We start from the raw sequence: 72,089 nt of genomic DNA, 5'->3' as shown, positions 1-72,089 counted from the left end.
ATATCTGGATAGGCAGGGATAGATCAGGGGCACCCAGCATGGGTTTTTGAAAGAAAAGTCATGTTTGGTGAATCTTGTTGAATTTTTTTGAAGAGTTGACAAGAAAAGTGGATGAAGGTCGGGTGGTTGATGAGATCTATTTGAATTTTAGTAAGGCTTTTGATAAGGTGCTGCATGTAAGGTTATTTAGGAAGGTTCAGTCATCAGGGATTAATAGATAGTGGGATGGGTTCAGAAGTGGCTGGGAAATAGACAGCAGAGAGTCATGGTGGACAACTATATGTCATGTTGGAAGCCTGTGACAAGTGGAGTGCCTCAGGGATCGATGCTGGGTCCCTTGTTGTTTATCATTAATATTAATGATTTAGAGGAGGGTGTGGTTAACTGGGTAAGCAAATATGCAGTCGATACGAAAATAGGGGGAGAGGTGGACAGTGAGGTAAATTTTCTTGTTTGGAAAAGATGGCAGATGGAATTTAATGTTGACAAGTGTGAGGTGCTTCATTCCGGAAAAAAAAATAAAAAATAGAACATATGCAGTTAAAGGGAGGGGGTAGAGGAATGAAGAGGAACAGAGGGATCTTGGGGTTATGGTACAGAGTTCACTGAAGGTGGGTTCCCAGGTAGACAGGGTGGTTAAGAAGGCAAATGACATGCTGGCCTTCATAAATCATAGCATAGGCTAGAGTGCAGCTGTTTAAGGCATTGGGGAGGCCATGTTTGGAGAATTGTGTTCCGTTCTGGTCTCCAAATTATAGGAAGAATATAGATAAGGTGGAGAATGTGCAGAGATTTATAAGAATGTTGCCTGGCTTCTTTCTTCTTTGGCTTGGCTTCGCGGACGAAGATTTATGGAGGGGGTAAAAAGTCCACGTCAGCTGCAAGCTCGTTTGTGGCTGACAAGTCCGATGCGGGACAGGCAGACACGATTGCAGCGGTTGCAAGGGAAAATTGGTTGGTTGGGGTTGGGTGTTGGGTTTTTCCTCCTTTGCCTTTTGTCAGTGAGGTGGGCTCTGCGGTCTTCTTCAAAGGAGGTTGCTGCCCGCCAAACTGTGAGGCGCCAAGATGCACGGTTTGAGGCGTTATCAGCCCACTGGCGGTGGTCAATGTGGCAGGCACCAAGAGATTTCTTTAGGCAGTCCTTGTACCTTTTCTTTGGTGCACCTCTGTCACGGTGGCCAGTGGAGAACTCGCCATATAACACGATCTTGGGAAGGCGATGGTCCTCCATTCTGGAGACGTGACCCATCCAGCGCAGCTGGATCTTCAGCAGCGTGGACTCGATGCTGTCGACCTCTGCCATCTCGAGTACTTCGACGTTAGGGGTGTAAGCGCTCCAATGGATGTTGAGGATGGAGCGGAGACAACGCTGGTGGAAGCGTTCTAGGAGCCGTAGGTGGTGCCGGTAGAGGACCCATGATTCGGAGCCGAACAGGAGTGTGGTTATGACAACGGCTCTGTATACGCTTATCTTTGTGAGGCTGTTGTGAGAATGTTGCCTGGTTTACAGCATCTGGATTACAGGGAGAGATTAAGGAGACTGGGACTTTATTCATTGGGACGTAGACGAATGAGAGGGGACAATATAGCTATTTAAAATTATGAAAGGAATAGATAGACGAGACATAGACAGACACTTTCCCGTGAGGGAAGGGAAGGTTGGAACAAGAGGCCATGAGTTAATGGTAAGGAGGCAAAACTTCTGGAGAAATTTTAGAGGATGCTTCTTCACTCAGAGAGTGGAGGCAGAATGGAATGATCTTCCGAATGAGATAGTTGCGGCAGGGTCCCTTCTGTCATTTAAGAGAAGGTTGGATGTGTACATGGAGGTGAGGGGGTTGGAGGGATATTGGCGGAAATCAGGAGGATTGAGCTAGTGGAGTTGTTCTAGTGAACCGGTGCGGTCTCAAAAGGCTGACATGGCCTGTTTCTGCACTGTAAATGGTTATATGGTTGCATGGTGCCACAGTTTTCATTTCAATGTCCCATCTCTCGTTACACAACTCTCTGCTCTCCACGTTCATGCTGCACATTTCTTCACTGCTGTTATGGCTGGACTCAGAAAATGTTTTTGATATTTATTCAACTTCAGTTTTGTATCTGCTTCATATCTCTGACCAAGCACAAATATTCTCACATCATTTTGTATTTTAATCTTCATAATTTGTCCTAATAATAGACTGAAATCCTTCCACTTTTACACAGGTCCAAACCGAAAGGAAAGAAAAGTCTCAATCACCTGATTACATTGAAAACATTTCTCGGAATAATTGGAGATAGTCCATTTAATTTATATGTAGTATAGCAGAATTGATGTGGAGATTTTTATTTTTATATCTGGCATTAATCATATTTGTAACACTCTTGACACAATCCTGACCCTATTTCTTCTTGAATTTGTATATTTCAATCTTCACACCACTCTGAACAGCTTCTTTCTGAAATCGTCACATCCAAGCCCGACTCCCATCTTTCTCCTGACCTCTGCTATCCTAGTTTTGGATTTTCTCTCTGGAGAGCATCAAACATTTCATTGATAACTTTGGGTGTATTTCCCATCCAACTCTTTGTTCCATTTCACTAATTTTAGGTGGCGTCAATGTTGGTCCCTATCTTTCTCATAAGAACGATCTAAGCGGGAGAAAACAGAAGAAGGTCCCACTTGCCTCTCCATATTTGTGTTTAATTGTTTGAAGAATTTCTTCCATGTAGCGTCTTCAAAATATCTTATACTCTGTCATAACATAAATTTAATATTCTATTGCCTCTGTTCATAGGCAATAACACATTTTGACATACTTTGCTTCCCCTCCTCCATTGTTGTCACATTCGTGTGGGTCCCACAGATTAAGAACCAGACCAAAGCGGAGGTACAAAGCACACATTTATTTCGGGGATGGAAACAGGACAACAGGGTTGATATGTTAGGCAAGCCTCTACACTTCTAATTAGGAGGGAGAAACCGACAGAGACGGGGAAATTACATGAACATACACATTCAACATTCAGGATCAAGGTGATAAAAGGTGAGAAGGAATGCAGTGGTCATTGGGTCTCCATTGTCAGAGGTACAGACAAGAGATTCTGTGAGCCAGATAGGTATACCCACATGGCGTGCTGCCTCCCTGGTGCAAGGGTACAGGAATATCTCAAATCGGGTCCAGAGTATTCTGAAAGGAGACTGTGAGCAGCCTGATGTCTTGGTATATGCCTCATTGGGTACCAATGAGATAGATAAAAAGAGGGAGGAGGTACTAAAAAAGGATTACAGCGAGCTGGGACAGAAGCTAAAAAAAAGGACCGCCAGGGTGGTGATCTCTGGATTGCTACCTGTGCCAAGTGCAACTGAGGACAAAAATGGAAGGTTAAGACAAATAAATGTGTGGCTGAGGGGCTGGTGTAAAAGACAGGGTTTTGGCTTCTTGGATCATTGGGATCTCTTTTGGGGAAGTCATGACCTTTACAAGAAGGATGGGTAACACCTAGACCCAAAAGGGGTCAATATATTGGCAGCTAGGTTTGGTACAGCTGTCGGATGCGGTTTAAACTAATTTGGCAGGGGGATGGGAACCTGTATGATAGGGCAAAGGACAGGAAAGATAAAATAGGAAAAGTTAGGTTGGGCAGCGAAAGTAAAAAAATCAGAAAGAGCAGGGAAGGTAAAAAAAGCAAATTTGAAGGCTTTATATCTTAAGCATTCGGAACAAGGTAGATGAATTGGCTGCAGACATTGAGACAAACAAATACAATTTGATTTGGATTACAGAAACATGGCTGCAAGGTGGGTAAGCCTGGAAACTTAACATCCCGGGGAATATGATATTTAGGAGGGATCGGCAAGAAAGAAAAGGGGGTGGGGTAGCATTGATGGTGAGAGAAGGGACCGACACGATTGACAGAAAGGATATTAACTCGGAAGATACCGAATCTATATGGGTAGAACTGAGGAATAGCAAGGGGCGGAAAACGTTAGTGGGAGTGGTATATAGGCCTCCAAATAGTAATGTAGAGGTGAGGGAAGGCATAAAAAGAGAAATTAGATAAGGGAACAGCTGTCGGAGACTTTAATTTACATATTGATTGGACTAGCCAAATTTGTAAAAATACTGAGGAGGAGGAATTCCTTGAATGTTTACGGGACGGTTATCTAGACCAATATGTCGAGGAACCAGCTCGGGAGCAGGCCATTTTAGGCTGGGTATTATGCAATGAAAAGGGGCTAATCAGCAATTTTGTTGTACGAGGTCCTTTGGGTAGGAGCGATCACAATATGATCGAATTCTCACTCGACATGGAGAGTGAAGAAATTAAAACCGAGACTAAGGTCCAGAATTTAAATAAAGGGAATTATGATGGTATGTGATGGGAGTTGAGTAAGATTGATTGGGTGGTGTTTATGGGGGTGGGGGGGTTGACGTTGGATAGACAATGGAAAGCATTCACAGATCTAATGGAAGAATTGCAGAAATCGTTTATACCAGTTTGGCATAAAAATAAACCAAAAAAGGTGACTCAACCGTGTATAACAAGGGAAATTATAGACAGCATTAGGTCCAAAGAGAGAGAATATCAATTGGCCAAAAAAGTACCAAATCCGAAGTCTGGGAACAGTTCAAGATGCAGCAAAGGAGGAGAAAGGGATTAATCAAGAGGGTAAAAATAAATTACGAGAGTAAGCTTGCGGCAAACATAAAAACCAACTGCAAAAGCTTTTATAGATATGTCAAGAGGAAAAGATTGGTGAAATCCAGAGTAGGTCCTGTTAGAAATAGAAGTACCTTTAAAGAAATTGCTCGAGACAAATATTGAGAACAAAGAACATTTATTACAACAACAATGCAAAGTTGGGTGCTTCCCCTTACCCTGGAAATACACACATACACTGGGGATCACCCAACTTTTATACAGTAAATTTCAGTATCAGAATACCCTCCCCCTTCCATTCTTCTCCCCCCTGGATGGGTTTGGCAGAGGCAATCCTTCCTGCCTACATGCAGTTTCAGTATACTTGGAGGACCAGGGGGTATCCTGTCGGTGTCTTCTTATGCCATTATTCCCATTGTACTTATTCACATCATAGCCCTTGTCCCCATTCACACCTTCCCGACTCCCAGGGCTTCAGTCCCTTCATCTGCAGGGTTCGTTAATCTTGTCTAGGGTTTACTAGTTAAATACGCATACTTGAAAAATCTGTTGTATGGCTTACTAATTATAGATGTATAACTTGCTAATACTGTCTAAGGTCTTCTAATTATTTATGCAAGCCTTGCTAATTCTATCTGGGGCTTGGCGACCCTTATCTCGTTCAGACTAACTCTACTTCTATTCTCAATTGTCTGTCCTTCTCTCCTTCATTCAGTGAACTTGCTGGTGTAGGAGATTCTTATCTTACTCAGACAGTGTCAGCTTCCTGCCTTCTAATATCCATGTCTCATGTTGTTTGCACTGACTTCATTCATTTACTTATGTATCAATTTTATTTTCTTCATTTCTTCATGTTCATATTGCAATGTCAGTTTTTCTCATCTCTCACAATCCTCACTTTTCTTTTAGATCAGTAATACTGATCTCACACAATGATCAGTGTTACTGATCTCTGTATTACTGGTCTCTCACAATCCTCCGTTTTCTTTTAGATCAATATTACTGATGCGGTAAAGTGGAACTTGTCGGTTTTCCCAGCTGGTCAATAAACGGATAGCAGTTTCTATGTCCTCAGAAAGATGTTGGGAATTGTACATCCTTTGGGTGTAAGTGTTCTGACGAAAGGGTTGATGAGTTAAACGATGTGTACCAGTCTGTATGTAGGGAAGCAGTAAGATGGTGAGAGTAATGAGTCCAGCTGTTAAAAGGGTTGCGAGTATCAGATTCCAGTAACCTGTGAAAAGTCCAGTCGATCCTGCAGAGGACCGAGGTGGCAAAGTCTGTCCCTGGGCATGGGAAATTTTTTGACGTCCTGAAGAAGTGTTCTTAACCGCCAGCCCGTTGTGAGTAGTGTCTTTAAGGAGTCTTTCACAAGTGCTGCGTTCAGCAGCGAAGCTGTAATCGAGAGGCAGGCGGTGTTGTTGAAGTGTGTCTGGTAAACGTTGTTTATCTTCAGCCCGTAACCTCAGGGTCATTGTGTTGTGTTGGATGATAATGCCCAAGGCTGCATGGAGTCTGATTAGATGTTTCAGGTGGCAAGGAGCGTTAGCGATCTGTAGCCGCTGTTGCCGTTTATAACTGGAACTTCCCTTAACGATGCAGTAGTAAGGATTGTAAATGCCGGCGGAACCCAAAGGATGTTTGAGAAAAGACCAGTCTGGGGAGGATTGTGCATTACGATTAGAGATGTGTGTAACAGTCTGAGTAGAATTGAAGTTGTGAGTCGAAGCCTGTCTGTGTACATTAGCAAACGTCTTCTCTCTCTCTCTCTGACAGGTGCATTGGTTACTAACATTCAGTGTGTCTGTGTCATATCGCTCTCTTTGTGCTACAGGTTTAGAACTATTACCTTTAATATCTATGTGGGAAGTTAAGTGATGGTCTCTACAGCTGTTCTGGTCCCCTGGTCCGTATTGGAATCCCTTATTAAAACATATCTTACTATGGCTAAAAACTAAATCTACACCTTGTCTAAACTCTAAAAGAAAAAAATTGTGACCTCTGCTGCCCCTATTCCAGGAGGACTTAATACATTGTGAGTAATTAAGTGATGTCCCAGAAATGGAGAAGCAACAATTAAACAATACAATAAAGAATAAAAACAACATTACAGCACTTTTTCACGGCGTAGTGTAAGTTTCAGGTCAGATGGATGAGGCACTGCACGCCAGGTGGAGGGTTGAGTTTGAGTGTCTTGATCCTGTGGTTTGGTAGCTGGTTTAATCCGTTGGATGTGGGTCCAGCCTTTTTCTCTTGTTCGCACGGCAGCGTCAGAAATCAAAAGGACACAGTAGGGACTATCCCAGGCAGGTTTCAGTTGGTTATCTTGCCATGCTTTGACATAAACCCAATCACCAGGTTTAATAGAATGGATAGGAAATTCCAGGGGTGGAGTTTGGGCTAATAATCCCTTCTGTTTCAGGTCATGTATAGAAGTAGAAAGACCCTGTAGAAATTTTGAAATGTATTGATCATTAGCCTCAGGGATAGGGATATCAGTGTGGAATCCCATAAATGGAAGTCCAAACATCATTTCGTATGGTGAGACTGCAAGGTCTTTACGAGGGGCTGTGCGAATTCTAAGCAGGGCTAATGGTAAAGATTTAATCCAGGAGAGGCCAGTCTCTTCATGAAGTCGAGTAAGTTGATTTTTCAAAGTTTGATTCATTCTTTCAACTCGACCTGAACTTTGGGGGTGCCATGGGGTATGTAGTTGCCAGTCTATTCCCAGTTTCTTGCAGACACCCTGGAGAACCTGAGAGGTAAAATGTGTTCCTCGGTCTGAATCAATGGTTTGAATCAGACCATATCTTGGAATCACAGATTCAATAAGTATTCCGATTACAGTGATAGCTCGATCATTCGGGGTGGGGAAAGCTTCAACCCATCGTGTAAAATGATCTACCATGACTAGAAGGTATTTGTAAATACCAATTTTAGGAAGTTCTGTAAAATCAACTTGTATGCGTTGAAACGGGCGAACTGCGATGTCGCGACCGCCAGGCATTACAGGGCGCATAGATTTCTTATTGATTCTCTGACAGATCGGACAGCTGCGAGTAGTAAGTTTAGCAATTGTATATATACCGGAGCAGTATAAAGATCGTTGAAAGGCATCAACAAGCGCCTGAGTTCCCCAATGTGTCTGTTGGTGTAGCTGATCTACCACTTGGCGGGCTAATGCTTTGTTAAGGACTTGACGTCCGTCTGCTGTCCACCACAACCCGTCGGCAGTTTGGCGAAATCCCTGATCTTTCATTGAGACCTCCTCTTCCCGTGAAAAGATGGGGGTTTTTTAAATCTCTAGTGGTGTGGGCAGTAATAGGTGGATGTGAATCTTTTCCGCAAGTGCAGCCTGTTTGGCAGCTGCATCAGCCTGTCTGTTGCCGTTCGCTTCAGGACTGTCACCACTTTGATATCCTTGGACATGTACTACGGCTATTTCAGTCGGGAGCGTCAGAGCATCTAGGGATTGGACAATTAAGTGTTCATGGGCTAACTTCTGTCCTTTACCAGTTATCATTCCTCGTTCTTTCCAGATCTTCCCAAAGGTGTGGACTACACCAAAAGCGTACTTAGAGTCAGTGTAGATAGTCTCTATTTTGTTCTCTAAGCCATGGAGTGCTCTACATAGGGTGTATAATTCACAGTATTGCGCTGACCAATGACCAGGGAGGCGACCGGCTTCAATCACTAGTCCTTGCTTCCCATCCACTACACTGTACCCACTATAGCGAGTTCCTGCAATGCATCGTGAAGAGCCGTCAATAAACCATCTTTCACCTTCTTTTAAAGGGACATCAGTAAGATCTTCCCTAATTTTGGTTTGTAGATCTATGACTTCTAAGCACTCATGTTCTAATTCATTTGTGGAATTGTCCAAATTTGGAGCAACGAGGAAGGCTGCTGGGTTAAGGGTTTTAGTCGTGAGCAAGGTCAAATCATCCCTATCCATTAGGATCGTTTCATATTTTAAAATTCTAGGGTCCGTGAGCCATCTCCCAGCACGTTGTAAGAGAATATTGCGGACTGTGTGAGGGGTGTGAACTATCATAGGGGCGCCGAAAGTAATTTTCCGTCCTTCCTCAACTAAAACAGCAGTGGCTGCTATGGCTTGTACACATTCTGGACAGCCACGACAAACGGGGTCTAAAATCTTTGATAGAAAAGCCACTGGTTGTCTATAGCCTGCCCTGTCCTGGGTTAGTACTCCGGTGGCTACACCTCCTTTGGCATTAGTATATAAATCAAAAGGCTTATTTAAGTCGGGTAGTGCCAAGACTGGGGCACGCGTAAGGCTATGTTTAACTAAGTCAAAATCTTTAATCTCATCGTCTGTCCAGACTAGAGCTTCGGTTTCTATAATCGTGAGTTTATCGTAAAGAAATTTGACAAGGCTAGAATAATTTTCCATCCAGATTCTACAGAATCCCACTAAGCCAAGGAATTTCCTAAGTTCCTTGGCATTTTTGGGATGGGGAATCTGCAGAATACCACGTATCCTCTCTGGACTTATTTTCCTAGTTCCCTGACTTACCAGATGACCTAAGTATTTAACTTCTGATTGAACAAATTGTAATTTGGATTCGCTCAATCTAAGACCTTTTTTTTCTAAAAAATTTAAAAGTGCAACAGTAAATTCTTTAGCCAATTCGTATGTTCTTCCAATAATTAACAAGTCGTCTACGTATTGTATTAGCTGACAATTGTCTCTCCGAGGAGACTCATCTAGTATCTGTTCCAGGACCTGACCGAATAAATTTGGAGATTCTGTAAAGCCCTGAGGAAGGACAGTCCACTGGTATTGATTTTTACGTCCAGTAAAAGGGTTTTCCCATTCAAAGGCAAACATGTCTCTGCTTTCTGTTGCTAACGGGCAGGTCCAGAAAGCAACTTTGAGGTCAATCACACTAAACCATTTACTATGGGGATCGATTTTACTCATGATCGTATAGGGATTAGGTACAACAGGGTGACGGGTAAGAATGATTTTGTTCAACTCCCTTAAGTCCTGTACTAATCGATAGGTACCGTCTGGTTTCTGGACAGGTAAAATCGGGGTATTAAAGGGTGACATACAAGGATCGAGTATACCATCCTTAAGCAGCTGGTCAATTACGGGCTGCAGACCTTTGCGGCCAGCCATAGGAATTGGGTACTGTTTTCTTCTAATTGTTTGTTGCGAGTCTTTTAAAGTAACTTGGAGGGGAGGAATGTCTAAAACCCCTCTATTGCCTTTTTCTGCCCATACTCTTGGATTGATAAGTTCTTGATCTTCCTCGCTTAAAATATAAAATTGAACCCCGATGCCTGATTCTAGTGGTCTGGTACCAATAGCCAATTGGTCCTGTAAGTCTCATCCTAATAAGCATACTCCAGCCTGGGGAAGTAGTAGAAGATCCTCTACTATTACCTTATTTCCCATTTGGATTCTGACCTCTCTTAATACAGGGACTGTGAAGTCTCTTCCTCCCACCCCCGAAATTATCATTGTCCCTTCTATTTTAACCCCCTTTGGTTGGTGTAAAATACTAGATCGGGCTTCTCCAGAATCAACTAAAAATATCATGTTGTCACTGTGGGGTCCTATGCATAAATTAACTAATGGTTCTCCGTGCAGCCCCACAGTGTGTATTGACTGAGAACCGTGACCCCCCTATTCATAATCTGCTTCCATCAGGGCATAGGATCGTGTGTCCCTGGCTCGCAGTGGGCAATCCTTTTTAAAGTGTCCTTCCTTTTTACAATGGAAACAGACAAATGTTCCCGTTTCCCAATCTCTACCTAGGTTTCTAAGGTCCCCGGAATCCTCCTCTACTCCTCCATCCACTGGGGTCCGCACTTCCCCACCCGTGGCTTCCCTCACCGCATACAGGAGCTGGCACACAGTCCCTATCCTTTTTATGTCGCTCATCTACTACCTCTCTGACTGCTTGGATTAATGTTTTTGCCTTCCCTATTTGCTTATCTTCAGACCTCTGGACAAATGCTTTCTGTGCAATCTGTAGTAGCTGGGTAATTCCTTGCTCATGCCAATTTTCTGTTTTTTGTAATTTTCTTCTAATGTCTGGGGCTGAGTTGGTAACAAAACCAGTTAGTACCAATTGTTGCCCTGCTGGGGATTCTATGTCGAGACCCCCATATTGCTGTATTGCCGTGCGCAATCTATTCAGAAATGCGGAGGGGGTCTCGTCGGGACCTTGGGGAACCTCAAAGGCTTTCTTGAAATTCTGTCCCTTTGGGACAGATACCTTGATTCCTCTTATCAAATTAACCCTGTACTCTTCCATCAATACCCGACCGTCATTGGTATTTTTATCCCAATTAGGTCTTGCCAAGGGAAATTTAGTTTCTCCGGGTACCGCATCTAGTCCCCCTTGGTGATCCCTATCCCAGACTTTAATCCCTGCCTGGCGGATCATTCCACGCTCATCCAAAGTAAACAGGGTCCTAAAGATAGATGTTAACTCCTCCCAAGTATATAGATTTGGTCCCAAAAATTGGTCTAACTGTTCGGCACATCCCTGGGGATCTTCTATCAGGGAGGTGAGTTCTTTCTTAAAGTTACACACTTCAGTACTGGTCAGGGGCACATTTATGAAACCGAGACCCTCTCCTACGGGAACTTCCCGCAGAGGTCGCATCCAGTTGGTTTCTGGCTTATTAAGTCTGGGTTCCTGCCCCCTGGGAGATGGATTGGGGGGCTCTGCCCTTTCTTCCTGAAGAGTCTCACACTGTTCTGAATTAAAGTTTCCTCTCTCTCCTGTCAACAGGGGTGGTAATCGAGTGCTTTGTGAGCGAGTCATCATACCACTCCTGCTCTCTTCTCTCTTCTCTAGTGGTGGGGGAGGTGGGGAAGGTGCAGAAGGGTAGGTTATAGGAGGGGGAGGAAAGATAGGAGCTGGCATAGGAGGAACATAAGGTGGAGAGAGGGAATGTAGCACATCCCACCCTTGTGGTTCAGGGACAAAAGGTTCCTCATCTCTCTTGTCCCTGTTCTCTTTTTCTTTCAAAACCAATTGATCACACGATCCCCTAAGCCAGCAGGCTGCATATTCCTTGCTCTCTAGGTTCTCTCTCTGGTTTTGATAGAGCCAGATGTTCAAAGCTTGACACATCCAGTCATCCTCGGATCCGAGTTTTGGCCAGTACACGGAGCTCCCTTTTATCGGGTATTTAACCCAGTCCCTACAACAATACCTGACCATGGTCAGTTTGTCCTTTCCACGGGTCCTTCCCGTGCCCCAGTCAGATAACATCAACCCAAGCGGGCTGTGTGTAGTTATCTGATCCTCACATCCTTTACCAGGACTCTCTTCCTTGCTACCCATATTTCCCATACTGATAGGCAAGTAAAATTCCTCTTACCGGGTTCCAGTAGCAAGGCTCTAGCGCGCTTCCTTAACGTTCTTCCGTTGTTTGTTCTCAATGCTTCTTCTCGGATATCACTCGCTTCTTCCACTGACCAGCCACCCGTCGTCCGTGAGTCCAGCTGAATCAGCTGGGATGCACCTACTCTCGTTGTCGGGCACTCTGTCAGTGGAGGGAGTGTGATCTCGGATGAGCCCCCATTTGTTAGAAATAGAAGTACCTTTAAAGAAATTGCTCGAGACAAATATTGAGAACAAAGAACATTTATTACAACAACAATGCAAAGTTGGGTGCTTCCCCTTACCCTGGGAATACACACATACACTGGGCTCACCCAACTTTTATACAGTAAATTTCAGTATCAGAATACCCTCCCCCTTACATTCTTCTGCCCCCTGGATGGGTTTGGCAGAGGCAATCCTTCCTGCCTACGTGCAGTTTCAGTATACTTGGAGGACCAGGGGGTATCCTGTCGGTGTCTTCTTATGCCATTATTCCCATTGTCCTTATTCACATCCTAGCCCTTGTCCCCATTCACACCTTCCCGACTCTCAGGGCTACAGTCCCTTCATATGGAGGGTTCGTTAATCTTGTCTAGGGTTTACTAGTTAAATATGCATACTTGAAAAATCTGTTGTATGGCTTACTAATTATATATGTATAACTTGCTAATACTGTCTAAGGTCTTCTAATTATTTATGCAAGCCTTGCTAATTCTATCTGGGGCTTGGCGACCCTTAACTCGTTCAGACTAACTCTACTTCTATTCTCAATTGTCTGTCCTTCTCTCCTTCATTCAGTGAACTTGCTGGTGGAGGAGATTCTTATCTTACTCAGACAGTGTCAGCTTCCTGCCTTCTAATATCCATGTCTCATGTTGTTTGCACTGGCTTCATTCATTTACTTATGTATCAATTTTATTTTCTTCATTTCTTCATGTTCATATTGCAATGTCAGTTTTTCTCATCTCTCACAGTCCCTTGCAGTCAGAATCAGGGGAATATATAATGGGGAATAAGGAAATGGCAGACCAATTAAATTCTTACTTTAGTTCTGTTTTCACAAGAGAGGATACAAATAACCTCCCAAGGATGTTGGGAAACATAGAGACTAATGTAAGGGAGGAGGTGAAAGAAATCAGTATCTCTAAGGACATGGTCTTGGGGAAATTGAAGGGATTGAAGGCCGATAAATCCCAAGGGCCTGATAATCTACATCCTAGTGTACTTAAGGAAGTGGACATTCTGAATTATTTTCCAGAACTCAATAGACTCAGGATCAGTGCCCATGGATTGGAGGGTAGCTAATGTTACCCCACTATTTAAAAAGGGGGGTAGAGAAAAAGCAGGGAATTATAGGCCGGTGAGGCTTACATCAGTAGTGGGCAAAATGATGGAATCCATTATTAAGGATGTAATAGCGGAGCCTATGACTAGCAGAGAAGGGATCGGACAGAGTCAACATGGATTTACAAAAGGAAAATCGTGCTTGACAAATCTATTGGAATTCTTTGAGATGGTGACAGGTAATATAGATGGGGGAGAGCCAGTGGATGTGGTGTACCTGGACTTCCAAAAGGCCTTCGATAAGGTCCCACATAAATGTCTGGCATGCAAAATCAAGGCTCATGGGATTAGGGGCAAGGTATTGATGTGGATTGAGAACTGGCTGGCAGATAGAAGACAGAGAGTTGGGATAAATGGCTCATTTTCTGAGTGGCAGGTGGTGACCAGTGGGGTGCCACAGGGATCTGTATTGGGACCCCAACTGTTCACAATTTACTTTAATGATCTAGATGAGGGGATTGGATGTAATATCTCCAAATTTGCAGACGACTCTAAGCTAGTGTGCACTGAAGATCGGGTCAGGAAGCTCCAGTGTGATTTGGATAAATTGGGGGACTGGGCAGATACATGGCAAATGCACTACAATGTGGATAAATGTCAGGTTATCCACTTTGGTAATACAAACCGGAGGGCAGATTACTATTTGAATGGCAATAGATTGGGAGATGGGGAAGTGCAGAGAGACCTAGGGGGTTCTTGAGCACCAGTCACTGAAGGTGAGCATGCAGGTACAGCAGGCGGTTAAAAAGGCAAATGGTATGTTGGCCTTCATATCAAGAGGGTTTGAGTATAGGAATAAGGAAACCTTACTGCAGCTGTACAGAGCCTTGGTGAGACCCCACCTGGAGTATTGTGTGCAGTTTTGGTCACCTTATCTAAGGAAGGATTTTCTTGCAATGGAGGGAGTGCAGAGGCGATTCACCAGGCTGATACCTGGAATGGCAGGAATGACTTATGAGGAAAGATTGCGCAATTTGGGATTGTACTCGCTGGAGTTTAGAAGATTGAGAGGGGATCTCATAGAGACATATAAAATTCTGGCAGGACTGGACAGAATGGATGCGGAAGGGATGTTTCAAATGGTGGGGGAGTCCAGAACCCAGGGCCATGGTTCGAGGATAATAGGCAAACCATTTATGACTGAGATGAGGAGGAATTTATTTACCAAGAGGGTGGTGAATCTGTGGAATTCATTGCCACAGAGGGCAGTAGAGGCAGGTTCATTGAATATATTTAAGAGGGATTTAGATATATTTCTTCAGTATAAGGGAATTAGGGGTTACGGAGAGAAGGCGGGGACGGGGTACTGCACTTTAAGATCAGCCATGATCTCATTGAATGGCGGAGCATGCTCGAAGGGCCAAATGACCTCCTCCTTCTCCTATCTTCTATGTATCTATGTAAGCTATATGGGGAAAACACCACTGTCAAGTCTTCTGCCTTAAAGGAGTAATTATATTCAAATGGGCAGTGGATCAAGAGATGGAAACAGTGAAATCAGACAGAGGTGAGTGGCTGCTTAAAATTAGAAACATTCGTGTTCATGCTGTAGAGTTTAAAGCTGCCCAGGAGGAATATAATGTGTTTTCTTTAAGATTGTTTGCCCTCACCTTGGCGAAGGATGGGGCCAACAGACATGTTGCTGGAAGGGTTCGAGAATTGATATGGTAGGTCACAGGAAGCTCAAGTTTAGATCCACAGAGCACAGGTGTTTAGCAAAATGGCCACCCAGTCTGTATTTGGTCTTGCTGATATTGAGGTCAACTGAGTCGACCAAATGTATTAGATTAGGTTGGATGGGGTGCATGTGAAACTCTGCCTCACCTGGAAGGCCTGATTGTGGCCTTGGATGGAGGTGAGAGGAGATGTAGGGACAAGTTTGGCAATTTCTGCAGTTCCAATGGGGAGTGCGTCAGGTGGAGGTGGGTGGAGAGGGAAGTGCCGTCGAGGGAGTCACAGAAAGACGTGCACCTATGAAAAAAGGATATGAGTGGAGCGGGTTAGATGTAGCAGGTTAGAGGAAGGTGCTGAAGTTGGAAGTGTCCAAGGATAACGTGTCAGATGTGGCAGCTGATGGGTGGTAAGTGAGAAATCTGCGGGATTCTGTTCGTGTTCTGCCGGAAAGGAGGTGGGGTAAAGGCAAAAAGATAATTGGAGATATGGGTGCAGGGTTTATCAATGGGGGTCGGCAATTATTGAAGAAATAAGACATTTTGGGTACCCTGGTATGAGGACCTAAACTTGGGATTGTTACAGGTCCAGAGGACCCCAAAACCTAGCAGCAATAGAAAATCACCAAGACAAACAGATACTTCAACAAATGTCTTTTTAATTTCCTTGAAACAAAAAAACAGGATGAAACTTTAAACTATCACTATTAATGTAACTGCCTAACATTAACCCTTTCTAATTCTAAGCACAGGTGTATTTAATGTGTATAAAGTTCTTTGACACTCCTACAAGTTCACCGGTATCTATCAATTCTTATACTGTGCACAGCATTCAACATTTATGACTTTTCACCAAGCTCTGGTGCTTAAAAGTAAATGTTTACCCTCCAGGAAGGCTCTTGTTGGTTTCAGAGAGGGATTTCTTGCTCATTGGACACACAAAAACTGATTCCCTCTGATCAGCCACTTTGGTGTCTTGCCAAAGAAACTTTCACCATCAGAGTTTTCCAAATGATAACCTCTTCTGCAGGTCACCATTGAGTTCCTTTTGTTTCCCTTATTTCAGGTGAAACACCATTTCTAGCCAGCCATTTCCTCTTGTATGTAGAACAAGGTTTTTCAACAGGCTGAACTGAGAACTCACAACCCGTCTTCAAAATGGGGTTTCAACAAGATGCCAGCTTGCCATCTCTCTCTCTTTTAGCAAAAAGCCTATTTGGTGTCTCCTCTCTGCTTGCAAAAGCACATGACCTTCTTAGAACAGTTAACTTCTGAGTCCAATAATATGTTGTTTTAAAAACAATATTCCATTTTGCACCTGCTTTTGAAATTATTTAGCTAAACAGTCTTTGCAAAGGCTCTCGGCGGCTCTCAGCGCCTGCATGACTCTCTCTCGGCAAAGCTCTTGCATTTTACGTAAGAGCTGTTTTGCAAAGTGTTTGTATTTGTTTGTGACCTACACGACTCCTACAATCTATCCTTCAAAAACATATCTACATACAATATAAAATATAGATAATCTGTCACAGGACAGATGCAGCAGAGGAGTTGTGATAAAATCAATGGTGTCCTTGCAAAAAAATAAGTGGGAAGAGGTATAATCCAGGTAGCTCTGGTGAGTGGAGTTTATAATAGTTTGAAACTTGAACCTCTCTCTCTATTTCAGGAGACAATTTACTCTCATGTATTTAAAATGTGTCATAACACACAAAATTGTTTTTTTTCTTGCTGAAAGACAGACAGATTCGCCATTGGCAGAAATTGCCTGAAATGCCTCTTGCAGCCAGAGAAGGAAGGAAATGAGAGTCACTCTCCCCCACCCCCACCATCCCGAATCCTGGGCCAAGTCACTGAGGGTCTGTGGATTCTCTTTCAGTGCTCACAGATCAATCCAAGCCATTGGTAATGCGAGCGGCAGTTTTGAACCTCTGACACGATTAGGAATCCTTCAGCACCCACTCATATCCCAGGTCTGACACCCTTTTAGCCAGTCTTCAACCAGTCTCTAGGAATCCATGACCTGGTGTGAGTTCCTTGACTGCTTCTTTACACAGCCTGCGTGGGTTCCTCTCCTCAAGTCACCAACAGCCTGTCACCTGTGTGGGTCCTTCAGCTGCAGAACCCCTCACTGGTCTGCTTCCATTGTCACTGACCTGTGGATTGAATCCTCTGCTTCTAGATGTTGATGGGGTTTGGTCTTCTTGTTTTCTGGTGCCCTGCGCTAGTCCTGCGCTTCCCTAGAGTTCGCGGTGCCGAGGAAATTTAACACATCTAAATTAAAATTTTACAACTTAGAGGAGAATCTCCCATGTCTAGAGGGATGGAAAGGGCATTATTACAAATTGAAGCCTAATATTGGAATTTTCATGTGCCAAATTTGGAAAAGCATAGAGTATATATTTCTCAAGCTATATGTAATTTTTTCCAAAAGAATACAACTTTGAATGTTTGCATGTCATCTTGGCATCCCTAAAAATATATCTGATTTCCAACTAATGAAATACATTTCCTCATCACCACTACGGCTAATTTAACAAATTTCAATTGATATATTAATAGTTTTAATTTGGGCCTTGTTCATTCAATATTTCCTAATAAAAATAAAGTTTGATTTTGCGGAAAAACATCTCCTGTAGCTTGTTCCAAAAAATTTATAATTCTCCCTAAAAAGTTCTTACTTTAGGACAAAGATAAGTTGAATGCAAGAAAGTTGCTACATCTTCACCACACTTAAAACATTGATCTGATAATTCAGATTTTATTCTAATCAATTTCTCTAGTGTAAGAAGTAACTGTAGAAGAAAAACTAGTTGTGAATTCCTTCCTCACTGCTGTAGTGTGGAACTCTGGTCAATAGTTCCAGACTGCTGAGTTGAAGTGAATTAATACATCTCCCCTGGATCACGTGATCCCTATTGCCAAATCAGCTTCCTGCAGTGCTTTTCATATCCAACTGCGTGACTCACCTGATTCTTGGTGTAGCTTTCAGATAAAATCCTTGCTGACATCTGGTACATGACTAATGTAAAAACAATTATACTGAACTAATTTATATCATACATTACTACAACATTCAAATCCATTTCCCACATTTGTCTAGACTTATGAACTCCTCATTTAAAAATTCCTACTAGTAATAAAGAATACATTATCGAAGTAAACATTTTAACAATACCTCTTTATAAGGAATTTCTATTTCAGTACAACATGGTTGGTCCTAACATATCCTTCAAATATGTCCTTAGTTGGAAAGAGCAAAAAAGATTGCGATGAGTTATACAATATTTATTTCTCAGTTGCTCAAATGACATTATTTTACCCCTTTCATCACAATCTTCAAAATTTATAATCCCCTTACGAAACCAGCTATTCAGAAATTGATGATCCTTCGAAAAAGAGACGAGGATTTGTATATCCACTTACACCAATTTCATAATTTATTTTATTCCATATATTAATTAAATGTTTCAACAGTGGTTTATCTTTATCACCAACCATTAATTTCAATTCCCACTTGGATATAAATTCTTCTGCTTTTCCTCTCTCCTACTTTTTTTGATTCAAATTTAACCCATGGCAATTTTTTCCCTTTCAAAAATAGAAGCAAGAAATCTCATTTGAGCTGCTCAATACTAATTTTCAAAATGAGGAAGCTGTAGTCCTGTCAATGTAGAATTTGCATTGAGAGAAACGCAGCTGTCTTTAGCTATCTTATTGAATTGGCTAAAATGGCATAACATGAGAGCAAATATCCTGGAGGAGTGTGGGTCACTTGTAGCATGCGATTCAATCGGAAATGTGTTCACATGACATAAACTCATGATGCAGACTGTTTTCTAAGAATGGAAAACAAGAGGAAGGTTGTCTAGGTCTCCAGCAGGATATAGATCACAAGATAAAGGAGTAGAAGTATGCCCTTTGAGTCTATTCCACTATTCTTGCACTCAGCCCCACTGCCCAGCTCTCTCCCCATTACCCTTGATTCCTTGACTAATCAAATACCTTCAATCTCTGCCTGAAATACGCCCAATGACCTCAATTCCACAGATTCACGATCCACTGACAAAATAATTTGTTCCACATTTGTTTTAAATTGACACCCTTTTATCCTGAAATTATGCTCTCCTGTCCTAGAATCCCCTACCATGGGAAACATCATTGCCATATGTACTCTGCCTAGGGCATCCAGCATTTGAAATCCTTCTGAGGTCCCCCGTATCCTTCTGTACTCCAACTAGTACAGTCAAAGAGTTGACAATTGTTCCTCATACACTAACCCTTTCATTCCTGATATCATTCCAGTAAATCATCTCTGACCTTCTCCAACACCAGCACATCTTTTCTCAAATACGGCACCCAAAACTCTAAACCTGATTGAATGGAAAGGGAATTCTCCAACAACACAGACACAACAGTTACATGATATTATGTCTTGTTGATATTTACAATAATTATTGAAAAGTCAATTAATAATTTGCAAAAGATGCCGGGTCTCTTTTTTGGACTATTATCATAACCGGAAGCTTGTTGCTGAGTTACGAGACCAGAGGATCCCAAAACACAGCAGCAATAGATATTCACCAAGACAAATGGTTGCTTAAATAAAAGTTGATTTTAATTATCTTTAAACATGAAAACAGAATTACTCTTTAACTTATCACCATTTTACTAACTTACTTTACCTAACTTACCCCCCTTCTAATTCTAAGTGCACGTGTGTGTAATGTGTGTGTAAGTTCAGAAAAGTTCCTTGATTCACAGTCCAATCTCACTTCTCATTCCTCCAAGTCCACTGTATGCAGGCCATTCTTATACTGTGCACAGAATTGAACATATCAAAAGTTCACCAGACTTTGGTGCTCAAAAGGTGAATGATTACCACTCGGGAAGGTTCTTGTTGGTTTTCAGAGAGAGGTGCGTTGTTCAGGGAAGCATTAGTGTTTATTTGTGCTCAACGAATCAGCATCTGAAAACCGTTATATCATCAGAAAAGCTCTCATAGCTTTAGCATGGAGCAGAGCTGATCCAGGACTTTGCAGGTATTTAAGGGAGTGTGTGGGCAGGGTTTGTTCTGGACCAACAATCTCACCAAATGACACTGCTTGAAATCAAGATTCAAACCATTTTGAGGAATACAACAGGAATTGTTCAACAAGAGGCTGGTGTTCCCTGAGGAGTTTTCTTTCAATAGTGGAAATTATTTTTTTTAAAAAAAGCCCATTAATCTTCCTGATGCAAATCTTTGTATTTAACTTTCAGGTTGCTCTCTGTTGTTAACTTGGAGGCCTTTAATGTGGTGACAGGGTGGAATCTTTGCTTTAACCAAGCAGTTTTCTTGCAATTTTCCAGCTGTAGGATGCGGTGCAGTTGCTTGCAAGTTTAGCAAGTGGGATTATGATGTGAAACTGCAAGTCACAGCGTGATTTTTGTTTTTGAAAATGCAGATGTGAAAATGTTAACTTTGGTCTCCTTGGTTTGATTAAGTTTACTGAGGAGACGTTGGGTCAAGCTGAGAAGACAGAGTTGGATGCCCATTAGGCGAATCTGCTGGGCAAAGCAGAAAGCACAAAACAAGGGACTGAAAAAATAATGAAGCAGACTGAAGTGACGTTGAACCAAACCCAGGTAAAGAATTTAATTTTGTGCAGTGTACTTAAGAGACCAAACAATTTGGGCTTTTAGTGGTGACCTATTTAAATGAACAAAATCTGATTAGAATAGAAGTTTATGGAATGTTTAGAAGTTGCCACAAAAAAATGGAGCATATAAATTAGATGTTGTAATTAAGATAAATGAACAATACAATGAGCCTGATGTCACAGCATCTGCCTCACTACCATACATCACCATTAAACCTTCTCCCCAATATGAACTTGATGACTGTAGAGCTTATTGAAAGAATCAAAGACTTGTTGATCCAAACCAAGGCTTTTATTAGCAAAAGACAGGAGCTCTTCACAGGTGGCCGACCAGTCCGGAATGATCTGACCTGGCTAGGGACACAACCCTTTAAGGCCCAGAGAGTAGGCGTGGCTAAGCTCTCAGCCAATCGCTGTAAGTGCAGTCTAGATACTGTAACTATATACACTATGTATATTGGTGATAGATCTGTACCATCACAATGTCAAAGTATATGCCAGAATTTATTGTACATCACTGTTAAACCTTCTCACTCCAGTGAATCTGGTGTCAGCATTATCTGTCTAAGCCTAAGTTAACCATTCAACATTCTTCCCACTCTGAACCTGGGGTTACAGTATCTAACAGAGTTTATCGTGCAACACTGATAAACCTTATTAACCCTGTGAACCTGGGGTCACAGTATATTCCACAATTTATCGTACATCACCGCTAAACCTGCTCCCCACTGTGAACCTGGGGTTACAGTATCTTTTACAGTTTAGCGCACATCACTGATAAACTTTCTCCCAATTGTGAATTCGGTGTCACAGTATCTGCCTCAGTTTTCCGTACATCACCATTAAACCTCTCCCCAATGTGAACCTGGTGTCACTTTATCTGCCACATTTTATTTTACATCACCGTTAAACCTTTTTCTTACTGTGAAACTTTCGTCACTTTATCTGCCACAGTTTATTTTTTTTTTATCACCGTTAAACCTTATTCCCGTAGTAAACCTGCTTTCACAGTATCTGCCACAGTTCATAGTATATCACTGTTAAACCTTCTCACAAATGTGAATCCTACTATAAAATAATGCTCCCCTTCTAAGTCTCGCTGTATTGAATCCCCACCTATTTTTAAAATTCCAAAAAAAAAGAGAAAAATCAATCCCAAAACAAACTAATCAAAAGTAGTAGCCCCCTAAAAATCTGGGTGTGGTAAAGTCCATAAGTGGGAGGTGACTAAAGGACTCAGTGTCACCCACCCCCAGTCAGACTTTCACAAAGTCCTGAAACAAAAACATTCAACCCAGTGATTCCAGTCCCAATGATTTTTCCGGATCTTCAATATCGAGAAGACTTTGCGTCAATTCAACTTTTTTTCCCATTCTTTCCATATTTTCCAATCTTCCCATTTCCATTCCCATTGACCCTTCCCTTCGATGACAATGGTGACGATCGCCCATTTCCTCGTACTTCTGGCAATGAATTAGCAAATATTAAAGCATCATGGTCATTTTCAAAAAACTGAGATTGAAAATTCCCATAAAAATCTTTCAATACTGCCGCATAACGAAAAGCAAATTTATATCCCTTTCACCACAATACTTCTTAGGCTGAATTAAATTCTCGGTCTCTTCTGATAATTTCTTGACTCAGATCTGCATTAAAAAAAACCCTATTATTTTGAACCATCAGTGGAGCTTGATCTTGCCGTGTTTTCTGCACCACCAATCGGAGGATCATCTCTCTGTCTTGATATTTAAAACAGCGAATCAAAACTGCTCGTGGTAATTGGCCTGGAAACAGTTTCTTCCTTAACGCTCTGTTTGCTCGATCTAATTCCAGTCCATCTGGAACGAATTACCTGCCCTACACTTCTGGGATCCATTTCTTCAAAACTTTTATCGGATCCGAACCTTCCATATCTTCCAGAAGACCCACTATCTTAACATTATTTCTACGACTTTGGTTTGCTAATAAGTCAAACTTCTTCAATAATTCCTTCTTCTGAATCCCCTAATCTACAAAAGGATCTTCCACTATTTCCATTTTTTCTCTATTACGCTCCACTTGACACTTGCATTCAAGAAAGCCTCCTCAATCTTTTTAACATGATCTTGCACAGTATCCACTGATCGTGTCCATCTCGTAACATCACTCTTAACTACATTAATATCTTGCTTCATAAAAGTTATCTTTTCAAACACAGTGTTCATTTTAGTTTTCATTTCTGAAAATCCTTAACTCATCTGATGAGTCATCTGCATTGATATATTTGCCATATCTTCCATGAGCTGATCAATCCCTTCTAGAATTGGAAACACAGAATCCAGTCCAGGATCCATCACCTCCCTTTGAGGCCGAACATCTTTTGCCTTAGTCCCCAGTTCTTCAAACTCAAATGAAGTTGAGCAGTCTTCTTCCTCCAAAGCAGTAGGTCCTCTTCCAGTGCAGCTGCAGGTCTGGACACCCGACAACAGCATGCCTACCTCATCAGCTGGCATCACTCGGGCTCCCCCATAGCCCACACCTTCTCCAAAGTTTCGTGGACACTCGACGCATGGAGCATGCCTGGTAGGGCCACCCACCATGCAGGTGCATCTTCCGACGCTATACTGTGCACCCCCGGACCACCAGGCAATGCTGCAAGCACGCAGGCCTGTCCTCACTCAGCTGGCCCGCCCTCACGCCCGAGTTAACGAGCGTATGAGTTGAAACCGGCCGAACTCATCGCTGAGCCTGCACCATCTTGCGATTCCACAAGATGGCGCCGGTGTATTACTAAGTCGGGCAGGAGTCTTCTGAGGCTTGGGGACTCCAGTGAACAACTCCGTTGCTTCAACTTGAACTAGGCCTCGATTCTTCAACAATTTTGTAAGGTAATTTCTTCTGTAACTGTGTTTTCACTTTTTTTCACATTTGCAGCTATTTCGATCCTCCACTATTCCCAAGTCTATAAACAGTATTTTTAATCACTTTTACAACTTTTAAAATTGAGCATTTAATAGTCTAACTGGGGAAGGTTGGAACCACATGTCTACCCTCTGCGCCATCTTGTCACAGTATCTGACATAGTTTATAGTAAATCACTGTTAAACCTTCTCATTCCTCTGTTTCTGCCTCAGTCTACCTTTAATCAACATTAAATATTCTCCCCCTGTTAACTTGGTGTTAAAGTATCAGCCTAAGTTTACCACACATCACCATTAAACCTTCTTCCCAGTGTGAGACCGTTTTTACTGTATCTGCCATAGTTTATTGTAAATCACTGTTATACCTTCTCACTACTGTGAACTTGGTGTTACAGAGTCTGCCAAAGTCTACCTTACATCATCAGTAAACCTTCTCCCAAATGTGAGCCTGGTGTTATTGTATCTGCCACAATTTATTGTACATCACCGTTAAACATTCTCCACCATGTGAACCTGGTGTCACTGTGTTCACGAAAGGTTATTGTACAGCTCTGTAAAACATTTTCCCCACTATGAACCCAGTGTCACAGTAACTGCCTCAGTTTCCCATACATCACCAATAAAGCTTTTTTTTCCTACTCTGAGCCCAGTATCAACGTATCTACGTAGTCTCCCGTACATCACCATTAACCTCCTCCCCATTGTGCACCAGATTTCACAGTATCTGCCACAGTTTATTGTACATCATTTTAAAACCTTCTCACTACTGTAATCCAGGAGTCATATAATCTGCCTTATTCTACCGCACATCTCTGTTAACCCCTCTCAATACTGTGAACACGGTGTCACAGTGTCTGCCAAAGTCGACTGTACATCACATTCACCCCATGTTGACCCATTTTTCACTGTTTTTCCCACCATTTATCGTACATCAGAGTTCAACCTTCTCCCCACTGTAAACTTGGAGTCACAGTATATTCCACAGTTTATTGTACATCACTGATATACCTTCTCCTCATTGTGAATGCAGTGTCATCGTATCTGCGTCAGTCTTCCGTACATCACCATAAACTTCTCCCCAATGTGAACTTGGTGTCACTTTATCTGCCACAGTTAATATTACATCACCATAAAACATTGTTCCAACTGTGTACCTGGTATCACGGTATCTACCACACCTTATCATGCATTACTGTTAAACCTTCTCACTACTGTGAAATTGATGTCACAGTATCTGCCAAACTCTACTGTATATCACTGTTAAATATTCTCCCCATTGTGAACCTCATGTCACAGTATCTGACACAGTTTATTGTACATTACTGTTAAACCTGCCGGATAAGCTCCAGATAGTGGAGCATCTGCAGCAACTGGGGCCTCGCCGCTCCACCTGGTCCAGAGCCTCTGGTGGCTGGCGCCCCTGCAGAGATTATCGATGGCTTAATGACATGACAGTATCTGACCGTTACCCCATCCCTCTCATTCAGGATTTTACGGCCAATCTGCATGGCGCGAGGTTATTCTCCAAGGTCGATCTGGTGCGCGTGTGTCATCAATCCCATTGTCGCCTGAGGACATCCCCAAAACAGCCATCATCACCCCCTTCGGCTTGTTCAAATTTCTACGCATGCCTTTGGAGCTCAAAATCATCACCCAGACATTCCAGCACCTCATAAATACGTGGCGCAGGGATTTGAATTTCATGTTCATTTATCTGGATGACATTCTTGTCGCCAGCAGAGACTGGGCACAAATCAAGTCTCACCTGCACACCCTCTTCTCCCTACTGGCCGAATCTGGCCTAACAATCAACCTGGCCAAATGCCAGTTCCGGAAAGAGTCCATGCAGTTTCTGGCCCACATCATCATGGCCGAAGGAGCTACACCAGCTGCTATGAAGGTCACTGCAATCAGAGATTTTCCATGCCCGGACAACCACAAGGGGCTACAAGAGTTTGCAGGTATGGTCACCTTCTATAACCGATTCATTCCAGGAGCTGCACACATCATGCAGCCACTCTTCGCCAAGGACAAGATACTCGCCTGGACTCCAGAGGCCAACAGGGCATTCAAAGCCACGAAAGTTGCCTTCATGAAGGCTACCCTGCTCCTCCACCCACGCACCGACCTTCCTATGGTGCTCTCCATCGATGCCTCTGCCACTGCCATTGATGCAGGTTAATGGACAGTGGAAACCACTGGAATTCTTTAGCCAACTTCTTCATCCGCCAGACCGCAAGTATAGTGTTTTCAACCGTGAGTTGCTGGGCATGTACCTTGCTGTGCCTCATTTTCGCTATTTCTTGGAGGGGAGGCCTTTCACAATTTATACCGACCACAAACCCCTCACTCAAGCTCTCGCTATAGCTAGAGATCCCTGGTCGGCCCACTTACACCTTCACCTGTCCTTTGTATCGGAGTTCACCACCCACATTCAGCACAAGGCAGGGAAAGACAATGTGGTGACTGAAGCGCTCTCCCAACCGGCCATTTGCTCGCTGATACCCAGCCTAGACTATGACCAGCTTGTCCCAGATCAGAAGTCCGATGAGGAGATGCAGGCCTTCAGGACTGCCATCATGGGCCTGCGGTTCCAGATCCTCCTGAATCCTCTCAGTGTTGAGCACCCTGCGACCAATGGTTCCCTAGCAGTGGCGCAGGCAAGTCTTTACCATATCCACGAGCTTTTCCACCCTTCCATCAGGTCCAAGGTTCATATGGTGGCAGAACACTTCGTCTGGCACAGGCTTCGAAAGCAGATTGTGGACTGGGCCAGAACCTGCACCCATTGCCAGCTTTCCAAGGTACACAGGCACACCAGAATGCCCGTGCAGGATTTTGAACACGTCCGAGAACGTTTCAGCCACATACATGTGGACATTGCCAGCTCCTTACCCGTTTCCCGAAGTAACTGTTACCTTTTCACAGTGGTAGACTGCACCACTCGTTGGCCTGAGGTGATCCCGATGCCAGATGCCTCCACGGACTCATACTCCCAAGCACTTTTGACCGGTTAGGTTACCTGGTTTGGCGTCCTGGCCCACCTCACCAGCGAATGTGGCACGCAGTTCACCTCTGCACTCTGGGCACAGCTCATCAACAGACTGGGAATTGAGCTGCATCACACAACGGTCTATCACCCACATACCAATGGACTGGTCGAACGATTGCATCGCCACCTTAAGTCGGCACTTGTGGCCTGCGTCACCGGCCCCAACTCAGTGGATAGGCTGCCTTGGGTAATCCTGGGAATCCGTTAGACACCCAAAGAAGACCTGCAGATGTCATCTGTTGATCTGGTCTACGGTAAACCACTAGCCCTACCTGGTGACTTTATCAATGCACCTCACAACCTGCAACAGTCACCGCACGATTTATTTCTCCGACTCCGGGCCCAGTTTGACTCATTCACACTCCCACCACCGCCCAGACATGGCACACAGGCCTCTTACATCCCCAGTGAGGCCCTTCCACAGCACTCCTTCAAAGACCATATGAAGAGCCGTACAGAGTCATCCATCATTCGGGATCAACCTTCACACCAGACATCAGTGGTAAGAGGGAACTGTTTACTGTGGACAGATTAAAGACAGCATACCTCGACCCCAACGAGCCAGTGGTCGCGGCTCAACCCAAGAAGTGAGGCTGCCCGGCAAAAAAGGCCATTGGTGCCGGTTCTGGGGGTCTGTGTGGCGGCAAGCCATGACGCAGGCAATCCAGCCCCTCATGTCACGCACGTGGCGGGGCAGCCAGCCAAAGTGGCGCTGTCGGGGGTTTCTCCCTGACCTCGGCACCAGACTCAGAAGCCCGCATCCTGCAGCCCACGTGACCACCCCAGCTACGTCCGGTCCCCCGGTGTGCTTCTCAGTCAGGTCCGGGCTGGGAGCATAAGACCAGCCAGGCAGACCTGAATAAAGGAGTTTTTGCTCACTGAACTCAACCCATCTGGTTGTGAGGTCATTCAGTAACAGAGTAGCCGCCGCTACAGTAGTATCTTAATTTCTTTTCCTTTCTTTTCTCTTTTATATGTTATCAACATATATTTGTAAACACTGTAACATTGTGATTTGATATTAATTGTTATAATATTTGATTTAAAGGAGGCTGGTCCAAAAAAGGCATAAAAAAGATTTTAATATGGGGACAGGAATAAAAGAAAAACAGAGGGTACTGGTGTGAGGGAGGGAAGGGTAATATTGTTGTGGGGTAGGTTCAGATGGGTCAGCTGAAGGGACTCGACCGATCCATCCATGATTTGTCCAGCATCTTCCTGCCATATAGTGGTGAACCAGGGCTTTGCCTGATGGGGACACGGTCCTCTGAGCTCTGCACAGATAGATTGTGCTTTTCTCTAAAACACACTTCCTCAGGTAAAGCAGAGGAAGTGGAAAGGCCCTAGTGTGAAGGGGTAGGGAGGGGGGTGATGGGGAAGAGTTGGGACCCTCCAAAATCATTATGATCAGGCCTCGGAGACAGCATCTCTATCACTCGTATTTCTCTTCCCAGGAGAAGGAGCGATCTCAGAGACAAGACACGAGTCCAGAAGAACCTCGCATCCCAGCTGAACAGAGGTCGGACAACATCATGATGGCCTGAATCTCTCCCCTTCTTCTCCCTCTGGGCCTGCCAACCCCATTCCCTGCATCTTCCATGTCCCTTCACCCACGTCCCCTTTCTTCCCTACCCTTCCTCCATCCCAACACCCTCCTGCTTACCTTCCCCTTCCCTCACACCTATGCCCTAATCCCAGCCCTCCTCCCTTCACCTCCCCTTCCCCCTCCCCCTTTCCCCTTACTACCCTAACCTAGGGGAAGGAGTGGTAGGGGAAGGGGGTAGGAGAAAGGGGGTAATGGAAGTGGGGTGAGTAAGGGGTAGGCTTGGGGGTGTGGGTATGGGATAGGGGTAAGGGGTATGGTTTGGGGAAGGGATAGGTGTAGGGTATAGGGGTAGGGTTTAGGGTTGGGTTGGGTGAGAGTAAGGGTTAGGGCCGGGATAGAGGTAACATCATGGTTAGGGTTAGGAGACATGGGCTAGGATTAGGTCTAGGTTTAGGGTGAGGTTTAGAGTTTGGGGATGTGGGTTTGTGATGGGTTTAGGGGAAGGGGGTAGGAGAAGGAGGTAGAGGTAGGGTGAGTGTTTGGGTTAGAGGAAGGTGGGTAGAATTAGGGTTGGGGTTAGGGGACAGCGTAGGGGTAGAGATAGAGTTAGGGGATGGGGTAGGGGTAGAGTTAGGGGACGTGGAATAGTGATGGGGGTATCGGTAGTGTTAAGGTTAGGGTTTGTTGGGGGTTAGAGTGGGGTAGGGGAATGGGAAGGGGGAGGGGAACTGGGAGGTGAAAGGGGAAGGAAATGGGGAGGGTAATGGGCAGGGGAATGGGGAGGGTAATGGGCAGGGGAATGGGGAGGGGAATGTAATGGAAGATTAAAACCGTTTTTTTTTACTTTTGCAACCTTTGCTTCTGCAAGGCTGAGAACCTGCTTGTTTTTTAGAATCTGCAGACTTAAGCTAAATTCCACCGAGGGGCCAGAGATGCAGTTATCTGACAAAAGGACATCTGTGTACCAAGAACATTTAATCTTCCTGCTTGTTTTGGTCACAGGCTGTCAGAGGCCTAGCCTTGATGCAAAATAACCATTGTATTCAAAGTGTTGGAAACAGAAGTACCTTCACAGAAATTGCTCGAGACAAAAATTGAGAACAAAGAACATTTATTATACAACAGTGCAAAGTTGGGTGTTTCCCCTTAGCCTGGGAATATACACACACACGGGGGCTCACCCAACTTTTATACAGTTGATTTCAGTATAGGAATACCCTCCCCCTTACATTCTTCTGCCTCCTGGATAGGTTTTGCATTAGGCAATCCTGCCTGCCTACATTCTGTTTCTGTGAACTTGAAGGACCAGGGGGTATCCTGTTGGTGTCTCATCATGTCATTATCCTCATTGCCCTTATTCACAAACCTGTCTTTGTTCTAATTTACACCTTCCCAACTCTCAGCGACAACCTCTTCATATGTAGAACTTGCTAATACTGTCTAGGCCTTACTAATTACATATGCAAAACCTGCTAATTCTATCTAGGGCTAGGAGACCCTTATCTTATTCAGACTAACTCTGCTTCCTACATTCTATTATCTATTGTCTATCCTTATCTCATTCATTCGGTGAACTTGCTGATTCTGTCTAAAGGCTAGAAGATTCTTATCTTATTCTGACTAACTCTGCTTCCTACATTCTAATATCCATTTCTTATCCTGTTCATACTGGCTTTATTCATTTACACATATATCTATATTAGTTTCCTCATCTTCATATATTTATATCAGTTTTACTCATCTCTCACAATCCTCACTTTTCTTTTAGCTACACTTCGTGAATTCTCAACTGAAATGTATTACTTGCAAACTTGGTCTTTTTCCCAGCTGGTCAGTAAACGAACTGCAGTCTCAGTATCATTAGACAGAATTAGGGAAACATACATCCTTTGGGTTATAGTGTTCTGATGAGGGGTTCGATTAATTAAATACTGCACACAAGTCTTTAGGCAGGGGAGCACCATAATGGCCAGAATAGCGAGTCCAGCTGCTATAAGGGCTGTGGGTATCAGACTCCAGTTACCAATAAAAAGTCTAGTCCATCCCACACCGGACCAATGTTGCCAAGTCTGAATCTGGGCATGGGAATATTTTCGAACTCCTGAAGAAGTGTCTTTAACCGCCTGACCGTTGTGAGCATCGTCATTAACCTGTCTTTCACAAACGTTGCCTTCAGCAGCCAACGAGTAATCGAGAGCCAGGCGGTTTTGTTGAACTGTGGCTCGTATCTGTCGTCTTTCTTCAGCCCATAAATGCAGGGCCATCGCTGTCTGTTCAGTGATGATCTCCAAGGCTGCCTGGAGTCTGATTAAACGATTTAAATGCCAAGCAGCTTTATTATTCTGGAGCAGCTTATGTCCTTTACAACTGGAACTCCCCTTACAGTGGTGGTTTTTTAACATTCCGAATGTCTGTGTGACCCAAAAGATGCTTTACAGGAGACCAAGTTGGGGAGCAGTGTTTCTTGTCACTTAACCTGTGAGTTGCAGCTTGTCTGTGAACATTAGCATATGTATTAACTCTATCTCTGCCACATGTACCATCCTGACTACCATTCTGCCTGTCTTTGTCCCACCATCTCCTTTGTGCTATCCCTTTAAAACTCCTCTCTTTAATACCTGTAGAGGCCAAAATACAAATCAAATCTACTCCTCTAGAGCCGTTGTGTTCCCCTGGTCCATGTTGGGATCCTATATTATTAACCCATACCCCACTATGACTATACTTTATATCTATGCCCTGTCTACATTCTAAAGGTAAATAATTGTCACCTCTGCTGCCCCTGTTCCAGGAGGACTTAATACACTGTGAGCAATTTGGTGATTTCCCAAAAATTGGGAACCAACAAGTAAACAAAACAGCAAATGGTAAAAACAACATGACAGCACTTTTTCCCGGCGTAATGTAACTTTCAGATCAGAAGGATGAAGGACTGCACGCCAGGTGGAAGGTAGATTATCAATGTTGTTAGTCTGTGGTTCAGCAGCTCGTTTAATTTGTTGGATGTGGCTCCATCCCTTTTTCTTTTGTTCGCACGGCAGTGTCTGTAATCAAAAGTACACAATAGGGGCCATCCCAGACAGGTTTTAGTTGGTGATCTTGCCATGCTTTTAGATGTACCCAATCACCAGGTTTAATAGAATGAATAGGATACTCCAGGGGTGGGCAGTAACAGCTGCATGTCTATTTTCTCCGTGAGCGCAGCCTGTTTGGCAGCTGCATCTGCCTGTCTGTTCCCCTGTGCTTCAGGACTGTCACCACCTTGATGGCTCCGTACATGAACTACAGCTATTTCCTCAGGTAATGTAAGAGTATCTAGAGATTGGACAATTGAGTTTTCATGGATCAACTTTTGTCCTTTTCCAGTTATAATTCACCGCTCTTTTCAGTTCTTCCCAAAGGTGTGCACTACACCAAAAGCGTACTTTGAGTCTGTGTAGATCGTGCCCACCTTGTTCTCTAGACCCTGGAGAGCTCTACAGAGGGTATACAATTCACAAGATTGTGCTGACCAATGACCGGGAAGGTGACCGGCTTCAATCATCATTCCTTCTTTCCCATCCACTACACTATACCCGCTATAGCAAGTGCCATCAATGCAATGGGAAGATCCATCAATAAACCACCTTTCACCCTCCTGTAAAGGCTTGTGAGAGATGAGGAAACTTGACATAAAATATGAAAGATGGGGAAACTAGTGCAGACATGTGGAGTGATGGATTAAACCAGTATGAACAGGCTAAGCATGGAAATTAGAATGCAGGAAGCAGAGTCAGCCTATGTCAGATAAGAACCTTCTAGTCTTTTCCACAGGATCAGTGAGCCCACCGTATGAATAAGATAAGGAGAGGTAAGGAATAATAGAATGTAGGAAGTAGAGGTAGTCTGGATGAGATAAGGGTCTCCTAGCCCTAGACAGAAGTACCAAGTTCTACATATATAATTAGTAAGCCTTACACAGATTTATCAAGTTATGCATATTAAATTAGTAAACCCTAGACAGGATTAGCGAACTCTGCATATGAGGAGACTGTAGCTCTGAGAGTTGGAAAGGTTTGAATGGGGACAAGGGCAAGGTTGTGATGATAATGACATGATGAGACACCGACAGGATACCCCCTGGTCCTCCAAGTTCACAGAAACTGCACGTAGGCAGGAAGGATTGCCTAATGCCAAACCCATCCAGGGGGCAGAAGAATGTAAGGGGGAGGGTATTCCTATACTGAAATCAACTGTATAAAAGTTGGGTGAGCCCCAGTGTATGTGTGTATTCCCAGGGTAAGGGGAAGCACCCAACTTTGCATTGTTGTTTAATAAATGTTCTTTGTTCTCAATTTTTGTCTCGAGCAATTTCTGTGAAGGTACATCTATTTCTAACAAATGGGACCTCGTCCGGGATCACACTCCCTCCACTGACAGAGTGCCCAAAGACAGGGGTAGCTGCACCCCAGCTGATTCAGCTGGACTCACGGACAGAGGGTGACTGGTCAGTGGATGAAGCGATTGATATCTGAGAAGAGGCATTGAGAACAAACAACGGGAGGACGTTAAGGAAGCACGCTAGGATTAGCTACTGGATCCCGGTAAGAGGAATTTAAGGTACTTCTATTTCTAACAGGCTCATCACTTAAATCCTCTCTAATTTTAGTCTGTAAATCTATTACCTCTAAACATACATGCTCTAACTCATTTATGGTATTGTTAGAATTTGGAGAAACCAAGAAAGCTGCTGGATTGTGTTCTTTATTCGTAATCAGGGTCAAATCATCCCTATCCATTAGGATCGCTTCATATTTTAAAATTCTAGAGTCTGTGAGCCACCTTCCAGCATGTTGTAAGAGAATATTGCGGACTGTGTGAGGTGTGTGAACTATCATCGGGGCACCAAACATAATCTTTCGTCCTTCTTCAACTAAAATAGCAGTGGCTGCGATGGCTTGCACACACTCTGGCCAACCACGACAAATAGGGTCTAAAACTTTTGACAGAAAAGCAACTGGCTGTCTATAGCCTGCCCTCTCTTGTGTTAGTACTCCGGTGGCTACACCTCCTTTCGCATTGGTATATATGTCAAATGGCTTATTTAGGTTGGGTAAAGCCAACACTGGGGCACTAATAAGGTGCTGTTTCACCAAGTTAAAATCTTTAATCTCTTCCTCTGTCCAGACAACAGCTTCGCCCCCTAGAATCGTGAGTTTATCATAGAGAAATCTGACCAGGCTAGAATAATTTTCAATCCAGATTCTACAGTATCTCACTAAACCAAGGAATTTCCTAAGTTCTTGGGCATTCTTGGGAGGGGGGATCTGTAGAATACCACGTATCCTCTCTGGACTTATTTTCCTAGTTCCCTGACTTACCAGATGACCTAAGTATTTAACTTCTGATTGAACAAATTGTAATTTGGATTCGCTCACTCTGAGACCCTTATTCTCCAGAAAATTCAAAAGTTCAACAGTATACTGTTTAACTAATTCGTAAGTTTTTCCCATAATTAACAAATCATCAACATATTGTATCAACTGACAATTCTCTCTCCGAGGAGCCTCATCTAGTATTTGTTCTAAGACCTGACCGAATAAATTTGGTGATTCTGTAAAGCCCTGGGGAAGGACTGTCCACCGGTATTGATTCTTGCGTCCAGTAAAAGATTTTCCCATTCAAAGGCAAACATGTCTCTGCTCTCTGTTGCTAACAGGCAGGTCCAGAAAGCATCTTTGAGGTCAATCACACTAAACCATTTACTATGGGGATTGATTTTACCCATTATTGTATAGGGATTAGGTACAACTGGGTGACGGGTGAGAATAATTTTGTTCAGCTCCCTCAAGTCCTGCACTAATCGATAGGTACCATCTGGTTTTTGGACAGGTAAAATTGGGGTATTAAAAGGTGACATACAAGGTTCGAGTATACCATCTTTCACCAACTGGTCAATTACTGGCTGCAGCCCCTTTCGGCCAGCTATAGGAATTGGATACTGTTTTCATCTAATTACTTGTTCAGAATCTTTTAAAGTAACTTGCAGGGGAGGAATATCTAACACTCCTCTATTGCCTCTTTCTGCTCATACGCCAGGATTTATTAGTTCTCAATCTTCCTCGCTTAATACATACAATTGAACCCCGATACCCTATTCCTGCGGTCTGGTGCCGATAGCCAATTGGTCCTGTAAATCTCGTCCTAACAAACAAACTCCAGCTTGGGGAACTAGTAAAATATCCTCTGTTATTACCTTTTCTCCCATTTGTATTCTTACATCTCTTAATACAGGGACTGTAAAGTCCCTTCCTCCAAATCCCGAAATCATCACGGTCCCCTCTATCTTAACACCCTCGGGTGGTTGTAAAATACTAGACTGGGCTGCCCCAGAATCTACTAAAAAGGTCATCTTGTCACTGTGGGGTTCTATGCTTAAATTTACCAGTGGTTCTCTGTGCAGCCCCACGGTGTGTATTGACTGAGAACCGTGACCCCCCCCCATTCATAATCTGCTTCCATCTGTCGGACTCTGGCTTTACCCTACCCTTAATTTAGTCTATGTGTCGTCTGAGTCCAGCATGCTCGTTAAATGAAGTGATAGGAGAATCAGTTTATTACACAGCATAAGAATAAAGCTTAACAGAGCTCTGGTTCAGTCGTTAGTTCATAGTAGGGAGAGGAGAGGAGAGGAGAGAAGAGAAAAGGAGAGAAAAGGAGAGAGGAGAAGGACAGAAAAGAAAAGAGTCTGCGGCAGGTAAGAAAACTTTTTTAAAAGTCTCTTACCAGGGTCTGCGGGGAGGAGTCGGCGTCGGAGGCGGCCATTGGTTGAGCGAGCGTACAGGAGAGTGTGACGGGAAGATAAGGTCTTTTTAAAGACTCGTACTGGGGACAGAACCTAGCAGTAGGGAGAGGAGAGGAGAGGAGAGAAGAGAAAAGGAGAGAAAAGGAGAGAGGAGAAGGACAGAAAAGAAAAGAGTCCGGGGCAGGTAAGAAAACTTTTTTAAAAGTCTCTTACCAGGGTCTGCGGGGAGGAGTCGGCGTCGGAGGCGGCCATTGGTCGAGCGAGCGTACAGGAGAGTGTGTAGGGGTTAATTGGTAAAAGGCCAATAAATAAGAGGGACAGCGAGCGGCCCAGCGAGTGAGTGGCACAGTGAAGGAATGGGACTTCCAGGCTTTGGCTCCTCAGGCTTCGGCGAAAGCAGGCGGAGAGAAAGCTAAGATAGTCTTTATTACTACTTCATTGGGGTAAGGGATGAGTGTTAAGGCTGTGTGTTGTCGGGAGTGCCGGATGTGAGAGGTCCTGGAGTCTTCCAGACTCCCGGATGTCCATATCTGCACTAGGTGTGTCGAGCTGCAGATTCGCAGGGACCGTGTTAGGGAACTAGAGCTACAGCTCGATGACCTCAGGCTGGTTAGGGAAACAGAGGAAGTCATAGACAGGAGTTACAGCCAGGTGGTCACGCCAGGGCCACGGGAGGATGAAAGGTGGGTAACTGTTAGGAGAGGGACAAAAGAACGTAAGGTGCCAGAGAGGAGCCCTGTGAATGTAACCCACAGCAATAAGTATGCCTCTTTGAGCACTGTTGAGGGGGACATCAAGGTTGGGGGGAGTGACAGTGGCTGTGCCTCCGGCACGAGGTCAGCCCCTGTAGCTCAGAAAGGGAGGGAAAGGAAGAGGAGGGCAATTGTGGTAGGAGACTCCATAGTTAAGAGGACGGATAGGGGATTCTGCGGACGCAGCAAGGAGAACCGGATGGTGGTTTGCCTCCCTGGTGCCAGGGTCCGAGATGTTGCTGCTCGTGTCCCAGATATCCTAAAGTGGGAGGGACAGGAGCCAGAGGTCGTGGTACATGTAGGTACCAATGACATAGGGAGAATTAGAGAAGAGGTCCTAAAAAGTGAGTACAGGCAGTTAGGTAAGGAGTTAAAAAGAAGGACCGCAAAGGGGGTATTCTCTGGATTACTCCCTGTGCCACGTGACAGTGTGAATAGAAATAGAATGAGGTGGAGGATTAACACGTGGCTGAAGGGGTGGAGTAAGGGGCAGGGTTTTAAGTTTCTGGATAACTGGGACCTTTTTTGGGGGAGATGTGACCTGTACAGTAAGGACGGGTTACACTTAAATCCCAGGGGGACCAGAATCCTGGCAGAGGTATTTGCTAGGGCTACTCAGGATCCTTTAAACTAGAATGATTGGGGGGAGGGAACAAAATAGTACAGAGCAGTAAGGAGAAGGTTAGAATGCAAACAAAGAAAGTTTGTAGTAAGTATTTGAATATGGATGGGCAGGTGATAGAGAAGGGAAATGCTCTGGAAGAAGATGAAGGGCAATTGGCAGGAAAAGTAAATAATGTTGTTCTTAAAGATGAGGGAAAACAGGGATTAAAAATTGGGAAATCCCTGAAATTCATATATTTTAATGCCAGGAGTATTGTAAAAAAGGTGGATGAGCTGAAGGTGTGGATTGATACTTGGAAGTATGATGTGGTAGCGATTAGTGAGACATGGTTGCAGGAGGGATGTGATTGGCAACTGAATATCCCTGGGTTTCGTTGTTTTAGGTGTGATAGAGTCGGAGGGGCAAGAGGAGGTGGGGTTGCATTGCTTGTCAGGGAAAATATTACAGCGGTGCCTAGGAAGGATAGATTAGAGGGCACATCCACGGAGGCTATTTAGGTGGAACTGAGGAGTAGGAAAGGAGAGGTTACACTTGTAGGGGTGTATTATAGACCACTCGGAGGGGACCGAGACCTAGAGGAGCAAATCTGTAGGGAGATAGTAGATATTTGTGATAAGCACAGGGTTGTAATTATGGGAGATTTTAATTTTCCACATATAGATTGGGAAACACATTCTGTGAAAGGAATGGATGGGTTAGAGTTTGTGAAATGTGTGCAAGATAGTTTTTTACAACAATATGTAGAGGTGCCGACCAGAGAAGGAGCAGTGTTAGATCTACTGTTGGCAAATGGGATGGGTCAAGTGACGGAGGTTAGTGTTGGCGAGCACTTCGGGTCCAGTGATCATAATGCCATCAGCTTCAATGTCATTATGGAAAGAGAGAAATCAGGGCCAAGGATTGAGGTTTTTGATTGGGGAAAAGCTAGATTTGAGGAGATGCGAAAGGACTTGCAGGGTGTGCATTGGGACAATTTGTTTTATGGGCAGGATGTAGTAGAGAGATGGAAGTCTTTTAAAGATCAGATTTTGAGAGTGCAAAAGCTTTATGTTCCTGTTAGGTTAAAAGGAGGGGCAAAAGGTTTGAGAGAGCCGTGGTTTTCAAGGAATATTGGAAACTTGGTTCGAAGAAAAAGGGAGGCGTACATTAGATATAAGAAGCATGGAGTTAAGGAGATGTTTGAAAGATACATTGAATGTAAGAGGAATCTTAAGAGAGGAATTAGGAAAGCTAAAAGAAGGTACGAGAAAACTATGGCAAGCAGGGTGAAAACTAATCCAAAAGAGTTCTACAAATATGTTAATGGTAAGAGGAAAGCTAGAGACAAAATTGGTCCCTTAGAAAATCAGAGTGGAAAACTGTGTGTGGAGCCTAGAGAAATGGGGGAGATATTGAACAGTTTCTTTTCTTTGGTATTCACTAAGGAGAAGGATATTGGGAGATGTGGGATAAAAAAAGCAAATTGGGTAAATATGGGGAATATAGAGATTACAAAAGGTGTAGTTTTAAGGCTTTTGAAGAATATAAAGGTGGATAAGTCTCCGGGACCAGACGGGATCTTCCCCAGGACATTGAGAGAAGTGAAGGAGGAAATAGCAGAGGCTCTGGCGGTAATTTTCCAAATGTCATTAGATATGGGGATAGTGCCGGAGGATTGGCGCATTGCGCATGTGGTTCCGTTATTTAAAAAGGGTTCAAGGAGGAAGCCTGGCAACTATCGGCCTGTAAGTTTGATGTCTGTGGTAGGTAAATTAATGGAGAAAATTCTTAGAGATAGTACTTATAAACATCTGAATAGACAGGGTCTGATCAGGAGCACTCAACATGGATTTGTGGGAGGAAGGTCATGTTTGACCAATCTGATTGAATTTTTTGAAGAGGTGACTAGGAATGTGGATGAGGGTAGCGCAGTGGATGTTGTCTATATGGACTTCAGTAAGGCCTTCGATAAGGTACCACATGGAAGGTTAGTTAGGAAGGTGCAGTCTTTAGGTATAAATTTTAAGATAGTCAAATGGATTGAACATTGGCTGAAAGGGAGAGGCCAGAGAGTGGTAGTGGATAATTGTCTGTCAGGTTGGAGGCCGGTGACCAGTGGTGTGCCTCAAGGATCTGTATTGGGCCCATTGTTGTTCGTTATATACATTAATGATCTAAATGATGGGGTGGTGAATTGGATTAGTAAATATGCAGACGATACTAAGATAGGTGGAATAGTGGATAATGAAGAAGGTTTTCAAGGATTGCAGAGGGATTTGGGCTGCTTAGAAAAGTGGGCTGAAAAATGGCAGATGGAATTTAATGCTGATAAGTGTGAGGTGCTTCATTTTGGTAAGAAGAATCAGAATAGGACATATGTGGTAAATGGGAGAGCATTGAGGAATACAGAAGAGCAGAAAGATTTAGGAGTAACGGTACATCGTTCCCTGAAGGTAGAAACTCACGTGAATAGGGTGGTGAAGAAGGCTTTTAGTATGCTGGCCTTTATCAATCATTGCATTGAATATAGGAGTTGGGAGGTGATGTTGAGATTGTATAAGACGTTGGTGCGGCCTAATTTGGAGTTCTGTGTGCAGTTCTGGTCGCCTAATTATAGGAAGTATATAAACAGAGTGGAGAGAGTGCAGAGAAGTTTTACCAGAATGTTGCCTGGGTTTAAGCATCTGGAGTATGGGGAGAGATTGGACAGATTGGGTCTTTATTCTTTGGAGCGTAGAAGGTTGAGAGGGGATTTGATAGAAGTATTTAAGATTATGAAAGGGATAGACAGAATGGATGTGGATAGACTATTTCCGTTAAGAGGAGGAAAGATTAAAACAAGAGGACATGAGTTAAGAATTAAGGGGCAGAGGTTTAGAGGTAACATAAGGGGGAACTTCTTTACTCAGAGAGTGGTAGCTGTGTGGAATGATCTTCCGGGAGAAATAGTGGCGACGGAGTCAATTGTATTATTTAAGAAAAGGTTGGACAGGTATATGGATGAGAAGAAGATGGAGGGTTATGGGCATTGTGCAGGGAGGTGGGACTAGAAAGGGGTGTTTGGTTCGGTGCGGACTAGAAGGGCCTAATGGCCTGTTTCCGTGCTGTAATTGTTATGTTATGTTATGTTAACTGATAATTAACTAATAGTTTAATGAATAATTCTGAAAATGAGGCCATTGTCGTCTCAAAGCATATTTCCCTGTCAATGTTTGCAATAATACTCTAGTCAATATACTTTTCTATAAAAATATTCTGATTGCTGCATAACTCTAAAAAAATATGTTTGGAAGTGAATATGGAATTGATTGAAAAAGATATTGAATACAAGGAAAAATATTCATTTTAACACACTTCACATGTGTCATTTATGTCAAAGGAAGACCTTTCCTTTTAATTAAATCAGCTTTAATTTTTGTCTTTAGTAAAACATAATTCAACGTACACAAATATTGATAAGCTGCATCAACCAATACCCATAAATATTTAATTTTCTTAGTCCATCTAAGCTGTGTAATCTGTTTACCAGCAGTATAATCTTCCTCTGTAATTGATAATATGTTCCTCTTATCCCAATTAACCTTATAAGCAGACATTTCTCCATATTGTACCAAACAGGTTTGCAGATGTCATAATGATTGCTGAGGATTTGTTAAATATATTAGTACGTCATCTGCAAACAAATGAATCTTACATTCCTCTTCATTTATTTTAATCCCACTAATTTTATCATTTTATCTTTTAGCCTGGGCTACCGGTTCTATCACCAATGGCGACAAAGGACAGCATTGCCTTGTGGAGCGTGTTAAATTAAACGTATCTGAAATTTGTCCATTCGTCACCATACTCGCCAAAGGATTTTTATACAAGGCTTTAGCCCAAAAAAGGTAAAAAAGGTCCAAACTTAAATCTTTCAAGTATTTTAAATAAAAAATACCTTTCAACTCGATCAAAGGCTTTTTCCGCATCTAATTCCACTATCACTGATTGATACAAACAATGTCTTGACACATTAATCAACGTCAAAAGTCAAACAATATTTTCAGAAGAAAATCTATTCTTAATGAAACCTGCTTGATCAACGTATTAAACGTGTCAAATACTTTGCAAGTCTATTAGCTACTATCTTATAATCTACATTTAAAAAAGAAATTGGTCGATATGAGACAACTTTCAATGGGGCTCTTTCTTTTTCCCGAACCAACACCAGCCTATTCCTGTTGGGCATCTCAGCTACTTCATTGCACATTTGCTCTTCTAGTTCCCTCTTCCCATTTGGCGGCCTATAATATACCCTTATAATAATAACCTCACCCTTCTTATTTTTTAGTTTTACCCACACTGCCTCCCTCGAAAAGCATTTCTGTCAAAGAAGGATGAACACGCTGTCGGGCGGCAAGAATGGTGTTTTTACCATCGCCATTGGGGGAAAATGCCCATAAATGTGTCCTGCCATGTACCTATTACAGAAGAAAGGCAGGAAATGAAAAACCAGCTTCTATTATTTGCTTCGGCAGCTGGTACAAGAATGGGCCTATTTTATCTTCAAGATGACATTTTTCTTGTAGACACAAGTGCTGAGGTCCGTTTGCTCCCACCCAACCTATTTTGAAATATAAACCACATCAATAACAACACCTGGCTCTTCAAACAGCAAATGGGACGATAATTCCCTGCTTTGGCACATGACGGGTCATGTTTGGGATAGGAGGTGTGACATTCCATTGGAATTGCGTATTGGCTTCCATTGCACAACCCATTATGGGTGCAGATTTTTTAAGGTCCCATGACTTGCTAGTAGACGTGAAGTGGAGGAAATTAGTTCACGCTACCACTTTTCAAACATACCCAGTGGTCTGCAGCAAAGGGAGAGTTTTCATCTCGGGGTCCAGACCCTGCACAAAGATGCCTACGCTGCCCTGCTCAATGAATTTCCCGGTATTATCTCTCCGAATTTCAATACCTCCAAAACAGTACATCGAGGGCCATTGCCAACATCTCACATTCTTTAGCCGTCCTTTATGGCCATTGGAGATGAAATATCGTGCATTGTATCGAGCCACACGGCACTTCCAATTTGTTTTGGAGGGTCGGCATTTCACTGTGTTCACAGACCACCAGCCACTCATTTTTGCCTTCAGCAAAATAACGGATCCATGGTCAGCAAGACAGCGGGTGTTTTAGTTTCTGGTGACGGTTCTGTCGGGGGGATGTAGCAGTTGTCTTTTGGGCCGAGTGGGCAAGGTTCTTTGGCATGCGCGTGAAGTCATAAGACAGATAGCTTGGAACTAATTCATTTAATTCACTGCCCTAACTGCCCACGCGTGGTGCTGTGTGCTGAGGAATGGCACATTGATCTGTGGATTCTCCTGCCGAAAGGCGTGGGACACTCTCAGGGCTTAATTTAAACCTGTGGTCCTGTGGATTGGCAGCAAACTCATAATGATGTTTCACCTTGACCCATGGAGCCCGGGACATGCAGTAAATCAAAGAAGCCTGTAAAGTCTAAATAAAGCAGTCTTGTGTTGACTAGCCTGGTGTGTGTGTGTGTGTGTGTGTGTGTGTGTGTGTGTGTGTGTGTGTGTGTGTGTGTGTGTGTGTGTGTGTGTGTGTGTGTGTGTGTGTGTGTGTGTGTGTGTGTGTGTGTGTGTGTGTGTTGCTTTAGTAGCTCTATCGAAGTAGCCGCTACATATATAAATATTTGGGGTGATTATCGCACTTACAGGATACTTTTCATCCATCTTACAGCCTGTGGGAAGAAGCTATTCCCCAGCCTGGCAGTCCTGATTTTGATGATGGACGTGGTTGAAGATGCTGTGCACTGCACGGAAATGGTCTTTTTACTGTTCCTTGAGCCCTATTTGAACAACACTCCCAGTAAATGTCATCTACAGAAGGAAGGGACACCCCAGTGATCCTCACAACTCTTTGCATCATTCCTGACTGATGCTTTACAGCTACTAGACCATCCAAAGGTTTAGCCAGACAGGAGACTCAACTGCGCTCCTGTAAAATCTCAGGATGAGAGGCGTTGGCCTTGACCTCCTCAGCCTCCTTGGGAAGTGTAGGCCCTTCCTGACCAATAAGGAGGAGTGATTGTTTGGTGTAGTAATACGTGTGCTGTGTGGATAAGAATTTTATGTGATTGTATTGACTATTCTTGCTCTTTAACAATCTTTAGTGGATAGAAGTAGTCATTGTACTTTAGGATGTACAATCATGTACAGATTGTCCTAAAACAGCCATTTGGCCCAGATGTCTATTCAGTCCAAGAATACTTTCGATCACAGGCAGATTTTGAACAATAACCCCATTCATTCTGCAACAACTGCCACTTAATTTTGCCAGTTGTTCAATGGTAAACTATATGGGGAAAACACCACTGTCAACTCTTCTACCTTAAAGGAGTAAATATATTGAAATGGGTAGTAGATCAAGAGATGGAAACAGTGAAATCAGACAGAGGTGAGTGGCTGCTTAAATTAGAAACATTTGTGTTCATCCTATAGATTTAAGGCTGCCCAGGAGGAATATAATGTGTTTTCTTTAAGATTGTTTGCCCTCACCCTGGTGAGGGATGGGGCTAACGGACATATTGCTGGAAGGGTTCGAGAATTGATATGGTAGGTCACAGGAAGCTCAAGTTTAGTTCCACAGAGCCCAGGTGTTTAGCAGAATGGCCACCCAGTCTGTATTTGGTCTGGCTGATATCGAGGTCAACTGAGTCATCCAAATGTAGGAGATTAGGATGGATGGGGTTCATGTGAAACTCTGCCTCAACTGGAAGGTCTGATTGTGGCCTTGGATGGAGGTGAGAGGAGATGTAGGGACAAGTTTGGCAATTTCTACAGTTCCAATGGGGAGTGCATGAGATGGTGGTGGTTGGAGAGGGTAGTGCCGTCGAGGGAGTCACAGAAAGATGTGCCCCTGTGAAAAGTTGATATGAGTGGAGCGGGTTAGATGTTGCAGGTTAGAGGATGGTGCTGAAGTTGGAAGTTTCCAAGGATAACGTGTCAGATGTGGCAGCTGATGGGTGGTAAGTGAGAAACCTGTGTGATTCTGTCCTTGTTGTGCCGGAGAGGAGGTGGGGTAAGGGCAGAAAGAGAATTGGAGATATAGGTGCAGGCTTTTTCAATGACAGTATGGGGGAATTTGCATTTATTGAAGAAATAAGACATTTTGTGTGTTCTGGAGTAGAAGACTTCATCTTAGGACTGTTACAGGCCCAGGGGACCCCAAAACCTAGCAGCAATAGAAAATCACCAAGACAAATGGATACTTAAGCAAACGTAATTTTTAATTTTCTTTAAACAAAAAAAACAATCAACCTTTAACTTATCACTATTAATGTAACTGCCTAACATTAACCCCTCCTAATTCTGAACGCAGGTGTATTTAAAGTGTATAAAGTTCTTTGACAGTCCTACAAGTTCAACGGTATCTATTAATTCTTATACTGTGCACAGAATTCAACATTTATGACTTTTCACCAAGATCTGGTGCTTAAAAGTAAATGATTACCCTCCAGGAAGGCTCTTGTTGGTTTCAGAAAGGGATTTCTTGCTCATTGGACACACAAAACTGATTCCCTCTGATCAGCCACTTTGGTGTCTTGCCAAAGAAACTTGCCCCATCAGGGTTTTCCAAATGATAACCTCTTCTGCAGGTCACCATTGAGTTCTTTTTGTTTCCCTTATTTCAAGTGAAACACCATTTCTAGCCAGCCATTTCCTCTTGTATGTAAAACAAGGTTTTTCAACAGGCTGAACTGAGAACTCACAACCCATCTTCAAAATGGGGTTTCAACAAGATGCCAGCTTGCCATCTCACTCTCTCTCTCTTTTAGAAAAAAAGCCTATTTGGTGTCTCCTCTCTGCTTGCAAAAGCACATGACATTCTTAGAACAGAAAACTTCTGAGTCCATGTATTTGTTGCTTTAAAAACAATAATCCATTTACACCTACTTTTGAAATTATTTAGCAAAACACACAGTCATGCTCTCCTGCCCCCCCCCCCACTACCCCAAACCCTGGGCCAAGTCACTGAGGGTCTGTGGATTCTCTTTCAATGCTCACAGACCAATCTAAGTCATTGGCAATGTGAGCTCCAATTTTGATATTCTGACACGATTAGGAACCCATTAGGACCCACTCTTATCCCAGGTCTGATACCTGACACCCATTTAGCCAATTTCCAACCAGTATTTAGCAATCCACAGTGTAGTGTAGGTTCTTTGTCCAGAAGCCCACAGCCTCAAGTTACCAACAGCCTGTCACCTATGTTGGTCCTTCAGTTGCAGAACCCCTCACTGGTCTGCTTCCATGGTCACTGACCCGTGTATTGAATCCTCTGCTTCTCAAATGTTGATGGGGTGTGGTCTTCATGTTTTCTTGTGCCCTGTGCTAGTCCTCTACTTCCCCAAAGTTCGCGGTGGCAAGGAAATCTAACACACCTAATTTAAAAATTTACATCTTAGAGGAGAATCTCACATGTGTGGAGGGATGGAAAGGGCATTATTACAAATTGAAGCCTAATATTTGAATATTCAGGTGCCAAATTTGCAAAAGCATAGAGTATATATTTCTTAAGCTATATGTAATTTTTTTCTAAAGGAAGACAATTTTGAAATTTTGCATGTCATCTTGGTATCCCTAAAATTTTATCTGATTTCCGAGTAAGTTCAATACATTTCCACATCCCTGTTAATGCTAATTTAACAAATTTCAATTGATATATTACTAGTTTTAATTTGGGCCTTATTCCCTCAATATTTACTAATAAAAATAAAGTTGGATTTTGCAGATAAACAACTGTAACTTGTTCCAAAAAATTTATAATTCTCACCAAAAAGATCTTGCATTAGGACAAAGCTAAGTTGAATGCAAGAAAGTTGCTACATCTTCACCACACTTCAAACATCGATCTGATAATTCTGATTTTATTCTATTCAATTTCTCTGGTGTAAGAAGTAACTGTAGAAGAAAAACGAGTTGTGAATTCCTTCCTCACAGCTGCAGTGTGGAACTCTGGTCAATAGTTCCAGACTGCTGAGTTGAAGTGAATTAATACAACTGCCCTGGATCAAGTGATCTCTGTTGCCAAATCAGCTTCCTGTCGAGCTTTACAAATCCAACTGCCCGAGTCACCTGACTCCAGATGCAGCTTTCAGATAAAATCCTTGCTGACATCTACTACATTACTAATGTAAAAACAATTATGCTGAACTAATTTGTGTCATACATTGAGAAACTTATATGGATCTGCCCATATTTGCCAATCAACTACAATATTCAGATCCAATTCCCACATTTGTCTATACTTATGAACTCCTCATTTAAAAGTTCCTACTTGTAATCAAGAGGACATCAAAGAAGTAAACTTTTTAACAATTCCTCTTTATAAGGAATTTCTATTTCAGTACAACATGGTTGGTCCCAACTTATCCTTCAAATATGCTCTTAGTTGGAAATAGCAAAAATGATTGCAATGAGCTATAAATATTTATTTCTCAGTTGCTCAAATAACATTAATTGACTCCTTTAATAACAATCTTCAACATTTATAATCCTCTTACGAAACCAGCTGTCCAGAAATTGATGATCCTTTGAAAAAGATACGAGGATTTTGAATCAAAGCCATTCTGGGTGATGTACATCCACTTACACCAATTTCATCATTTATTTTAATCCATATATTAATCAAATGTTTCAACAATGGTGTATCTTTTTCAATTCCCACTTGTATATAAATTCTTCTGCCTTTCTCTCTCCTATTTTATACATTTTAAAGGCAATTTTTCCCTTTCACAAAAAGAAGCAAGAAATCTCATTTGAGCTGCTCGATAACAATGTTTAAAATGAGGAAGCTGCAATCCTCTGAATGCAGAATTTGGTTTGGGTCACATGTAACATGGGATTCAATCAGAAATGGGTTCACATGACGTCAACTCATGATACAGACTTTTTTCTGAAAATGGAATACAAGAGGAGGGTTGTCTAGGTCTTTCACAGGATATAGATCACAAGATAAAGGGGAAAAGTAGGCATATTGAGTCTGCTCCACCATTCTTACACTCACCCCCACTCCCCAGCTCTCTCCCCATTACCTTTGGTTCCTTGACTAATCAACTACCTGTCAATCTCTGCTTTAAATACACCCAATGACCTCAGTTCCACAGATTCACAACCAAATGACAAAATCAATTTTGCCACATCTGTTTTAAATTGACACCCTTTTATCCTGAAATTATTCTCTCCTGTCCTAGAATCTCCTACCATGAGAAACATCTTTGCCATATGTACTCTGTCCAGGCCTTCCAGCATTTGAAATGCCTCTGAGGTCCCCCTTATCCTTCTGTATTCCAACTAGTACAGTCGAAGAGTCGACAATTTTTCCTCATGCACTAACCCTTTCATTCCTGATATCGTTCCAGTAAATCATCTCTGACCTTCTCCAACACCAGCACATCTTTTCTCAAATACGGCACCCAAAACTCTAAACCTGATTGAATGGGAAGGCAATTCTCTAACGACACAAACACAACAGTGAAATGATATTATGTCTTGTTGATATTTACAAAAATTATTGAAGAGTCCATTCACAGTGATGTACAATAAATTCTGGACTATAATTCTAGCCCATTAATGGACTATTATCATAACCTAAAGAATGAGGGTTGTTCTGAAGCTTGGTTCTGTGTTACGAGACCAGAGGATCCCAAAACCCAGCAGCAATAGATATTCACCAAGACAAATGGTTACTTAAACAAAAGCTGATTTTAATTATCTTTAAACATGAAAACAGATAACACTTTAACTTATCACTATTTTACTATTTTAACTTACTTTATCTAACTTACCCCCCTTCTAATTCTAAGTGGACGTGTGTGTAATGTGTGTGTAAGTTCAGAAAAGTTCTTTGGTTCACAGTCCAATCTCACTTCTCATTCCTCCAAGTCCACTGTTTGCAGGCCATTCTTATACTGTGCACAGAATTTAACATTTATCAAGTTCACCAGATTTTGGTGCTCAAAATGTGAATGATTACCACTGGGAAGTTTTTTGTTGGTTTTCAGAGAGAGGTGTGTTGTTCAGGGAAGCATTAGTGTTTTTGTGACTCAACGTACCAGCATCTGAAGTCCGCTATCTCTTCAGAAAAGCTCTGATAGCTTTAGCATGCAACAGAGCTGAACCAGGACTTTGCAGGTATTTAAGGGAGTGTGTGGGCAGGGTTTGTTCTAGACCAAAAATCTCACCAAATGACTCTGCTTGAAATCAAGATTCAAAGCATTTTGTGGAATACAACAGGAATTGTTCAACAAGAGCCTGGTTTTCCCTGAGGAGTTTTCTTTCAATAGTGGAAATGATTTTTTTTTTAAAGCCCATTAATCTTCCTGATACAAATCTTTGCATTTAACTTTCAGGTTGCTATCTGTTGTTAACTTGGAGGCCTTTAATGGGGTGTCTGGGTGGAATCTTTGCTTTAACCAAGCAGTTCGCTTGCAATTTTCCAGCTGTAGGATGCGGTGCAGTTGCTTGCAAGTTTAGCAAGTGGGATTATGATGTGAAACTGCAAATCACAGCGTCATTTTTGTTTTTGAAAATGCAAATGTGAAAATGTTAACTTTGGTCTCCTTGGTTTCCTTAAGTTTACAGAGGAGACGTTGGGTCAAGCTGAGAAGACAGAGTTGGATGCCCATTTGGCGTATCGGCTGGGCAAAGCAGAAAGCACAAAACAAGGGACTGAAAAAATAATGAAGCAGACTGAAGTGCCGTTGAACCAAACCCAGGTAAAGAATTTAATTTTGTGCAGTGTACTTAAGAGACCAAACGATTTGGGCTTTTAGTGGTGACCTATTTAAATGAACAAAATCTGATTAGAATAGAAGTTTATGGAATGTTTGGGAGTTGCCACAACAAAATGGAGCATATAAATTAGATGTTGTAATTAAGATAAATGAACAATGCAATGAGCCTGGTGTCACAGTATCTGCCTCCCTCTACCGTATATCACCGTTAATCCTTCTCCCCAATATGAACCTGATATCACAGTATAGACGAGAATTTATTGTACATCACTGTTAAACCTTCTCACGACAGTGAATCCGGTGTCAGAAGTATCTGTCAAAGTTAACTGTACACCACCTTCAGCATTCTTCCCACTCTGAACCCCGTTTCACAGTATCTGCCACAGTTTATCGTACATCACTTTTAAACCTTCTCAGTACTGTAAACCTGGTGTCACAGTACCTGCCACAGTTCATTGAACCTGACTGTTAAACCTTCTCATGAATCTAAATCCTGTCTCATAGATTCTGTCTCTGTCTATCGGACATCAACGTTAAACTTTCTCCCCCCTGTGAACCTGGTGTAATAGTATTTGTCTCAGTCTACCGTCCATCACCGTTTAACATTCTCCCCACTGTAAACCTGGTGTCACAGCATCTACCTCAGTCTCCCATACATTACCCTTAAATCTCCTCCCTACTGTGAACCTGGTGTAAATGTATCTGCAATAGTGTTATATGCATCACTTTTAAACCTTCTTCCCACTGTGAGCCTGGTTTCACAATATCTGCCACAGTTTATCGTATATCACTTTAAAACCTTCTCAGTACTGTAAACCGGGTGTCACAGTACCTGCCACAGTTCATTGAACCTGACTGTTAAACCTTCTCACTAATGTAAAATGGTGTCACATTATCCTTGTCACACCTCCATACATCACCGTTAAAGCTTCAACCCACTGTGAACCCGGTGTCCACAGTATCTACCACAGTTTATCGTACATCACTGACACAACTCCCTACTGTGAACACAGTGTCACAGTATATGCCTCAGTCTACCGAACATCACCATAAAACCTTCTCTCAACTGAGAAACTGGTGTCACCCGATCTGCCACAATTTATCCTCCATCAATGTTAAACATTCTCCCCACTTTGAACGCAGTGTCACAGTATCTGCCTCAGTCTCCCATACAGGACACTTAAACCTTCTCCCCACTGTGAACCTGGAGTCACAATATCCGCCTCAATATACCTTACATCACCCATAGACTTTCTCTCCACTGTGAACCTGATGTAACAGTATCTGCCTCAGTCTCCCATCTATCACCATTAAACATTCTCCCCACTGTGATCCTGTATATGCCAGAGTTTATTTATACATCACTGTTAAACCTTTTCACTGCTCTGAAACCGGTGTCACAGTTTCTGTCCCAGTCTACTGGACATCAGCATTAAACGTTCTCCACACTGTGAACTCAGTGTCACATTATATGCCACAGTTTATTGTACATCTCGTTAAACATTCTCCTCACTGTGAACCTGGTGTCACAGTATCTGACACAGTTTATCGTACATTAATGTTAAACATTTTCACTCCCGTGAACCCATTGTCTCAGTATCTATCTCAGTCCACCGTACATCACCGATAAAATTCTCCCCCCAGTGAAGCTGGTGTCAGAGTATCTGCGTACGTCTATCGTACATCACCATTAAACATTCTCCCAACAGTGAAAACAGTGTCACTTTCTCTGCCACAGTTTATCATACATAACTGTTAAACGTTCTCCCCAACGTCAACCCCGTCAGTGTCATAGCATCTGCCTCAGTTTCTCGTAAATCACCAGTAAACCTTTTCCCCACTGTGAGGCTGGTTTTACTGTACCTACCACAGTTTATCGTACATCACCATTAAACCTTCTCCGCACTGTGCACCTAGAGTCATGGTATCTACCTCAATTCACCATATATCATCATTAAATCTTCTCCCCACTGTGAACACAGTGTCACAGTATCTGTCTCAGTCTACCGTACATCACTGTTAAACCTTATTCCCCACTGTGCACCTGGTGTCACAGTATCTATCTCAATTTACCATACATCACCATTAAACCTTATCCCCAATGTGAACCATTTGTCAAAGTTTCTGCCAGTGTTTATCGTACATCACCGTTAAACCTTCTCCTCACTGTGAACACGGTGTCACAGTATCTGCCTCAGTCTACCATATATCTCCCGTATATCTCAATTAACCCTTTTCCCATTGTGAACCTGGTTTCACAGTATCTGACACAATTTATCGTACACTGTTAAACATTCTCAAAACTGTTAACCTGGCATCAAAGAATCTGCCTTACTCTATCGAACATCACTGACAAAACTTCTGCCCACTACAAACCCAGTGTCACCGTATCTGCATCAGTCTACAGTATATCACCATTAGAACTTCTTTCCACTGTTAACCTAGTGCCACAGCATCTGCTATATTGTTCATCAATGTTAAACTTTCTCACTACTGCTGGAAACCAGGTGTCACAGTATCTGCCTCAGTCTGCTGTACCTCACCGTTAAACCATCTCATTACTGTGATCTCGGTGTCTGATTACCTGCCTCAATCTACTGTACATCACTGTTAAACATTCTCCCCACTGTGAACCTGGTGTCACATTATCCACCACAGTTTATTGTACATCATTGATAAACTTTCTCATTGCTGTGAACCTGGTGTTACAGTATCTGCCACAGTTTATCGTACATCTCTGATGAACCTCCTCTCCAGTGTGAACCTAGTGTCACAGTATCTGTCTCAGTCTACCGTACATCACTGTTGATCTATCTCTCAACTGTTAATCCAGTGTCACAGTATTTACCACATTATATTGTACATCACCGTTAAACCTTTTCCCCACTGATGACCTGATGCCACAGCATCTGCTGTAGTTTATTGTACATCACTGTTAAACCTACTAATTACTGCTGTGAAACCAGTCACACAGTATCTTCCTCATTCTTCTGTATAGCACCGTTCGCACATCTGTTTTAAACCTTCTCTCTTCTGTGAACTAATTTTCATGGTATCTGCCAAAGTTTACCATACATCACTGTTAATCCTTCTCACTACTGTGAATGCGGTGTCACTTTATCTGACCCAGTTTAATGTACATCACTTTTAAACCTTCTCCACACTGTGAACCCAGTGTCACAGTATCTGCCTTAGTCTCCCGTGTATCACCATTAAACCTTCTCACCTCTGTGAACCTGTGTCACATTTTGTGCCAGAGTTCGTTGTACATCACTGTTAAACCTTCTCCCCACTGTGAACCTGGTGTCACAGTATCTACCTCAGTCAACCATACATCACCATTAAACCTCCCTTCTGTGAACCCAGTGAAATAATATCTGCCTCAGTCTCGAGAAAACACCATTAAAATTTCTCCCCACTGTTTACTCTATGTCTCTGTATCTGCAACATTGTATAGCGTGTCACCTTTACACCTCTTCCGCACTGTGAACCTGGTGTCACAGTACCAGCCACAGTTAATTGAACCTGACTGTTAAACCTTCTCACTAATGTGAACCCGGTTTCACAGCATCCGTCTCAGTCTCCCATACATCACACTTAAAACTTCTCCCCTCTGTGAATTCATTAAAACAGTATATGCCTGAGTTTATTATACATCACTGATAAACCTCCCCACTGTGATCTGGGTGTCATAAATCTGTCTCCATGCACTGTACATCAGCATTAAAGCTTCCCCCCACTGTGAACCTCATGAAACATTATCTGACACATTTTATCATACAACACTGTTAAACCTCTCATTGCTATATAACCATATAAAGCACACAAAAGGCCAGTGTGGCCCTACTAATCCATGCCGGAACAAAATCTCCACCCTCCTAGTTCCACTGACCAGCAACTGGTCCATACCCACCAAGTCATCATCCAGTCTTTCCTTAAATGTAAATAATGTCCCTGCTTCAACCACCTCCGCCGAAAGCTTATTCCACATCCCAACCACCCTTTGCATGAAGAAATTTCCCTCTCATATTCCCCATATAATTTTCCCCATTCAACTCAAACCATGGCCTCTGGTTTGAATATCTCCCACTCTTAATTGAAAAAGCCTATCCATGTTGACTCTGTCCCTTTTAAAATCTTGAACACCTCCATCCATCCCCCCTTCAATCTTCTATGCTCCAGAGAAAAAAGCCTCAGGCTGCTCAACCTTTCTCTGTAACTCAAACCCTGACATCCTGTCAACATTCTCGTGAACCTTCTCTGCACTCTCTCTATTTTGTTTATATCCTTCCTATAATTTGGTGACCAAAACTGCACACAGTATTCCAAACTTGACCTCACCAATGCTTTGTACAATTTCATCATAACTTCCTAACTCTTGAATTCAATACTCCGATTTATGAAGGCCAACATTCCAAATGCATTCTTCACCACTCTATCTACCCGAGTATCAACTTTGAGGGTACTATTTACCATAACTCCTAAATCCCTTTGTTGCTCTGCTCTCCTCAATTGTCTACCATTCAATGTATATGACCTATTTAGATTTGCCTTTCCAAAATGCAACACTTCACACTTATCTGTATTAAATTCCATCAGCCATTTCTCAGCTCATTCCTCTAGCTTTCCTACATCTCTTTTTAAGCTATGGTAATCTTCCTCACTGTCCACAATACCACTAATCTTTATATCATCTGCAAACTTACTTATCCAATTCACCACCCCTTCTTCCAGATCTTTAATATATATAACAAACAATAGTGGACCCAGGACCGATGCCTGAGGAACTCCACTAGTCACCGGCCTCCAATTTGACAAACAATTTTCTACCACTACTCTATGACACTTCCCATCCAACCATTGCTGAATCCATTTCACTACCTCCTTATTTATACCTAATGCCTCTACCTTTTCACCTAACCTCCTGTGGGGAACTTTGTCAAAAGCATTACTAAAGTCTAAGTAGACAACATCCACAGCTTTCCCTTCATCAACCTTTTTTGTAAGCCCCTAGAAAAACTCTATAAGGTTTGTTAAGCATGATCTACCCCTGTCAAAACCATGCTGACTACTACCTATCAATCCCTGTTTTTCCAAATATTTGTAAATGCCATCCCTCAGAACAATTACCATTAACTTACCCACCACAGACGTCAGAACTAAGTGGGAAGGAGGATGCAGGGCATTCGATAGCAGGACATTGTGAGAGAATGGATTCCTCGAACTCTTGAGGGGAGAAGGTGCGGATCGATCCATCGGTTTAGGTGGGGCAGGGTATAGACATGGCAGCTGACTGGAATTGTCAGCGGGTTACTGAGACCTGGGAGAGGAGGGGAAGGAGGGTGCAGTAATATTCTGACGAGAGAGTGCTGAGGGAGAGGCAACATGGGTGGAACCTCAAGGCAAGGGACCCTTGATTGTTTGCAAGGATGGGATTTGTAAATAGATATCCAGCACAGAGCCTCTTTGTCCCCCTGCCATCAGGAAGGAGATATGGAGGAATAAAATCGGGACAGCCAGGCAGCTTCCTCCCACAGGCCATGAGATTGACAAGGCAACATGAGCTGGCTGGGAGCAAAGAATGAAAAGGGGGAGAGGAATATGGACTGATTACAACAGCTCAGCCAGCAGGAGAGAGGGGCTGAAGGGCCTGTTTCTGTGTTGTCTATCTGGACCAGCATTTTGAGTTCAAGCTTAAAAAACCCAACCATTTTTTAATTTAATAATAATGGTACAGAATGAATCAAGAGACAAGATGTCTGTCCAGCAGCAAGCATCGAAGGCACTTTCTGAAACGGAGGCTCTGAAACCACAGGGAGATTCTGGCTGGAATGAGGCCCGACTTCTGCTAGAAGGAGGAGAGGAGAAGCAGGGATAATGTAGGGGAAGGGGTGGGGAAGGGAGGGGGTAGAGATACCTTCCTCCATTCACCTCCCCTTTCCTCCACCCTGTTTCCTGTCCTGGGTAAACTTGTACCTCTCACTTTGTTCGTTTGAGATTGGTCACAGTGTTTGAGCTACCATAAGAAAATAGACACCCACACTGAGAGCAGTTCAGTTTAAACAAATGTTTATTACAAATTCAAAAGCTGATTTCAAACTAAATTATGCAAGCCCTTCCCAATTATACTTATCAACGCCTGGACTGGTCCCAACTGCCGAAGCAAGGCAATGACTGCACACGTGTCATAGGTTGTCGGGGAACCGATAGCAGCTTCTCCACCTCCCTCGACCGGGACGTTAGCTGGACTCTAGAAGTTCTTCTTGCTGAAAGATGTTGCCACCTCTCGGAGAGTCTCTCTCTTCAGCAGCGGGACCATGGCTTATATTACCCAAAAACTGCTTACCCAAGCACCTATTCCCAGCAGAAAGATAAGCGAGCAAGCTAGCATGCTAGGCTTCTAGCAAATAACATAATTTTCAGCTTATCACTTTGAATACAATGGTTATTTTGCATCAAGGCTAGGCCTCTGACAGTCTGTGACCAAAACAAGCAGGAAGATTAAATGTTCTTGGTCTACAGATGTCCTTTTGTCAGATAACTGCATCTCTGGCCCCTCGGTGGAATTTAGCTTAAGTCTGCTGATTCTAAAAAACAAGCAGGTTCTCAGTCTTGCAGAAGCAAAGGTTGCAAAAGTAAAAAAAAACACGGTTTAAATCTTCCATTACATTCCCCTCCCAATTCCCCTCCCCATTTCCTTCCCCCGCTCACCTCCCGGTTCCTCTCCCTCTTCCCATTCTCCTACTCCTAACTCTAACCCCTAACAAACCCTAACCTTAACACTACCGATACCCCCATCACTACTCCACGTCCCTTAACTCTACCCCTACCCCGTCCCCTAACTCTATCTCTACCCCTACTCCGTCCCCTAACCCCAACCCTAATACTACCCACCTTCCTCTACCCCAAACACTCACCCCACCTCTACCTCCTACTCCTACCCCCTTCCCCTAAACCTAATACAAACCCACTTCCCTGAACTCTAAACCTAACCCTAAACCTAGACCTAATCCTAGCCCATGTCTCCTAACCCTAACCATGATGTTGTTAGAAATAGAAGTACCTTAACAGAAATTGATCGAGACAAAAATTGAGAACAAAGAACATTTATTATAACAACAATGCAAAGTTGTGTGCTTCCCCTTATCCTGGGAATACACACACACACTGGGGCTCACCCAACTTTTATACAGTGAATTTCAGTATAGGAATACCCTCCCCCTTACATTCTTCTGCCCCCTGGATGGGTTTGGCATAAGGCAATCCTGCCTGCCTACGTGCTGTTTCTGTGCACTTGGAGTATCCTGTCAGTGTCTCATCATGTTATTGTCCTTATTCACACCTTCCTGATTCTCGGAGCTACAGTCCCTTCATATGCAGAGTTCGCTAATCCTGTCTAGGGTTGACTAATTTAATATGTATAACTTTGTAAATCTATGTAAGGTTATCTAATTATATATGTAGAACTTGGTACTTCTGTCTAGGGCTAGGAGACCCTTATCTCATCCAGACGACCTCTACTTCCTACATTCTATTATTCCTTACCTCTCCTTATCTTATTCATACGGTGGGCTCACTGATCCTGTCGAAAAGACTAGAAGATTCTTATCTGACATAGGCTGACTCTGCTTCCTGCATTCTAATTTCCATGCTTAGCCTGTTCATACTGGTTTAATCCATCACTCCACATGTCTGCACTAGTTTCCCCATCTTTCATATTTTATGTCAAGTTTCCTCATCTCTCACAATGTTACTTCTATCCCGGTCCTTGCCCTTACTCTCATCCAACCCAAGCCTAAACCCTACCCCTATCCCCTACACCTAACTCCTTCCTCAAAACATACCCCTTACCCCTATCCCATACCCACACCCCCAAGCCTACCCCTTACTCACCCCACTTCCATTACCCCCTTTCTCCTACCCCCATTCCCCTACCACTCCTTCCCCTAGGTTAGGGTAGTGTGAGAGATGGGAAAATTGATCTAAAATTATGAACATGGAAGAAACTAAAATTCATCAGTTAATGGCTGTAACCAGTACAAACAGGATAAGCTTGGGGGTTAGGATGCAGGAAAGCAGAGTCAGCACGATTAACATAAGAATCTTCTAGTCTTTGTGACAAGAGCCACCATAAGACTAAGAAAAGGAGTGGTAAGGAACAATAGAATGTAGGAAGTTGAGGTAGTCTGGATCAGATAAAGGTCTCCTAGCCCTGGACAGAAGTACCAAGTCCTACATATCTAATTAGCTAACCATACACAGATTTATACATATGAAATTAGCCAACCCTAGATAGAATGAGTCAACTCCACATACCAAGAGATTGTAGCCCCGAGAATCAGGAAGGTGTGAATAAGGACAATGACATGATGGGGCACCCACAGGATACCCCCTGGTCCTCCAAGTGTACTGAAACTGCACGTAGGCAGGAAGGATTACCTATGCCAAACCCATCCAGGGGGCAGAAGAATGTATGGGGGAGGGCACTCTGATACTGAAATTGACTGTATAAAAGTTGGGTGAGCCCCAGTATGTGTGTGTATTCCCAGGGTAAGGGGAAGCACCCAACTTTGCATTGTTGTTGTAATAAATGTTCTTTGTTCTCAATTTTTGTCTCGAGCAATTTCTTTAAAGGTACTTTAATTTCTAACAAATGGGGGATCGTCCGGGATCACACTCCCTCCACTGACAGAGTACCCCGACGACGAGAGTAGGTGCACCCCGGCTGATTCAGCTGGACTCACGGGCGACGGGTGGCTGGTCAGTGGAAGAAGCGAGTGATATCCGAGAAGAGGCATTGAGAACAAACGACGGAAGGAAGCGCGCTAGAGCATTGCTACTGGAACTCGGTAAGAGTAGTTTTACTTGTTTATAAGTATGGGAATAATGAGTAGCAAGGAAGAGAGTCCTGGTTCAGCATGTGAACACCAGATAGCTACGTACAGCCCGCTTGGGTTGATGTTATCTGAGTGGGGCACGGGAAAGACCCGTGGGAAAGACAAACTGACAATGGTCAGGTATTGTTGTATTGAATGGGTTAAATACCCGGTTAAAGGGAGCTCCGTGTACTGGCCAAAGTTCGGATCCGAGGATGAATGGATGTGTCAAGCTTTGAACATCTGGCTCTATCAAAACCAGAAAGACAATGTTGAGAGCAGGGAATATGCAGCCTGCTGGCTCAAGGGACCCATTGAACAACTGGTTTTGAATGAGAAAGAATTCAGGGATAAGAGAGAGGAGGAACCTTTTGTCCCTGAATCACAGGGTTGGGATGTGTTACATTCCCTCCCTCCACCTTATGTTCCTCCTATGCCGGCTCCTATCTTTCCTTCCCCTCCAATGACCTACCCTTCTGCACCTCCCCCTCCTCCCCCACCACTAGAGAAGAAAGAGGAGAACCGGAGTGGTATGGTGACTCGCTCACAAAGCGCTCGATTACCACCTCCGTTGACAGTAGAGGTAGAACATTGTAATTCAGAACAGCGTGAGATCCCTCAGGAAGAAGTGGCAGAACCCTGCGATTCACTTCTCAGGGAACAGGAACACAAATCTAAGAAACCAGAAATTAGCTGGATGCGACCCCTGCGGGAGGTTCCCATGGGAGAAGGTCTGGGGTTCGTAAATGTGCCCCTGACCAGCACTGAAGTACGTAATTTCAAGAAAGAATTAATCTCCCTGATAGAAGATCCCCAGGGATGTGCCGAACAGTTAGACCAATTTGTGGGACCAAATATATATATAATATGGGGGTCTCGACATAGAATCCCCAGCAGGGGAACAATTGGTACTAACAGGTTTTGTTACCAACTCAGCCCCAGACATTAGGAGAAAATTACAAAAGACAGAAAATTGGCATGAGCAGGGAATAACCCAGCTTCTACAGATCACACAAAAAGCATTTGTCCAGACATCTGAGGATAAGCAGAAAGCAAAGGCTAACATTTTGATGCAAGCAGTTAAAGGAATAGTAGATGAGTAACATGAAAAATGCAGGGACTGTGTGCCAGCTCCTGAATGTTGGGAGAAGTGCAGGGAGTGGGAGAGTAGAGACCAGAGATAATTTCATAAATCACGACTTCCCACTTCAGTCACTGACCAATATTGATTAAAATTCATGCTAAAAATTAAATGTCATAAATGATCGTTTTTCAATACTGTAGAATTAGCGAATTTAATACCAGTTAATTCCAATTTATGAAATAAATTGTATTCAAATGTGATTTTGCACAGGGAGTACCTGAGAGTTGTGATGTTATAACATTTGCAGGGAGAAATGTTTGCGCAAATAAGGTGAGTTCTATACATCTTAACTTTAAGTGTATGTGAGATAAAGAAAGGATCTGATGTGTAAAGTGGCTGGTTCAGCCAGTTGAAGGGGGAGTGTGCATGTCCCTTTAAGTGCACTGTAGCACTTGAAACTGAGGCTCCAGGCTCCTCTCTTGCAGTTAGAGGTATGGAGCCCTAGCAATAGATTTAGTACATTTCTTCTACACATTCAGCAGTCAAGGTCCGTGAGTTTAAAGATCACCCACCTCTGGAGAATAAAGATTCCTCTGGGGATTCCCATAAGTTTAATCATTCATTTCTCTGGTGCATTTTCCTCCGGAGTGAAATTAATGCCTCAGCACAATTTCTCTGTATTGCCGCTGTTATTTAATTCATGATAACTTTCCCCATTCATCAGGTTTATATTTAAATCCGGTAGTGCGGAAGTTACATTGTAAATAATCACGGAGGTAAACCCTGCGCGACTGGATGCAGCTTAATGGAAAAATAAACCTGCGAACTGGTCTATGGTGGTGTGTGAGTACTGCAATAGGTGGAATATGATTTAAATTGGTGGCATCGTTCAGAACAATTGGGCGCATAGGAATAATAGCATTAATTACTCACAGATCTTGTACCTGATACTATTCACTACGTCCCGGCTTCAGGACTGGGAAATTGGCATGGTACAGAGAAATTGCCATGGCACCAATATTTCTTGATTCACTAATGACTCCACAAGCTCCAGGATTCATGCAGCTAAACTTTAAGTGCAATATTATAGAAACTAGCCGGTACTTAAATGATTGTGTGTGCAATCAACATTGCAAAAATATGAAAGGTAATACAGGTGCTCCCCTACTTATGATTTTACGATGACACAATAGCATGACTGTCATTTACTTTCATATAATGTGTTAAAGGTCATCACAAGCATCATTGATTTCCTCGTTGGTTAATCACATTTTCGGAAAGCTTACAGGGACTGTTGGGAGAGAGCAAGGTAGTGGGATCAGTATGAGGACTGATACAGTGCTGTCAATGTTAGACAAGGTACGTCTCCAATTAAGATTTTTTTTCAACTTATGCTGGGTCTGCTGGAACGCAACCCTATTGTAAATTGAGGAGCACCTGTGATGTTCTTCTATCTAAAGCCAGCTTTAGATAAACTCTTATCATTCTGACAAATCCAGGTCTAAATCTAATTTTCCTCCAGCCTTTGAGCAAGCGCTTCCACAGCTGCATCTTACTGATCACCTCCTCACCAATGAATCAGGAGACCATGGTGTATGGCACTCACTGCACAAGCAGTCTGAAAATGTGTACAAGCCTGTTCAACTTCATTTTACAAAATCAACAATCGGTTCCAGGCTCCCCAATGCTCTCTGTGGAGAGAAAATTGCCAGATTTTTACCCTTTTAATGCCCTTGGTTATGTTACATGGATGTAAGGGGGTTGGAGGGTTATGGGCAGGGAGTAGGTAAGTGGAACTAGTTGGAGTTTCATGTAAATCGGTGCGGACTAGAAGGGCCAATATGGCCTGTTTCCGTACTGTTATTGCTATATGGTTATTATATGGAATATGGTTGTGAGCTGTGGCACAAGGCATTTTACTTAAGGCAGAACTAAAGGTTGAATATGTTTCAAGTTCTCTTGCAGAGGCTCTTGTGCTACAATGTCTGTTATGTACTCTAACAAATTGGAGGGTTGTGCCCCATACAGACAAGCAGCTCCAACTGCATTTTAATAAGGTCTAACATATTCAAAACCCATGCAAATATGGTTTGTGTTTCATTTTACAATTTTTACACTAACACAAAGGAAAGTCAGATTGTTATTCATTTTATTAAAATCTAGTGATTGGTTATATGTAAAAGCATGGCAAGAGGATCAACTAAAACCTGCCTGGGATGGTCCCTTCTGTGTACTTTTAATTACAGACACCGCAGTAAGAACAAGAAAGGCTGGACCCACATTCAAAGAATTAAACCAGCTTCTGAACCACAACATCATGACACACAGATTCAACCCTCAACCTGGCGTGCAGTCCCTCATCCACCAGACCTGAAACTTACACTGCGCCGTGACAAAGTGCCGTAATGTTACATTTATTGTCGTATTTTAATGGTTTATTCAGTTATTGTTGTATTTTATTGCTGTTTTCAATGGGTTTTACATTTATTGTTGTTTATTCAGTTATTGTTGTATTTTATTGCTGTTTTCAATGGGTTTTATTTTTATTGTTGTTTATTCATTTTTTGGAATATTGTTCGTTAAATGGATATGTCACTTCAGTACTCACTATGTTTAAAGTCCCCCTGGAATAGGGGCAGCAGAGGTTACAATTGTGCTCCTTTAGAATGTAGACAGGGCATAGATTTAATGTATAGTCATAGTGGGGTATGGGTTAACAAGGGATTCCAATACGGACCAGGGGAACTGAACAGCTTTAGTGGAGTACATCTAATTTGTATCTTAGCCTACACAGGTATTAAAGACAGAAGTTTTGAGGCGATAGCACAAAGGACATGGTGGGACAAAGACAGACAGAATGGTAGTCAGGATTGTACATGTAGCAGAGAGAGAGAGTTAATACATATGCTAATGTACACAGACAGGCTGCAACTCACAAGTTCAATGATACATATGCTAATGTTAGCAGACAAGCTGCAACACACAGTTAAATCACAAGAAACAATCCCCCCCCAGCTTGGTCTCTTTTCATCACCCCGTGAAGGGGAGCACCAGTTTCCAACAACGTGAGCTGCTTGACACTTTAATATCAGGCTCCAGACAGCCTTCGGAGATCGGTGGCCCTAGGGTTCGGGGCTGAAGAGGACATCAGATACTAGCCACAATTCAACGGAACCGCCTGACTACTGCAACTCGTTCGCTGCTGAAGGCAGCGTCTCTCACAGACTGCTACTCGTTCGCTGCTGAAGGCAGCGTCTCTCACAGACTTCGTCAGGACAATGCTTACAAAAGTCGGGTGGTTAAAAGACACTGCTTCAATGTTTCAACGTGAATCTGCCCATGCCCAAGTTCAGACGTGGCAACTTCGGACTGATCTGGGATGGACTAGACTCTTTACTGAGAACTGGAGCCTGATACTCACAACCCTAATAAGCAGCTGGACTCGCTACTCTGAGCTTCATGGTGCTCCCCGACCTAAAGACTTTACACAGAGATTACAATTCAGTTATTGACCAGCTGGGTAAAACTACACCTTACACTTAAAAGATCAGTATTACTGATCTAAAAGAAAAGTGAGGAAGGGGGGGGGGGATCAGTCACACTGACACTAGTAACCAAAGATCAGTAACACTGATCATGGTGAAAGATCAGTATTACTGATCTAAAAGAAAAGTGAGGATTGTGAGAGATGGGAAAATTGATCTAAAATTATGAACATGGAAGAAACTAAAGTTCATCAGTAAATGGCTGTAACCAGTACAAACAGGATAAGCTTGGGGGTTAGGATGCAGGAAAGCAGAGTCAGCACGATTAACATAAGAATCTTCTAGTCTTTGTGACAAGACCATAAGACTAAGATAAGGAATGGTAAGGTACAATAGAATGTAGGAAGTTGAGGTAGTCTGGATCAGATAAGGGTCTCCTAGCCCTGGACAGAAGTACCAAGTCATACATTTCTAATTAGCTAACCAGACACAGATTTATACATATGAAATTAGCCAACCCTAGATAGAATGAGTCAACTCTGCATATCAAGAGACTGTAGCCCCGAGAATCAGGAAGGTGTGAATAAGGACAATGACATGATGGGGCACCCACAGGATACCCCCTGGTCCTCCAAGTGTACTGAAACTGCACGTAGGCAGGAAGGATTGCCAATGCCAAACCCATCCAGGGGGCAGAAGAATGTAAGGGGGAGGGCACTCTGATACTGAAATTGACTGTATAAAAGTTGGGTGAGCCCCAGTATGTGTGTGTATTCCCAGGGTAAGGGGAAGCACCCAACTTTGCATTGTTGTAGTAATAAATGTTCTTTGTTCTCAATTTTTGTCTCGAGCAATTTCTTTAAAGATACTTTAATTTCTAACAACAGTGTTTAAGCTACCGAAAGAAAATAGACACCCACACTGAGAGCAGTTCAGTTTATACAAAGGTTTATTACAAATTCAAAAGCTGATTTCAAACTACAATATGCAAGCCCTTCCCAATTATACTTATTCCCAACTGCCGAAGTGAGGCAACGACTGCACACTTGTAGTAGGTTGTCGGGCGCCGGTAGCAGCTTCTCCACCTCCCTCGACTGGGACGTTAGCTGGACTCCAGAAGTTCTTCTCCTTGCTGACAGACGTTGCCACCTCTCAGAGAGTCTCAAACTTCAGCAGCGGGACCATGGCTTATATTACCCGAAAACTGCTCACCCAAGCACCTATTCCCAGCACAGTAAGAAAGATAAGCGAGTAAACTAGCATATTAGGCTTCGTTTGAATAACATAATTTTCAGCTTATCACTTTGAATACAATGGTTATTTTGCATCAAGGCTAGGCCTCTGACAGTCTGTGACCAAAACAAGCAGGAAGATTAAATGTTCTTGGTACACAGATGTCCTTTTGTCAGATAACTGCATCTCTGGCCCCTTGGTGGAATTTAGCTTATGTCTGCTGATTGTAAAAAACAAGCAGGTTCTCAGCCTTGCAGAAGCAAAGTCTGCAAAAATATAAAACACGGTTTAAATCTTCCATTACATTCCCCTCCCCATTCCCCTCCCCCTTTCCTTCCCCCGCTCGCCTCCCAGTTCCCCCCCCTTCCCATTCCCCTACTCCTAACTCTAACCCCTAACAAACCCTAACCTTAACACTACTGATACGCCCTATTCTCCACGTCCCCTAACTCTATCTCTACCCCTATACTGCCCCCTAACCCCAACCCTAATTCAACCCACCTTCCCCTAACCCTAACCCTCACCCCACCTCTACCTCCTACTCCTATCCCCTTCCCCTAAACCCAACACAAACCCACATCCCCGAACTCTAAACCTCACCCTAAACCTAGACCTAATCCGAGCCCATGTCTCCTAACCCTAACCATAATGCTACCTCTATCCCAGCCCTCTCTAACTCTAACTCTACCCACCTTCCCAACCCAAACCTAAACACTACCCCTATCCCCTACACCTATCCCCTACACCTATCCCCTTCCAGTAACCATACCCCTCACCCATACCCACACCCGCAACCCTACCCCTTACTCCTACCCTTACCCCCTTCCATTACACCCTTTCTCCTACCCCCTTCCCCTACCCCTCCTTCCCCTAGGTTAAGGTTGGAAGGGGAAAGGGGGAGGGGGAAGGGGAGGTGAAGGGAGGAGGGCTGGGGTTAGGGCATAGGTGTGAGGGAAGGGCAAGGTGAGCAGGAGGGGGTTGGGATCGAGGAGGGGTAGTGGAGAAGGGGGGGGAGTGGGTGACGGGACATGGGAGATGCAGGGAATGGGGTTGGCAGGGCCAGAGGGAGAAGAAGGGGTGGGATTCAGGACATCATGATGTTGTCTGACCTCTGATCAGCTGGGATGCGAGGTTCTTCTGGACTCGTGTCTTGTCTCCGAGATCGCTCCTTCTCCTGGGAAGAGAAATATGGGTGATAGAGATGCTGTCTGCGATGCCTGATCACGATAACTTTGGAGGGTCCCAACTCTTGCCCCATCACGCCCCTCCCTACCCCTGCACACTAGGGCCTTTCCCCTTCCTCTGCTTTACCTGAGGAAGTGTGTTTTGGAGAAAAGCACAATCTATCTCTGCAGAGCTCAGAGCACCGTGTCTCCATCAGGCAACACCCTGGTTCACCATGACATGACAGCAAGATGCTGGACAAATCATGGATGGATCAGTCGAATCCCTTCAGCTGACCCATATGAACCTACCCCACAACGATATTACCCTTCCCTCCCTCACACCAGTACCTTCTGTTTTTCTTTTATTCCTGTCCCCATATTAAAATCATTTTCATGCCTTTCATGGACCAGCCTCCACTACTACCCCTGGCAATGCATTCCAGGCACCCACTACTTTCTGTGTGAATAAAATGTACCCCTCACATCTTGCCTAAAGTTCCCTCCTCTCACCTTATTTCGACATCTTCTGGTATTCTCGCCCCAGGAATGTACACAATATTCCAAGTGTGGTCTGACTCGAATTTTATACATCTGCAACATTACCTCTCAGTTCTTGAACTCAATTCCCTGACTCCTGAAAGCCAGCACACAATACACCATCTTAAACTCCCTCTCAATTTTCACAGCAACATTGAGCGATTTATGTAGCAGGATCGAAATATTTCTCTGTCCTGCACACTGTTCATAATCCTGTCACTAACCAAGTGCTCTGCCCTCACGTTCTTGTAATCCACATTCAATAAAGAAATTGGTCTATATGGAGCTACTTTTAATGGGTCTCCAATCTTCTTTGGAATAACTGTTATTTGTGCCCTTGAAAATGACTCTGGAAATAAACCTGGACCAGTTGCTTGTTTAAGTCCATCTGCATTAACAGGATTGAACTCCATCTGTCACTTCTCTGCAAACTGGATGAACTATGACAACCTTCTGCACTGTCTACCCCATCTCTACCTCTGTGTCATCCCCTTACATACCCAGCCTTCCACTCCCATCATCATTCATAAAAATCACAAAGAGCAGGGGTCCCAGAGCAGATCCATTTGGAGCGCGACTAGTCATTGTTCCATCTACTACTACCCTCTGTTTACTGCAGACAAGCCAATTCTGAATCCACACAGCCAAGGCTCCATGGATCCCATGCCTCCCGACGTTCTGAATGAGGCCACCGTGGGGACCTTGTCAAGCACCTTACTAAAATCCACGTGCAGCACATACAGACCTTGACCTTCATCGATTTCCTTTGACACCTCCTCGAAATACTCAATTTGACTCGTGATTCAGGACCTGCTCCTCACAAAACTATCCATGAGTTTCCCCAGCATGTTTGTGCATTGCCCTCGGACCCAGCATCTGCAGACTTCCTGGCCAGTCCCTCCCTTACCCCTTCCCAGAGCTTCCGCATCCATTACAACATTAAGCATTGCTGCCCAGTACTGCCCAGTACAGACCTTTGTAAACGTTCTCCACAACCAACTAACCCTTACCCGTACCACACCCATAGCTATGGGTGGATTAAATATCCAATTAACTTCTTTCTGAATTTGATGTTGATTCCAATTTTGAATAACTTTTCATAATTCTAGTTGAGCTCCTGTAAAGTTAGATCCATTATCAGAACATAATTCTTTTACTTGACCACGTCTAGGAATAAAACGCCAAAGAACATTAATAAAAGAGTCTGTATCAAGCAATGACGCTACTTCAATATGAATTGCTCTCATAGTCAAACAAGTGAAAATAACTCCATATCGTTTTTCAACACTTCGTCCTCACTTTTCTTGCAAAGGACCAAAATGATCAACTTCCACGGATGTAAATGGGAATTCATCAGGTGAAACTCTGTCCTGTGGTAAATCTGCCATTTGTTGTTTTCCAGGTTTTCATTCTCTCTGTTAGTCACAAAGAGATGAAACCTCAGGATTTCATTATTAATATATTTAAGCACTGATGTTCTATCAGTCCAAAACACAGGATCTGCTAACTCCATCTGTAATTCTCTTCTTAACATAGCGTCCATTTTGCTCGCCATAATAGCAGCAGTCAATTCCATTCAAGGTCTGGTGACTGACTTTAATGGAGCCACTCTGGCTTTTCCCATTACAAATCCACCATCTACTCGCACTTGGTTATTTCACAGGACTCAGTAACTGACAGGATCAAAACCACCTTCACTTACATCAGAAAAATTGAGTAACTGAGCAAATGTGGCCACTCCAAAGTCTGTTGACTTCAAAACTTCCAGTTTAATCTAATTTCTCCAATCTAATTTCTCCAATCTAATTTCTCCAATCTTGTGCGATGGATTCTGGATTAGTTTCATCCCATCCAAATTTTCTTCTGCACAAAACTGGTATTTGGCCGGGCTGATCATTAGGCTGAATTCGGCCAGTCGGGAGAAGAGGGTGTGCAGTTGAGACTTGTGTTATGCCCAGTCTCTGCTGGTGACAAGAATGTCATCCAGATAAATGAACACGAAATTCAAATCCCTGCGCACCGTATCCATGAGGTGCTGGAATGTCTGGGAGGTGTTCTTGAGACTGAAAGGCACACATAAAAATTTGAACAAGCGGAAGGGGGTGATGATGGCCGTTTTGGGGATGTCCTCAGGATACAATGGGATTTGATGATACACGCCCACCAGATCGACCTTGGAGAATACTCTCACGCCATGCAGATTGGCCATAAAGTCCTGAATGTAAGGGATGGGGTAACGGTCAGGTACCGTCGTGTCAATAAGCCATCGATAATCTCCGCAGGGGCGCCAGCCATCGGAGGCTTTTGGGACCAGGTGGAGCGGCGACACCCAAAGTCTTTCGGAGCGACGAATGATCCCCAGTTCCTGCAGATGCGAGAACTCCTCTTTCGCTATCTGGAGCCTATCTGGCGGGTTTAACAGTATTGTACGATAAATTGTGTCAGTCACTGTGACACCAGGTTCACAGTTGGGAGAATATTTAATGGTGATATACAGTAGACTTTGGCAGATACTGTGACACCAAGTTCTCAGTAGTGAGGTTTAACAGTAATGCACGATAAGCTGTGGTAGATACTGTGATACCAGGTACACAATTGGAAGAAGGTTTTACGGTGATGTAATATTAACTGTGGCAGATAAAGTGACACCAGGTTCACATTGGGGAGAAGTTTATGGTGATGTACGGAAGACTGATGCAGATATGGTGACACCGCATTCACAATGAGGAGAAGGTATATTAGTGATGTACAATAAACTGTGGAATATACTGTGACTCCCAAGTTTACAGCGTGGAGAAGGTTGAACTGTGATGTACGATAAATGGTGGCAAAAATAGTGAAAAATGTGTCAACGTTTGGAGAATGTTTAACGGTGATGTACTGTTGACTTTGGCAGATACTGTGACACCGTGTTCACTGTACTGAGAAGGTTTAACAGAGATGTATGGTAGAATGAGGTAGATTCTGTGACTCCAGGTTTACAATAGTGAGACGGTTTAAAAATGATGTACAATAAACTGTGGCAGATACTGTGAAAGCTGGTTGACAGTGGGGAGGAGGCTAATGGTGATGTCCAGGAGACTACGTAGACACATTGATACTGGGCTCAGAGTGGGAAAAAAAGCTTTATTGGTGATGTCTGTGAAACTGAGACAGTTACTGTGACACTGGGTTCATAGTGGGGAAAATGTTTAACAGAGCTGTACGATAACCTTTGGTGAATAAAGTGACATCAGCTTCATATTGGGGAGAATTTTTAATCATGATGTACACTAAACTCTGGCAGATACAGTAACACCAGGCTCACATTGACGAGAAGGTTTACTGGTAATGTACGGTAGAATGGCAGGCTCTGTAACACCGAGTTCACAGTAGTAAGAAGGTATAATAGTGATGTACGATAAACTGTGGCAGATACAGTAAAACCGGTCTCACAATGGGGAGAAGGTTTAATGTTGATTTAAGGTAGACTGAGGCAGAAACTAAGAGACAAAATTCAGAGTAATGTAAAGGTTTAACAGTGATTTACTATAAACTGTGTCAGATACTGTGACAAGATGGCGCAGAGGGTAGACATGTGGTTCCACCCTTCAATAGTTAGACTATTAAATGCTCGATTTTAAAAGTTGTAAAAATGATTAAAAATACTGTTTATAGACTTGGGAATAGTGGAGGATCGAAATGGCTGCAAATGTGAAAAAATCAAAAACTCAGTTACAGAAGAAATTACCTTACAAAGTGTTGAAGAATTGTAGCTGAGTTCAAGTTGTAGCACTGGAGTCGTCGACTGGAGTCCCCAAGCCTCAGAGGACTCCTGCCCGGCTAAGTATTTTGTCAGCACCACTTGCGCTATCGCAAGATGGCGCCAGCTCAGCAGTGAATTCAGTGGTTTCGACTCGTGCACTCATTAACACAAGAGTGAGGGCGGGCCAGCTGAGCGAGGACAGGCCCATGATCCTGCAGCATTGCCTGCTGGTCAGGGGAGGTACAGTGAAGCATCAGAAGACGCACCTGCGCAGTCGGTGTCCCTACCGGGCATGCACAGTGCTTCGAGGGTCCACAAACCTTTGGAGAAGGTGTGGACTGTGGGGGAGCCTGAGCGATGGTGAACTGACGAGGTCGGCACACTGTGTCGGGTGTCCAGACCCGCAGCAGCACCGGAAGAGGACCTATTGCTATGGAGGAAGAGGATGCTCAACTTCATTAGAATTTGAAGAACTGGGGACTGCGGCAAAAGAAGGTCAGCCTCAAAGGGAGGTGATGGATCCTGGACTGGATTCTGTGTTTCCAATTGTGGAAGGGATTGCTCTACTCATGGAAGATATGGCAAATATGTCAATGCAGATGGCTCATCAGATTTTCAGAAATGAAAACTAAAATGAACACTGTGTGTGAAGAAATAACTTTTATGAAGCAAGATATTAATGTAGTTAAGAGTGATGTTACGAGATGGACACGATCAGTGGATACTGTGCAAAATCATTTTTAAAAGATTGAGAAGGCTTTCTTGAATGCAAGAGTCAAGTGGAGCGTAATAGAGAAAAAATGGAAATATTGGAAGATCCTTTTGTAGATTGGGGATTCAGAAGAAAGAATTATTGAAGAAGTTTAACTCATTAGAAAACCAAAGTCGTAGAAATAATGTTAAGATATTAGGGCTTCCGGAAGATATGGAAGGTACGGATCCGGTGAAGGTTTTGATGAAATGGATCCCAGACATGTAGGGCAGGTAATTCATTCTGAATGGACTGGAATTAGATCAAGCGAATAGAGCGTTAAGGAAGAAACCGTTGCCAAGCCAATTACCACGAGCAGTTTTGATTCGCTGTTTTAAATATCAAGACATAGAGGTGATCCTCCGATTGGTGGTGCAGAAAACACGGAAAAATCAGGCTCCACTGATGGTTCAAAATAATAGGGTTTTTTTTAATGCAGATCTGAGTCAAGAAATGATCCGAAGAGACCGAGAATTTAATTCAGCCTAAGAAGTATTGTGGCAAAAGGGATATAAATTTGCTTTTTGTTATTCGGCAGTATTGAAAGATTTTTATGGGAATTTTCAATCTCAGTTTTTTGAGAATGACCATGATGCTTTAATATTTGCTAATTCATTGCCAGATGTACGAGGAAATGGGCGATCGTCACCATTGTCACCGAAGGGAAGGGTCAATGGGAATGGAAATGGGAAGATTGGAAAATATGGAAAGAATGGGAAAAAAGTTGAATTGACGCAAAGTCTTCTCGATATTGAAGATCCGGAACAATCGTTGGGACTGGAATCAATGGGTTGAATGTTTTTGTTTCAGTATTTTGTGAAAGTCTGACTGGGGGTGGGTGACACTGAGTCCTTTAGTCACCTGCCACTGTGGACTTTACCACACCCAGATTTTTAGGGGCTACTACTTTTGAGTAGCTTGGTTTGGGATTGATTTTTCTCTTTTTTTTGGAATTTTTAAAATAGGTGGGATTCGAATACAGCGAGACTTAGAAGGGGAGTATTATTTTATAGTAGGATTCACATTTGTGAGAAGGTTTAACGGTGATGTACAGTAGAGGGAGGCAGATACTGTGACACCAGGCTCATTGTATTGTTCATTTATCTTAATTACAAACATTAACTTCCAAACATTCCATAAACTTCAATTCTAATCAGATTTTGTTCATTTAAATAGGTCACCACTAAAAGACCAAATCGTTTGGTCTCTTCAGTACGCTGCACAAAATTAAATTCTTTACCTGGGCTTTGTTCAACGGCACTTCAGTCTGCTTCATTATTTTTTCAGTCCCTCATTTTGTGCTTTCTGCTTTGCCCAGCCGATTCGCCAAATGGGCATCAAACTCTGTCTTCTCAGCTTGACCCAACATCTCCTCTGTAAACTTAAGCAAACCAAGGAGACCAAATTTAAAATTTTCACATTGGCATTTTCAAACACAAAAATGACGCTGTGAGTTGCAATTTCACATCAAAATCCCACTTGCTAAACTTGCAAGCAACTGAATCGCATCCAAATGCTGGAAAATTGCAAGAGAACTGCTTGGTTAAAGCAAAAATTCCACCCAGTCACCCCATTAAAGGCCTCCAAGTTAACAACAGATAGCAACGTGAATGTTAAATACAAAGATCTGTATCAGGAATATTAACGGGCTTTTAAAAAAAATAATTTCCACTATTGAAAGAAAACTCCTCAGGGAACACCAGGCTCTTGTTCAACAATTCCTGTTGTATTCCACAAAATGGTTTGAATCTTGATTTCAAGCAGAGTCATTTGGTGAGCTTGTTGGTCCAGAACAAACCCTGCCCAGACACTCCCTTAAATACCTGCAAAGTCGTGGCTCAGCTCTGCTCCATGCTGAAGCTATTAAGCTTTTCTGAAGAGAAAACGGACTTCAGATGCTGGTGCGTTGAGTCACAAAAACACTAATGCTTCCCTGAACAACACACCTCTGTCTGAAAACCAACAAGAACCTTCCCGAGTGGTAAATATCAACAAGACATAATATCATGTAACCGTACATGTCTTCGACTGTACTAGTTGGAGTACAGAAGGATAAGGGGGACCTCAGAGGCATTTCAAATGCTGGAAGGCCTGGACAGACTACATATGGCAAAGATGTTTCCCATGGTAGGGGATTCTAGGACATGAGAGCATAATTTCAGGATAAAAGGGTGTCAATTTAAAAAAAATGTGGAAAAATTGATTTTGTCAGTGGGTCGTGAAACCCACGTGAGGTCATTGGGTGTATTTAAGGCAGAGATTAACAGGTATTTGATACATCAAGGAATTAAGGGTAATGGGGAAAGAGCTGGGCAGTGTGGCTGAGTGGAAGAATGGTGGAACAGACTCTATGGGCCTACTTCTGCTCCTATATCTTGTGATCTATATCCTGCTGGAGACTGAGTCAACCCTCCTCTTGTATTCCATTCTTAGAAAACATTCTGCATCGTGGTTTTATGTCACGTGAACCCATTTCCGATTGAATCCCATGTTACAAATAACCCAATGGAAATTCTGCATTGAGAGGACTGCAGCTTCCACATTTTAAAAATTGTTATGGAGCAGCTCAAATGAGATTTCTTGCTTCTTTATTTGAAAGGATTAAAGTAGAATCAAATAAAATAGGAGAGGGAAAAGCAGAAGAATTTATGTACAAGTGGGAACCAAAATTAATGGTTGGTGATAAAGAGACACAATTGTTAAAACATTTGATTAATATATGGAATAAAATAAATGATGTAATTGGTGTAAGTGGATGTACATCACCCAGAATGGCTTTGATTCAAAATCCTTGTATCTTTTTCAAAGGATCATCAATTTCTGGATAGCTGGTTTCATAAGGGGATTATAAATGTTGAAGATTGTTATGAAAGGGGTCAATTAATGTCATTTGAGCAACTGAGAAATAAATATCGTATAACTCATCGCAATCTTATTGCTATTTCCAACTTAGAGCATATTTGAAGGATAAGTTAGGACCAACCATGTTGTACTGAAATAGAACTCCTTATAAGAGGAATTGTTAAAAAAATATTTGATGATGTCCTCTTTATTACAAGTAGGAACTTTTAAATGAGGAGTTCATAAGTTGAGACAAA

At 43.0% G+C, this 72,089-nt stretch overlaps 2 long non-coding RNA genes across 2 annotated transcripts; one reads left to right on the top strand and one right to left on the bottom strand.

The window, feature by feature from the left end:
- The first annotated feature begins 32,492 nt into the window (after nt 1–32,492).
- On the top strand, nt 32,493–62,419 carry LOC138750897 (uncharacterized). Its single transcript, XR_011349578.1, has 4 exons — nt 32,493–34,904; nt 40,054–40,195; nt 47,956–48,096; nt 60,321–62,419. It is a non-coding gene; the product is annotated as an uncharacterized lncRNA (long non-coding RNA).
- A 117-nt stretch (nt 62,420–62,536) lies between these two features.
- On the bottom strand, nt 62,537–68,656 carry LOC138750898 (uncharacterized). Its single transcript, XR_011349579.1, has 3 exons — nt 68,226–68,656; nt 63,902–63,966; nt 62,537–63,058 (listed from the first exon to the last, which is right to left on the bottom strand). It is a non-coding gene; the product is annotated as an uncharacterized lncRNA (long non-coding RNA).
- Nucleotides 68,657–72,089: the final 3,433 nt, after the last annotated feature.

This window comes from Narcine bancroftii, unplaced genomic scaffold (genome assembly GCF_036971445.1).
Source record: "Narcine bancroftii isolate sNarBan1 unplaced genomic scaffold, sNarBan1.hap1 Scaffold_297, whole genome shotgun sequence".
In the NCBI taxonomy this organism is placed as follows: domain Eukaryota; kingdom Metazoa; phylum Chordata; class Chondrichthyes; order Torpediniformes; family Narcinidae; genus Narcine; species Narcine bancroftii.
This window is presented reverse-complemented; position numbering and strand designations above follow the sequence as displayed.